At 36.5% G+C, this 66,764-nt stretch overlaps 8 protein-coding genes, 1 non-coding gene and 2 pseudogenes across 13 annotated transcripts; 5 read left to right on the top strand and 6 right to left on the bottom strand.

Annotated features, from left to right (window-relative positions):
• The first annotated feature begins 2,509 nt into the window (after positions 1–2,509).
• LOC143579212 (uncharacterized) lies at positions 2,510–10,409 on the top strand (annotated as a pseudogene). Its single transcript, XR_013143416.1, has 8 exons — positions 2,510–2,685; positions 3,518–4,617; positions 5,882–7,074; positions 7,141–7,420; positions 7,517–7,624; positions 8,578–8,856; positions 8,929–9,072; positions 9,839–10,409. The product of XR_013143416.1 is annotated as an uncharacterized LOC143579212 (transcript).
• A 5,020-nt stretch (positions 10,410–15,429) lies between these two features.
• On the bottom strand, positions 15,430–16,195 carry LOC143579236 (uncharacterized). Its single transcript, XM_077062606.1, has one exon. It carries the CDS (start codon positions 16,193–16,195, stop codon positions 15,482–15,484), a length of 714 nt encoding a protein of 237 aa, XP_076918721.1. The 3' UTR covers positions 15,430–15,481.
• Positions 16,196–19,163: 2,968 nt separating this feature from the next.
• On the top strand, positions 19,164–20,446 carry LOC143579219 (uncharacterized). The gene is made up of 2 exons (XM_077062595.1): positions 19,164–19,449; positions 19,737–20,446. Exons 1-2 carry the CDS (start codon positions 19,164–19,166, stop codon positions 20,444–20,446), a joined length of 996 nt encoding a protein of 331 aa, XP_076918710.1.
• A 3,900-nt stretch (positions 20,447–24,346) lies between these two features.
• On the bottom strand, positions 24,347–27,198 carry LOC143579211 (neutral/alkaline invertase 3, chloroplastic-like). 2 transcript variants are annotated; one of them, XM_077062591.1, is made up of 5 exons: positions 27,011–27,198; positions 25,925–26,541; positions 25,308–25,473; positions 25,018–25,229; positions 24,347–24,928 (listed from the first exon to the last, which is right to left on the bottom strand). In XM_077062591.1, the coding sequence occupies exons 2-5, from the start codon at positions 26,477–26,479 to the stop codon at positions 24,431–24,433; spliced, it is 1,431 nt and encodes a 476-aa protein (XP_076918706.1). In that variant the 5' UTR covers positions 26,480–26,541; positions 27,011–27,198; the 3' UTR covers positions 24,347–24,430. The 2 variants fall into 2 exon arrangements, with proteins under 2 accessions (XP_076918706.1, XP_076918707.1); XM_077062592.1 differs by lacking the exon at positions 27,011–27,198 and having other exon boundaries at positions 25,925–26,586.
• Positions 27,199–31,232: 4,034 nt separating this feature from the next.
• Positions 31,233–32,221, bottom strand: LOC143579234 (ras-related protein RABA6a-like). Its single transcript, XM_077062605.1, has 2 exons — positions 31,998–32,221; positions 31,233–31,678 (listed from the first exon to the last, which is right to left on the bottom strand). The coding sequence occupies exons 1-2, from the start codon at positions 32,219–32,221 to the stop codon at positions 31,240–31,242; spliced, it is 663 nt and encodes a 220-aa protein (XP_076918720.1). The 3' UTR covers positions 31,233–31,239.
• A 6,313-nt stretch (positions 32,222–38,534) lies between these two features.
• On the top strand, positions 38,535–44,348 carry LOC143579210 (phosphatidylinositol-3-phosphatase myotubularin-1-like). Of its 2 annotated transcripts, none has more exons than XM_077062590.1 (19): positions 38,535–38,738; positions 38,853–38,921; positions 39,272–39,343; positions 39,427–39,498; positions 39,910–39,979; positions 40,128–40,177; positions 40,263–40,546; positions 40,644–40,717; positions 41,391–41,454; positions 41,547–41,612; positions 41,714–41,813; positions 41,906–42,019; positions 42,099–42,268; positions 42,351–42,435; positions 42,705–42,920; positions 43,011–43,070; positions 43,157–43,221; positions 43,335–43,614; positions 43,688–44,348. In XM_077062590.1, the coding sequence occupies exons 1-19, from the start codon at positions 38,619–38,621 to the stop codon at positions 44,225–44,227; spliced, it is 2,571 nt and encodes an 856-aa protein (XP_076918705.1). In that variant the 5' UTR covers positions 38,535–38,618; the 3' UTR covers positions 44,228–44,348. The 2 variants fall into 2 exon arrangements, with proteins under 2 accessions (XP_076918705.1, XP_076918704.1); XM_077062589.1 differs by having other exon boundaries at positions 38,850–38,921.
• Positions 44,349–45,134: 786 nt separating this feature from the next.
• Positions 45,135–45,218, bottom strand: TRNAM-CAU (transfer RNA methionine (anticodon CAU)). The gene is given in 2 exon segments: positions 45,135–45,170; positions 45,181–45,218. It is a non-coding gene; the product is annotated as a tRNA-Met (tRNA).
• A 1,759-nt stretch (positions 45,219–46,977) lies between these two features.
• LOC143579233 (steroid 5-alpha-reductase DET2-like) lies at positions 46,978–47,748 on the top strand. The gene has a single exon (XM_077062604.1). The coding sequence runs from the start codon at positions 46,978–46,980 to the stop codon at positions 47,746–47,748; it is 771 nt and encodes a 256-aa protein (XP_076918719.1).
• Positions 47,749–48,885: 1,137 nt separating this feature from the next.
• LOC143579232 (S-adenosylmethionine carrier 1, chloroplastic/mitochondrial-like) lies at positions 48,886–51,659 on the top strand. The gene is made up of 11 exons (XM_077062603.1): positions 48,886–48,940; positions 49,530–49,637; positions 49,724–49,806; positions 49,907–49,983; positions 50,063–50,153; positions 50,244–50,297; positions 50,518–50,613; positions 50,833–50,922; positions 51,028–51,079; positions 51,174–51,316; positions 51,441–51,659. The coding sequence occupies exons 1-11, from the start codon at positions 48,886–48,888 to the stop codon at positions 51,564–51,566; spliced, it is 975 nt and encodes a 324-aa protein (XP_076918718.1). The 3' UTR covers positions 51,567–51,659.
• A 707-nt stretch (positions 51,660–52,366) lies between these two features.
• On the bottom strand, positions 52,367–55,852 carry LOC143579231 (3-phosphoinositide-dependent protein kinase 2-like; annotated as a pseudogene). Its single transcript, XR_013143422.1, has 11 exons — positions 55,682–55,852; positions 54,551–54,731; positions 54,374–54,426; positions 54,189–54,290; positions 53,988–54,096; positions 53,839–53,916; positions 53,554–53,719; positions 53,347–53,475; positions 53,071–53,252; positions 52,779–53,001; positions 52,367–52,673 (listed from the first exon to the last, which is right to left on the bottom strand). The product of XR_013143422.1 is annotated as a 3-phosphoinositide-dependent protein kinase 2-like (transcript).
• Positions 55,853–60,609: 4,757 nt separating this feature from the next.
• Positions 60,610–66,564, bottom strand: LOC143579230 (glucosamine inositolphosphorylceramide transferase 1-like). The gene is made up of 4 exons (XM_077062602.1): positions 66,301–66,564; positions 63,182–63,304; positions 62,439–62,606; positions 60,610–62,297 (listed from the first exon to the last, which is right to left on the bottom strand). Exons 1-4 carry the CDS (start codon positions 66,556–66,558, stop codon positions 60,720–60,722), a joined length of 2,127 nt encoding a protein of 708 aa, XP_076918717.1. The 5' UTR covers positions 66,559–66,564; the 3' UTR covers positions 60,610–60,719.
• Positions 66,565–66,764: the final 200 nt, after the last annotated feature.

The following is a 66,764-nucleotide window of genomic DNA, read 5'->3' as shown; positions in this document are numbered from 1 at the left end:
TTGTATGAACAAGTTATGTGACTCTTTGTGTTTTTATGAATTTAAATGAGTTGATTAAATATTGTCACTTAATAGTGTCGTGTGCGATGAACAATCGGTTGCGCCCCGATGTTTCCGTCATGGTCAGAGTGTGACAAAATGAACATGAACCCGTTATGTATATTCAAAATAATATTATGTTGAGATTCGCGAAAACTACATAATTCTTTTGTATGTATTGCTTTAAATGTGATACACTATACTATTATATAACTGTCTTTGTTTCTATTTGTTGATTATCTTTGATGCACTGCTTACATATACATGACGCGGATCTCACAGTTCTCAAAATGAAACGGACTTGCCTCTATACATGAACGACTGATGGTTAACCTTCGCTTTCTTTTCATTATTTTCAATGATTCTTTTCGTTACAAGTATTGATAATGTATTTGAAAATGACATTAAACCCACAAACCGAACCCTGTATTATCCAAATTCTAAAACAACTCAAGCTTTAGCTCTTCATGATATCTACCCTTTGTCGATACCACATACCTCTATAGCCGAATCACGTTATCGAACTATTTGAACCATATGTGTTGTACATAACATTAATTTTTAAGAGCCATTTCACTTTTAACACTCATACTTAACTTTCATGAGAAACTCATGCTTATTATCTTAACCTTCCACATTATCATAAAGAAACCTTTCGTCCTATACTATAGCAATACTTAAAACACACAACCTTTCATACTAATAAATATTGATTGATTTACTTACATCCAGGGCCGACTCAACAAATGTGGAGGCCTAAATCGAAATTAGATTTTGGGGCATTTTCATGACAACTGTTAAGAAAAAAAATTGCTTATTAAAAGTTTTGATCTCATAACCTATACTTTAGTAACAACCAAGCCTACCACAACATCAATGCATTACTTTGAGTTCACTTTACCCATTATAATATATTTATAGGTAATGTTTTTTTGGACTTTGGGGTTTAAGTAAGTGTGGGCCTAAAACCCTAACTTGTTTTCGCTGTCCCACAAGCCACCCCTGCCTACATCCAACTAACAACTTTATATATATATATATATATATATTTTGTTTCAAAAGCTTTCTAATAGGTCACTAATAATTGAATTACTCCAGAACAAACACATTTGAAATACATGCATATAATAGATGACTGAATTCCATTGATATAGAGGTAGGATCACTAAACAAGAAAGTAAGCACAAAGGCTCTTAGCCCATTAGACGCGTCATTCCTGCTAAGAATAGTGCCCGCGGAAGACATCCGTCCAAAAGTGGAAGTACTATCAATCATTCTAGAAACTCGTGGGAAGCATCCGCAGGCGGGTGAATGAATAAGATTATACAAATGCGGGAGACACTTGCAGGTAGAAGAACAAGTGAGTGCAAGAACATTCTTCTAATCCGTCCAAAAGTGGAAGTACTATCAATCATTCTAGAAACTCGTGGGAAGCATCCGCAGGCAGGTGAATGAATAAGATTATACAAATGCGGGAGACACTTGCAGGTAGAAGAACAAGTGAGTGCAAGAACATTCTTCTAGGCTTGCGGAAGCTACCCGCAGGTGGGAGAAAGAATGACTTCACATTTGTAAGGAAAAACAGATGATAACCAAAAGATTCCTTGATAGTGACGTTTACCTTCTCAATAGAGAGCATGGATTAACCAGTAGCTGGATATTCCCCAACGGCCTAGCACATGGCCAGCTGTTACTCCTTATCAAATCCGGCCACAAGTCCCTTTAGGCAAAAGGAAACATTTTTTGGATAGTAACAACTTGACCAATCATTCTTTCTCACCCTCGGCTATAAATACCCTCTTAATCATAATGAGGTATTCATTCACAACTACCATAATACATCAATCACTCTTATTATTTAGTACTTTCTCTTTCTAGAAGAAAAGTTACTTACTTTCACGCCAGATGGTGGTTACGAGCCCCCATACTGTCCTTCTTGTAACGAGCTCACGGTGATTTGTTTTGCAGGATATAGATTCGGATTTTGCCTAGTTCTAGACTCGTTTAACCGAATCACATCCCTTAATTCCTAACCGGTGGAAACATAGATCTATCCCCTAATACGGTTCGGATCCGTGCTTCTTTGTTGGCGCCATCCATACCTCTTCAATTGACGAACCAAACTACCTCTTCTTTCATTCTCTCGTAACAATCCATTTCATTTCGTAAGTCATTCCCATGTATTAAACTAAAGACGACCTGAATCCTAAAACTTTGGAAATATAGTAAGTTGAATAGAATATAGAAGGAATATTGTCAAAAATATCAAGTTGAAAACTGAAATGAAATGACCCCGTCAAGCATCTAAATAAAAGAAAAAAACAAACAAATTAATAATTAATACGTAGAGCCTAGCTTATGGAATAATAATAATAATAATAATAATAATAATAAATGCTTCAACTCAACCTCAGCCAAGGGCATCAATCATCATCATCCTGGCCATTGGCGATTCGCCAAATTCATACTCCAATCCTCAATCCATACATTCACATCTCACTGCATCTTCTCATTTACTCCTCATTCAACCTTCCAATTGCCAATTCTGATTCATATTCAGGTCTAAATCTGACGTCACAAAACGCATTGCTAGGGTTTCTGACACGAAGATCCGCACGATTCATCGCCTAATTTATGAGGATTTAGGTTTAATTTCTTATCCTTGTTTTATACGTCTATTTATATGGTTAATATCACTTAATCTCGCACCTGCTGAAGCCCTAGGCTATGAGATTTTGAATTTTTTTGGTATTAAGTTGTTTTACATTAGGTTAATTTCATTCTGCCTTAAGGTATTGAGTAACTGTTTCTTAATTTCTTGTTATAAGCATGATAGTTTCAAATGTATGATTGATGGAGGATAATAATTGAGAAATTAGGTTTGTCTGATTAGCATATGCTTGCATGAAATTTTTGAAATTAGATCAGTTTTCAACTTCAAATGTATGTAATCACTAAGTGTGACCTATATTCGGGCATTGCTATTGAAGTTGTTATGTGTTGTTTGGTTTACAAAGGCGAGAAGCGCACAAAAGCCAAGGGGTCTAAAACCGAAGCGCAAAAGCGCTCCGATTTTGTACGCTAGACGCAAGGTGTTTGTATAATAGTTTTTATATGTATTTCATAGGTTTATTACTTTTAGCTTCCACTACCCAACATTTAGCTATAAATAAGCTTTATATAAGATTTAGTTTATTAATTATATCTACATGTGCAACCTAAAAAGCATGTGGTACAATATTCTGAAGCATACAAATGACTCGTGCACAAAGAGCACGTGTCTTAGGTGCGCTTCAGTGCGATTTATTTTGCCAAAAAATCATGCCTCATCTGCTGTTTTTGGACTTTGGTCGCCTTGTGTAGACAAAAGCGACAAGGCCATCGCCTTGTGTTGCTTTGCGCTTTGGTGCGCTTTTTAAAATCATGGTTGTTTAGTTTTTGTTAGTAGCATAAGGTGTTTATTGTATCTGCATTGCAGTTCAAAAATGGCAGACTCGAAGGTCGATGCCATACTTGAGTTTCTGAGAAAGAATAAGTTTGCTAGGGCTGAAGCAGCATTAAGAAGTGAGATTGATAACCGACCTGATCTGAACGGGTTTCTGCAAGATCTGAACCTGAAAGACAAAGATTTGGAAAGCAAGTTGTTAGAGAAAGTGAGTACAGTTGGCAACCAAGGAAAGGGTTCTTCAACAAGTGATGAGGTGTCAAAGGAGAAGCATATTGTGAAAGAGGTAGAACGAGGGACCAGAAGGAATGGACCTGCTAATAAATGGGAAATCAGTGCCTTTGAAGGAGAGTATAAGAACGAGCCAAATGGAGGGACAAGTAAGAACTTTATGTTCTCTAATGGTTCGGAGGATAATCTGCTTGATTTGTATACATGGAGATTCAATCCAAGTAACGGGTCGGCTGATCCTAGTGATAATGATGATGTTGTTAGAGTTGAAAATGTGAAAGAGTATCAAATTGCTTCTCAATCAAAGATTCATCCAAGCGAGACTTCTGATACAGAAAGAGTTCACAGGAAAGTGGGAGAAGAACCAAAGGTTTCATTGCTTGGGCCTGTGAGTAACAGTAAGGCGAATTTGGTACAAAATATTGAACACAAGAAAACTGTTTTGTCAAAAGATGATTTTGTGGAAAATCCATGGTCAAGAAATGAGGAATTTTGCTCTGTTAAGACATTATTCCCATTTCCAGCATCAACCAGCTATAATAATATTTCAAGTCTTGGTGCTAGTGAGAAAGAAGATGTAAAGAGAAAAACAGATAATATTAGGGCAGCAATTAAAGAACAAGAAAACGAGGTTGGAAGAGCTTTGTATTTTGGAAAAACTCAGGGAAATAGTGAGGCGCAAGCTTATGGTGGGTTAAGTCTTCCGATTGTGTCTGAGAATCAGAAAGAAGAGTTACCTAGACTGCCACCTGTCAAACTCAAGTCAACTGAGAAACTATCGAGTTTTGCTTGGGATGAGAAACATGAACATGATGGACCTGGACAGATTATTAATGCTGACAATGCTTATCTTATTGGATCTTTTCTTGATGTTCCTATTGGTCAAGAAATAAGCACTTCAGGTACATTACCATTACATATTTTTGTTATCTCAAATTGAATTTATTTGATAATTAGATATCATTGTCGATACCTATATCCCTTAAGCATCAATTGTTGTTATTATTGTTATTATTATTATTATTGTTGTTGTTGTTGTTGTTGTTGTTTTCTTTTTGTGTTTATTAAACAATTATATTCAAATGGAACAAGATTATGTGCTCTTAGACTAATTTTGGATGTTACATTAGAGTCCACGGCTGATTCATAACGGAAATTTGAGCAAAAATATAGTTATATCCTGTGTTATTGGCTATGATTAAAAAATGAGTGCATACATAAGAAGCAGATCCCAATAGATGTGGAATTTCTATTCCATCCTAAACTAAGATCAACTCAAACTAATAACATTCTCACAAATCACAATACCAAAACTAAAACTTATCTAGAAATTAAATACTTGACTAATAGTTTTCTTAGGATTTTTAGAAATTAAATAGTTAAGGATTTTTAGAGAGAATTGAATATCTTAGGGCTTAGACTTGACTAATACTTGACTAATAGTTAAGGATTTTTAGAGAGAATTGAATATCTTAGGGCTTAGACTTGACTTATTTAGGTCACATACCATAATGGTATTTCCCTTACATATATTATTATTATTATTATTATTATAATTATTATTAGCTTTTATATAGCTGTTAAACTGTGACCTTATTATTAATATTATTATAATTAGTAGTAGTTTTTATATAACTGTTTAAACTTTGATTTCCTTTATTTTGCTTCATACTCATACACATACACATGTACTTAGAGCCGAGGGTCTCTCTGGAAGCCACCTCTTTATTCCTTTGGATAGAGGTACGGTGTGCCTACATCCCACCCTCCCCAGACCCTACCTATAGCTTTGCTGTCGGTGGGATTTTACTGGGTATGATTGATTGATTGACTAATAGTTTTCTTGAAATATAGACATTGATAAACTATAATATATGGAAACTGAACTCCAGCTATAACTATATATTCTTCATTAGCATTAGACAGCATCAACTCAGTGACACATTTCTTCATATTTAGGGCTTGTATCTCTTTTATTTCATATGGCTCGTGAATCTTTTGTTGACTTGTATATCCAACTACCATTTTGTGATTATGCACAAGCACCTTTGGTTTTTGTCAAATATTGATTTCATGCTTCTTATATGGAAACACGCAAATTGGTCAAATGATTTTATAGTGTACACTATTATGTGTTTCTTACTATCTATATGGTTGATGCCTTAGGATTAAAAAGGCCAGTAGGAGGTAGTTGGCGGTCAATAAGTCAAGGGATAACAGAAGACACATCTGATCTTGTATCTGGTTTTGCAACTATCGGGGATGGTTTAAGTGAATCTATGGATTACCCACATGAATATTGGGATTCCGATGAATATGAAGATGATGATGATGTTGGATACACGAGACAACCTATTGAAGATGAAACATGGTTCCTAGCTCATGAAATTGATTACCCAAGTGATAATGAAAAAGTCACAAATCCAGATCCACAAGAAAGAACTACAAACAAAACCGAAGATGACGATCAATCATTTGCAGAAGAAGATTCATACTTATCGGTGTGACCAATATTTTCATTTGAAAAACATCGATCCAGTCGCCAATTCTGATATTGAACGCAATTCTGCGGTTCAGTATGATGGTGAGTTGATGGATGAAGAAGAATTGAGTTTAATGAGTGCTGAGCCCGTGTGGCAAGGCTTTGTTAAACCAACTAACCAGCTCGCTATGTTTGGTGAGCCCAAAGTTGTTGATGAGGGTGGCAGGGTTCGTTTACCCGTGCTTAATATAGGTTATATTCAACACAGTTCGGTTAGATCAATTGGTGTGGGAATTAATAATGATGTTGCTGATTTTGTCAGTGAGGATGATACAGAATATGTTCATGATGATGATGTCACCATTCCGCCTCAGGGGTCTGATAAAAAATATAAAGAGAAAAAGATAGCCACCTCTTCAGATGCTAACAAGCTACCTAAAACTGTAAATGAAGGTGGATTTTCTTTTCCTCCACCTAGGGATGGGCAGGTAGATAAACATCTGTTGCCAAAGTCTAACTCGAAGTCAAAGTCAAACAATGATAATAGTAGCATAGGTGATAGAACCGATGACTTGCTTCCACCATGGAAACGAAAAAGCAATGCTTCTTCGATTGGTAAAAGTTCAAGGGACGAAGAATATGAAACTGATGTTGTAGGTTCAGAAGCTTCGGGGCCCAGAATGTCCTCAAATTATGGTTTTGCTGAACAATCACATAAAGAGGAAGATGGGAAAGTTGCTGATCCAATAGAAGATGACTCAGGGGCATTATTGGAAGATGAAGAAGTAGTTGCTGTTCAAGAGCAAGTAAAACAGATAAAGGCTCAAGAGGAAGAATATGAAACCTTCAATCTTAAAATAGTGCACAGGAAAAACAGGTGTGTATTTTTATTAAAATGATTTTTAGTTTATTTTGGTAATATAAATATATTATTATTTTTCAGAACTGGCTTTGAGGAGGACAAGAATTTTCATGTTGTTTTAAACTCTGTCATTGCTGGTCGTTATCATGTGACCGAGTATCTTGGTTCTGCTGCATTCAGCAAAGCTATTCAGGCACATGATCTTCACACAGGCATGGATGTGTGTGTGAAGATTATTAAAAACAATAAAGATTTCTTTGACCAGAGTCTTGATGAAATAAAGCTTCTGAAGTTTGTCAACAAGCATGATCTCGGTGACAAATACCATCTTCTCAGACTCTACGATTACTTTTATTACCGAGTAAGTAATCATATGTTCGTGTTGACTAGGAATATTTACCTTTTTGTGGGATATGATTCTTGCATTAATATACTTTTGTAACTTTTTGTATCTCAGGAACATCTATTAATTGTGTGTGAACTTCTTAAGGCAAACTTATATGAGTTTCATAAATTCAATAGAGAATCTGGCGGGGAGGTTTATTTCACAATGCCAAGATTGCAGGTTTGTTGTGTTTGTATACATTGAGATGATAAAATGGCTGGTCAAATTTTGGTATTTTTTGGAACCAGAAGAAACATGCCGGGGTTGGATTCACTCAAAAATTTCTTGTCCAAAATATTTGAACTTTTAAAAATAATTAGTACTGCATTAGTAATATAAATTTTCAAAACACTTTCTTTTGAATATGAACTTTTTATGTGTAGAGTAAAATACACGGATGGTTCCTGTGGTTTGGTCAAAATCTTGGGTTTCGTCCCTGTGGTTTCAAAGTTTCGGATTTAGTACCCAACAATGACCACCTACTTCTCTTTCATCCTTGGTCCAAAAAGTTATCATGGTTAGTTTTTAGCGTTAAATCAGTGTGACTTCACCCTATAGTCTTCAAAAAGGAAAAAGAAAATTCAAAACACACTTTCATCTCTCTTTCTCTTTCTTTCATGTCTCTTTCTCACCGATTCCGACTCCTTCCCCTCTCTGATTTTTCCTTTTGTTTAAGACTAAGAGTAAAAGGGTAGATTTACCTTAAGTTAACGCTAAAAGCTAACCCTGTTATCTTTTTGGACTAATGATGGAAGAGAAGTCGGTGGCTGGGGGCTAAATCCGTAGTTTTGAAACCACGGGGACAAAATCCAAGATTTGGACCAAACCACAAGGACCATCTGTGCGACTTTACTCTTATACTAATTAGGATCCTATTAATATAATATAACTATTTGGAAATTATGATTTACGAGATTTTATGTGTTACAAATGCGTTTTGGATGACTATCAGCCCGTTCGTGACACTTTCTTTTAACTAACTTCTTTTACTCGTCTGACCCTTTAGTGAAAAAAAAAACATAACCTGATCGGCTCATTCATCAGTAAAGGGATCTAAACTGTCACGTCTAGTTATACACTCTTTTATGGAGAAAAACTTAATAAAGTATTTACATGCTCATGTTTGTTTGCAGTCAATAACAATTCAGTGTTTGGAAGCACTTCAATTTCTGCACGGTCTCGGGCTTATACACTGTGATCTAAAGCCGGAGAATATTTTGGTTAAAAGCTATAGTAGATGTGAAATAAAAGTTATTGATCTTGGAAGCAGCTGTTTTGAAACAGACCATCTTTGCTCGTATGTGCAATCAAGGTCTTATCGTGCACCAGAGGTTATTTTAGGACTTCCTTATGACAAAAAGATAGATATATGGTCACTTGGTTGTATCTTGGCTGAACTTTGTACTGGGAATGTAAGTATCTTAAACCTTGAGGGCATAATTGTAATTTAGAACTTCTAGAACTAATGTTTTGTGTTTTTATAGGTTCTCTTTCAGAATGATTCACCGGCTACTTTGCTTGCTAGAGTGATGGGAATTATATCTCCTATTGATCAAGATATGCTTGCTAAGGGACGCGAGACGCACAAATATTTTACTAAAAATCACATGCTCTATGAGCGTAACCAGGTACTATAAATCTTTCTTTTCTTTTATTTATTCCTTGGCTTGTAAACCAGCTGAACGAATACAATCAAAGCATGTCCGTGTTCCTTCGTCTAACTTTATCTGAATGAATGATTGAACACGAATAATTAAATGAACAGGGTTTTTCTGTTTGTGCTTGTTTGTTATTATAAACGAACAGTTCTCGAGTGTAAACGAATGAATATAACTTAGCTAAACCCGGTTCAAAGTAACGTGAAGAACAATGTGTTGGGCCTAAAAAGTTAGTAAAACTAAACTAAGTTATAATGGGCCAAAAAGTTTTAAATGAATATATTAACGGACGTAAATGAAAGAACTTAAACAAACGAACATAATGAACTAAAATGAACAAAGAGCGTTCACTAACATAAATGAACAAATTTTTGTTCATTTATTTTTTGTGTTCATAAACCAACAGAAGCCAACTTATGTTCATGAAAAAAAAAATTCAATAAACTTTTTTTTTTGTTCATGTTTGTTCATTGATTATTTCGTTTACAACTTTTTTGTGTTCATGAACGAACAGAAAACAAGTTTCTTCTGAACGGTTTACAGGCCTGAACATTTGGTTCATTTACAGGCCTGTTTATTTTCGTTCAAGTTGATATGCCAATCAGTCTAGCATATATTTGGGATAATGCATGCTTGGGGCATGAAACTATTAACAAATGATCAAAAGATGTGAAGTAATTATAATTATAATGCTTACTCTGATTATCATTTTTATGATAAATGGTGCATGTTTCAGGATACAAACAGATTGGAGTACTTAATCCCCAAAAAGTCATCATTGAGGCATCGATTACCAATGGGTGATCAAGGGTTCATTGATTTTGTTACTCATTTGCTTGAAATCAACCCAAAGAAACGCCCATCGGCTGCAGAAGCACTAAAACACCCGTGGTTATCATACCCTTATGAACCAATATCATCTTAAAATATGCTTTTGGATCAATACAAGTTACATGACCATGTACCTTAATACCTTGGGTTCTGGGACAGAGGGATTTGATGTTCAAACGGGTTTTTAGCCTTCCACGTCAGCAAAGTGCCTAGAAAGGTATGTGGCTCGGGCCAAGTTGTATTTATATTTTTGCATAACCAGAAAAGGAAAAAAAAATGGATTTGTACGTTTAGTGCGATTTTAGCGATTTTGATTTATTGTGGTGGAAGGTGAATCTTGTTGTACATGACAGTGTGACTATGGTGGTTTAGTAATAGTTTGTGAAGTTAATAGCCATTTAACCATTTTTTGGGTTGGCTTTGTTGTTTGTTCTTTGTGTAAGCCACTAATGAACATGACTAAGTTTTATGGTGATGATGTTTTTTTTTGTTCAATACTCTTTATTTATTGTATCTTTTAGATTTTATGAACAGGCCAAGTTTGTGAAACTATGTATTAGAATATATTTTTTTTAGAATAGTATAATAAAAACATTTTTTAAATAAAGATGAATATTCACAGTTGGCTACGATATGAGTTGGTTATGTTTATGGAGTAGGTATAGGTTCTTGGCTGCAATTCGAGTTGGTTATGCTTATGGAGTGGAGTATCACACTCACCACCGCTAATAGGTCGAATTTCCTTCACATGCTAAAGTATTTTTGGGGGTCTAGGAAACGTAACTAAAGCGGCTTTGGTATATTGGACTATATGATTGATTTGGAAAGCTAGAAATATTTTGCTTTTGAGGAGATTCGATCGCCTATTAAAACGTTGGACAATATTATGCTTCTTTCGATTAGTTAAATTAAAAAAATTTCAAAGTTATTTGCTTTTCCTTGGTTGGAGTGGTGTTTCTGTATGACTTATTTCTCTAACTTTTGTGTCCATTGTCTAGCGTCTTGATAGTGTTGTAATGATATTGTTGTCGTTCTAAAAAAGATTATAAATAAATAAATAAAAGATACCAAAGACTTTCTTTAATGTTGAGGGCTTACATCCTTGATAGAAAAAGAATGTAGATTTAAGATTATGATCAAAAGGTAAAAAAAAAAAAAGACTTTCTTTAATTTTGAGGGTTTACATCTTTAATAGAAAAAGAATGTAGATTTAAGATTATGATCAAAAGGTAAAAAATAAATGAACGAAAATAAAGCACTTAAAGTTGCTAAATTCACATGAGTTACATGTGAAGTACACCGAAATAAAAGAGTTAGGTTTCCCGGCTATAGCACTAGAGCCGGGAAACCATTTCTAAGTGTTCCACCAGTAGACCAGCCATGGCACGTCATGTGGCACCAACGGCCCATTGATCCTAACGAGCTTGTAACATGTAGGCCACCATTGTTACGCTGGTTGAAAAATCGGGCCACCAATAATTGACAACCGGAGCAATTAATGTCACTCCTGCTAACCTGTCAGAAAAAAAATTTCAAATCATTAATCATATAAGGCTAGGTACATTAGTAAGTACCTCATTTGTTTTATTAATTAAATTAACTTATTTATTTTATCTGTCTAGTACAACTTTTGATTTAACTGGACTCTGTTGGTTAGAAGGGTACTTGTCTAGTACAACTTGTGATTTAATTGACCCTGTTGGTTAGAAGGGTACTGGTGGTCCAAATCATAATGTAAACTCCTAAGTGACTTTTCACCGTGTCACCTGTGAACTAACTAGTTCATTCACATATGAAATTATACAAATGTTAACTTTCAGTATAACACTTCAGTTAAAAATTTGTTTATACTTTCTAAAAAATAGTAACTACCCAGTTTTCTAGTAGTGCACGTATTTATATCAAAATATTTTAGTTAAGAAAAATAGAGGACATACCTTTTCATAATAATTGGAATTGAGTTTTTATTTCTTTCATGTTGGTGCCACAACATATTAAAGAGCATGTCTTCCACCCCACTTAAGAGCAATATCCTATGAACATGTTTAAAAGGATTAAGGTCATGTTCACCTCTGCGGTTCACCTGGTGGTCCACCCGTAACTGGACCACGTGTGATCCTTAGAGATGGCCGACATTTATCCTATAACAAGTGCGGGGTCTCCAGAGACAAAGCCAACTACAAAATCATCTCCATTCACGGGTTTAGCTCTTGTGGTTACGACGAAACCATTTACATTCAGGTAAATAATAATAATAATAATAATAATAATAATAATAATAATTATTATTATTATTATCATCTTGTGCATGACTAAACTAATAATATTGAACTTGTAGGAACTGTTTCAAGAACTTAAGATTTACATGGTGACGTTTGATAGACCGGGTTATGGAGAGAGTGACCCTGATCCAAATCAAACGGTTAAGAGTTTAGCTTTGGATATTGAAGATCTTGCTGATAACTTGGTTCAAAGTTCTATAATTAATCGAATGGTTAAGCGTTTGGTAATCTTATCTAGACGTTCTAAATTTATTGTTTTGGTGATCATATCCATTGACTTCATACGTGAACCGTTAATGATTCATATATATGTGAATCAAGCTAGGTTTTTAAAATTGGCATGAGTACAGCTTTTAGTGTAATCACATATGGATCAATAATAGTTGTAAGCAATTCACTTTTAAAAGTATTAAGATAAACCTTTTTACAGAATCGTGGATTGGTTTAATAACCTAAATACATAGTGATAAAACGCGGTGTATTGTGGGTTCTCGTTGCCATCCCAGATCATTGTAGCGAGAAGCCATGGTGTTTATATGTATCTTAATGGGCAGATTATCATAAAAACGTGATTCGTTTGTATAAAATTTATTTAAATGCACATGTAATTATACAATAAATATTATGTTTTATGTCCATATTAATTTTCCATGTGCGTATAGTATTACAAAATAACTCAATAATGTGCCTTTCCTTTTTTAATTTGAAGGCAAAGTTCTTTTGCATCCCGGGACTTAAAACCAAGACCTTTGGGTGTTTAAGAGACTTTATCTTTGTCACTAAGCCACCAATCCGACGAGAAAAATAAGTCTTTTCTTGTCCCCCTCCACTTCATGTGTTTGTTGGAAGCGTTTCATAAATAGGGCCGGTTTCGTAGTACTATGTACAACCTAAATGAGTGACGTTCTTTTGATATTTGAAATTGGATTTGAAACTCTAAAAAAGAAAGGATTTGAAAATTTTTTGTAATTTTGATGACCGCAAATTAAAAAAAAGAAAAATCAACACTGGAGTAAAAAAAATTGATACTTGTATGCTTCAAGTATGTTCACAAAACCATATGTTTTAAGAAAATGGTTGTTTTGTTTTGTTTTGCTCCACTCGAATTACATACATATATTGAATGTAATTTATTTTAAAAGTATGTACTAATAAAGTAATACATACTTTCAAGTGTGAAAGATCAACACTGGACTAATATAGCCGGCATCGAGTTCATGGGAGCAGACTGGTTTGTTTATGTTTTAAGTCTTGTAATCGTATTTTCCCCTTGATAAACAGTCGAGCTAGTTGTCAAGTCGTGTGTTCGTGTGGCATGTGGTTTTTATCAGAAGCATCCATGGGTTAGCAAAACATAGATAAGGTTGTGATACCTTTTTATCTAATCATTTCTCTGCATAAAATTTTCATATCCGTTCCCGGTTGATTTTCTTCTCATAAAATTCACTACCTCCATAAGTGAAACAAAGTTTAACACAAAGAAAATAAACCAGCCAATAATTCTCTATAACAAAGAAAAGAGCCTTTCATAACTGAAAATGATCGGTTATTAAATTTTTTAAACAAGCATCAGATATATGATTTATTTGGTCTCGTAAACGAACCAAACCCATGTTCACCTCTAAGTAATGCATTTATCAGACTTTTATTATTTTTTATCAACAGATTTCAATTTGGTTTTGCCTCAACAGGAGACAACCAAATCGAAATGTTTACCCATCATTAGATTAATGCATGTAAGTTCATCAAAATTGTAATTGCAATTTGTTATGTAAATAACTAAGTACAAAATAATTGTGCACAATAGTTTACCGCTTAAATCGTACAGAATTACCCTCTAAATGTTAACCTGTAAAAAAATTGCAGCATGAAATATGTTTCTGGGCAGCTGTTAAGAGAAACAGAAATGGACCTCCCAATCCAGCACAGGTTCAACCCACTGGCCACTAGCACCCATGTGGTCCGAACCGAGGCCCACTTTAATATCCTGGTTTAGGACCCATGGCTGGTTAAAACCAAACTCTTCTAAAGAGCCTGATTAACTACTGGTGTTACAGTTTTGGCATGAAAGAATATTAGGACTTGGGGTAAGCTTTAATGCCCAGAGCGTTAAAACTGATATGATTGGCATTAATGGTTAAATTCGTTAAAGAGGTAAACAAATGTTAAGGGTGAAGGGTGATCAGGGGCGAAGCTTGATGGGGCGTTATTTCAGGGGTTAAGTAATGGAGCATCAGAGCTGCAAATGGTGATGTTGAGTTATCTTGTGTGAAGGTATACCTAAGGCCTTAGTGATTAACTGATTACTCATATTAGTATCAGCAATTCAGCACACACCCTTTGAATTTAGCCCATTACAGGCTGACCCATTAGGTCTGGGTAGAGCTAACAATTTATGACACGGACCTATTCATGCGTGATTCACAAAACATCTTAGTAAAGAAGGTACAGAAGAGTAAAAGAACAGTATGTATGCATACGTTATTATGTTTTTGTGAGTTCGATGTGCATCATTCTGTCTATTGATGATTTGTTGAGGAACACACACTAGTGCGCGCAAATGTATACGTACAGATGTATGTATGTGTGCATACGTTTTGTTAATTTGCACATAGTCTGTTTATGGCGTCCCTAAACAGGTTCTAAACAAAACCATGTTTTGTTGACTTGCACATGGTTTGTTTATATAGTCATATCGGTAACCTGTTTCTAAACAGGTTCATTTTCATGTTTGGAAAAAATAACAAAATAAGTTATTGTGCCATGTCTAGCAGCTAAGGTAATCACGTCGTGTCTAACATGTTATGTCAGCCCTAGGTCCGGGCCCAACTTCTACTTGGATCCTAGTCTAACCATGGGGGATTTTGGTAGCATCTATAAAGAAGTGAGCTCAAAAATACATGTGTATCATGTAAACTGTAAAAAGTAGCAGCTTATTCAACTTATCAAGACATCAAGCATTATTTTTGTCCAATTAGCATGCATCATCCAAGCAAAAATAATCCCTCAAGATATGTTATAACTTACTAAATGTCTATATAGATATGCATTTACAACTTTATAAAGATAAAGATATAGATGCAGTAATATGCCTGCATGACCAATGGCTATAGAAATAAACATAAAGATGAAGATCATAAACAAAAATCAAGCAGCGTAAACAACCCTAAACGCCTGAATTCGATACCAACTAATTCACAAAATCTTCAACTTCAAATATATAAACCTCATGTAAAAACACCAGTAGCTAAACAAACAAACGCATATCAAAACACGATGAGTAACGAAAACAGCATATAGATCAAGAAACACGCGTACGCAATAAGCCCCCGATGCTCATCCCCGCACGACGCCAGCTCCACCAACAACTGTGTACAAACCCTCGTCGACCACATGACAAACACCCCCATCATGACAAATATCACCAGCCCACCTTGCGGCACGAACAACGTGGCCGCAGAGAGCATCACAATCGGCAACATACAGTACCCGATCAAACTCAAGCACCGGTACAAGTCGAGGTTCCCGTTCCGACCCGCCATCATATTAAACACCACATACAGAAACAAAGACGCCACAGTCACCCACCCCAATATAATCCCAAAATGTAATTTACCCGCCAGTAACTGAAACAACCCAAACGCCATTAAAAACAAAAACGGACCGGATAAATCCGCATCTTCGTGGAGATCCGGTTTGACTTTAAACGGGTTTAGAATAGAAACGGTTTTGTTCCAGATTTGTTTAGTGTTGATACCGAGTTCTTCTAGGAGAGGCAACTCGTCGTCGAAATTAGGGTTTCCGCCGGAGGTGGTGCCGGAGCCGAATTGAGGGGTGGAGGCTGCGGAGGAGCCGATGTCAAAGGACATGAAGGGGATGCCGGGGTTTGAGGATCTCGGTGGTTGGAATGGTGCCGTGGGCAGGCGGCGTTGGGGGCCGGAGGGGAAGATTACCGGCGGCACGGTGAATTCTTTTGACATCGTTGTGGAGGTTGTTATTGAATTGATTGGGTTAATGATCGGATTAACGATTTGGGTTACGATTGACGGATTGAGTAAGAAATTGAGGGTTTGAAGATGTGAAATGGGGAACAAAGGAACTTACAACGAGGTCCCTGTAGTTTTAACGTAGTGGAGAATGACACGTTTAACGGCCCAATATTTAATATCGTTTTGAGTTTGACATGTTTTCGTAGATATATAATCGAACAAACATGAACAAGGGTATGTTCGTTAGAGGTGTATAAAACCGGTTTTAAATCCAAACCAAACCGGTTTGGTCAAAGGCTGGTCAAAACCGGTTTTAAATCAAGATATGTCGGTCTGGTCACGTCGGTTCGGTCCGGTTTATAAACCGGTTTAACTTGTTTTAAACCGGTTTTCATCAAATCGGTTCGGTTTTAAAACCGGTTTGGTAGATCTTAAGGGGAACCGGTCCTGAAACTGGCAGTTTGGGTCGATTTAGGAGCCGGTTTGGGTGAAACCGGTTTTGAACCCAAACCGGTTCGGTTCGGTTTGCCTAAAACCGGTTTTTTTTGTACACCTGTAATGTTCGTGTTCATTTATTTAACTTTAAACGAACAACACTTTACGTTGTTTTCCCGAGTTCATTTATGAAAAGAAAAGCAAGGAAAAATAGTTTTTTATTTTGGCATCACCACTTTCTCTTTAATTTTCTTTCCTTCCAAATCTTTTCAATTTGAAAATATACAAATTCTCTTATTTTACTCATCATTCTCTCCCCTCCCCTCCTTTGCTTTCTTTTAATGAGACTCGGGAACACCTCTTTTAAATTTTCCTTCCTTTTTCTTTCTTAAATGAAACTCGGGAACACAACATTAATCAAACAAATATCCGGTGTCCATGTTCGTTTGTTTCAAAATGAACATGTTCGTGTTCGTTTATTAAAAATCTAAACAACCAGTTCACGAACGTAAATGACCATAACTGAACAAAGATAAACGAACACAAAGTTTTTTTCATGTTCATTTGTTTATTAACAAAACGAACTTCCCGTCGAACGTTTCACGAACAGTTCGCCGAACGATCGAGCTGTTTACAGGTCTGCTATTTGCTTTTTGGGATTTGAAGTAAATTGTGCTAAATAAATAGGAAGTGACAATGGGCTATTCAAGCTATACACGTGAAGTACTTCCTCTTTGATGTCCAAGCAATGACAACCAATAAGTGGTGAGCCTATTGTTATTGTGTATCTTGATGGTTCAAACTTCAAACATTATATCAGGTCAAAAATCTCACTAATAACAAGACTGTTATGTAAGAATGGGTATCCAATTAGTTGGGCTAGCCCAGTTGGCCAGGCAAAGGATGGGAAGACACGGGGAGACCCGGGTTTGATCCCTAATGTCGACCGGATTTTCCCTGATGCATAAAACCTGTCGTGTCTTCAGGCGGGGTGAGCGGGGGTTTTACCGGGAATGCCAAATGATCCTTAGGTTCCAGCGTGGGTCCCGATAATGTCAACATAGTCTGGATCGAGGGTTATGGGGCCGTGAATGCGGTCACGTTATCACTTAACTGAGAAAGTTGCCGTTCAAAAAAAAAATAATGGGTATCCCTTGAATGGTTTGTCGGATACACATGGTTAACCCATGTACGAATCTTATGATCTATGAAACTGTAACTATTTGAATCACAAACAACGAATTGAGTGAGAGGGGGGGGGATTTTCTTGAGCATGGAGTAATTTTTTTTTTTTCAAAAACATGTAAATCATGATATATCCGGTTACTAAGCTCTTAGCATTATCAGCTTTACCTATGTAAAAAGTTCGCTTTATTTTGGTCACGAAACTTTTATGTGAACATCATTCTCTCAATATTCCTACTAACCAAAAACACACAAATTACACACCGATAATATTAAAGGTCAGCTCTAAAATCCATCTTAATATTTGGCTTATTATCATTGCTTATTGGAGAATATGAAAGGCAAGGAATGAGAAAGTTTTTGAATGTAAGGATGTGAAGATTGAAGAAATAATTGGGGACATCAAGTCTTTTCACTTCTTTTGGTTCAAACACATGTCAAAAAGTAGAAGTATTGATTGGTCGAATTAGTGTAAATTCTCGTTCATGTAGTTTTTCCCCTGTAGTGTTTTTTTTTTGGTGGCTTCTCTCCGGGATGTGGAGGTAGCTTTGTGAGTGTCTGTTTGGTTGTTTATAAAAGTTTACAATTAGAAAAAAAAAATAATTAACCATATGCTTCGACATGATGTTAAAATTTGTAAGCTTGATCTCAACGATCTGTACTTGCATGTGAAAGATAATAGAAACCTAAACTAAGTCGCAAACAATGTGAAACTTGTTAATTGTTTCACTAAAAGCGAGCTTACGAATACCTTAATTGCTTAAATAAAGGTTTTTTCAAAAGTTTGATAACTTCTTTTATTTATTTATTTTTTCCCTTTTTAAAGTAACAAAGATGAAAACTATTTCTTTTTCTTTCATGTTTTCTACAACCTCAAATGTGACAAATGTGTTTCGTATACACAAGATATAACGTGACATGGTCACAATAACACATATCATGAACCCTTTGATTGTGTAAAGTTTTTTTTTTCTTCTTTTTACAAAACAAATATTACATACCCTTAAATAATTGTTATCTTTTTCATCCTGTATCTTCTCGTACACATGTATAGAACTATAGATTGAGTGTTTGATAATTAATCATATATATTATATAGTTAGGAAAAATAACTTTAGCAATACAAAAGTGATGCTGTTATCCTTTGTCCTTCATCCTTGCATATTATTTGCTTTAAACATATGTAAACACCACAACTTATGAACCTTAATGTTCTTTTCCATCTCTTTAACTGATCATTGTTTGATATAAAAGGGTCCTAAACCATAAACCAAATGCACCATTCATCATACATTGCAACTTAACAAGAATCATTATCACACCCCTATTGTTTTTCGACATGAAACCGATGAGTTCATTGCTTCTATGGCTTTCATTCTTGACCGTCTCTTGGGTCATTGAATCTCCGGTCACTGCACAAGAAACTTTTTTCAAGATACCACCTATTCCACAACCATTACCACCACCTCCCCCGCCAAAAGCAACACCTCCGCCACCACCCGTGCCTAAGCAAGTGAGATGTCATTCTCCTTTCTTCCCATCATGCTTCGGGCAATGGCATAGTTGTCCGTCCGACTGCAGAAAAGATTGCTATGTTGATTGTGTTTCATGCAGGCCGGTTTGTGGTAAGTTGTTTCCTATTTATTTAATAATGTTTTTTTGTGTATTTAATAGCTAAAAACTAGATCTCAAAATACATTTGAAAATATAATAATAATAATAATAATAATAATAATAATAATAATAATAATAAGGCTAATATAATAGCTATGGTAATATTCAAATTTCAAACTAAAGATAGAATAATAATGACTATAAAACAAACTTCAAAATAAAAAACAAATGATAAATCAAATAATAATGACTATAATAAATAATAAACTCGACAAAGAGTCGCGTTTTTAATTATCAGGTTGTCACATTCCCGGGGCTTTATGTCAAGACCCTCGGTTCGTAGGTGGAGACGGCCTCACATTCTACTTTCATGGCCATAAAGACCAAGATTTTTGCCTACTGTCCGACCGCAACCTCCACATAAACGGTCACTTCATTGGGAAACGAAACCCAAAACTCACCCGCGACTTCACTTGGGTGCAATCCATTGGAATATTATTCAATGATCACAAACTCCTAGTAGGAGCAAAGAAAACATCAACATGGAACGATAACGAGGAGCATCTCTTCATATCATATGATGACACACCTCTATCACTAGACGGGAAAGACTGGAGTTATCGTAATGCATCGTTAATGATCACTCGAACGAGCCCAACTAATAGCATTGCCATTGAAGTGGAAAATAGTTTTAGGATTACCGCCACGGTGGTGCCTATTGGTGCTGAAGAATCAAGAATCCATGGTTATGATATTACAAATGATGATTGTTTTGCACATTTGGACTTAAGGTTTAAGTTTTATAGCCTAAGTGATGTAGTGGATGGTGTTTTGGGACAAACTTATAGGAGAAACTATGTGAGTAATATCAAGGTTAGTGCAACTATGCCTGTGATGGGTAATATACCAAAGTACTCTACATCGGGTATATTCGCCACTGATTGTGCTGTTTCACGCTTTGATCGCCAGAATGTAGCGCCGGAGATGGTTTCCGGTGAGGTGTTCTAGTCCACCACACATTGTACTACATGTATTTTTCATGAATAAAATAAAATAAAATAAATGCATTATATTATTATTATTATTATTATTATTATGACGATTTCACACAAAATCGGATTTTTATCAACTCAATGGTTGTAAACGATGTGTTATATATTTTGTAACAAACTAAAGGTTACTAGAGAGTATTTCGAACGGCAATCTAATGTACCCGTAATACGACACTAATGTTTATTACATAATTCGAACCATTAATAAAAAGATGAAAAGAGAAAAAGACAAATTGAATTTTAAAAATCTCATCTTTTTACAATTGCCCAACAATAATCTTACTCCAGAGAATAGCTGTCACCGGTCCCACCTTTCACACTAATTATTTTCATTACACATCCGTTAAAAAAAAACTTAACTTTGTTAGGTTTTTTTTCAAATTACAAACCGATGTTTTATGGCTTTTGATTGGAATGAGTTTATGAATCTATTGATGAGTCAGCTCAAATGGTGCTCCAAATGACGAAGCGGTGCTTCAATTCGGGTGTTTAAACTTCCAATTAACAAAAATAACGGAGTTAAGTTATTTTTAGCCGAAGTCCACCGGAAGCAATTAGTGTGAAAGATAGAACCAGTGGCAACTATCTTCTAATACGAGACTGTTACCAACCAAGTTTAAAAAGGTGGGATTATTATCGCGAAGCTAAAAAATGTAAAATTATTAAAATCTAATTTATTAAAAAAAAAAATCTGGTACAAGTCTAACCACTGAATGAATCCATTTATTCTCTCCCAAAAATAAATTACCTAATAATAATTCTCAAATTTCTTAAAACAATAATAATGCCTCAGGTATATTAAATTATTAATATTAATCTCTTCATGTTCTAGATCAGTTTTGTTCTGAATTGAATTAGGGTTATCCATGTTTATTGATCTGTTTTGTTATTATCATTATTATACAATTGTTTGAATCTGTGTATGTTGACCAAAATCATAATTAGTTAGCAGTCTTTGAGTATTCAATTATCATGGGCTTTCTATGGATTATTATTAATAATGTTTCTTAAAATTGTTATTTGTAGTATAATATGAGAGGTAGCTGTTCTATAACAAGTAGTTCATTTCCAGTTTAAATTCAAATAACCATGGGATGATAAATAATTATCAAATATTTAGCAGCTATTCGTGTGACGATGAACTTGCTAATAATATATTTGCATGGCAATGCAGACTGTTGTTCTTAAGGTTGGTATGTCATGTGGCGGTTGTGTTGGGGCCGTGAAGAGGGTTCTCGGCAAAATGGAAGGTTTGTTAATATTCATCTTTTATATCTTAATAAGTGGTCGTAAACTTGGTTTTAAAAGGCGCAAGTAGCATATACTCCTTGTCTCCTTGGTCAAAATAAAATTGGATCAAAGTTACGGTCTGTAGGGAGGCTGATATTAAATACAACCAAAGGCATGAAGAAATCATTAAACCTTTATTTGATAATAAGGTTGATATTTTAAAAAAATCATTAAACCTTCATTTGTATTTAAAAAATGTTTAATGATCTGGAACAACAAAAGGTGACTGTGAAGGGTAATGTACAGCCAGATGCAGTCCTGCAGACGGTTTCCAAGACCGGGAAGAAAACCGACTTTTGGCCAGCTGAAGGTGCATCAGCTACCGCTTAATCTCTGTGTACTAAATGGCTTTTTTGAACTTGGTGTTGTGACTCTAAAATTACAACTGTCCAGTGACTGTAACATTTGGTATTTTGCACTTGAATAAATGCAAAACATGATTGATGTGCTGTGATTTCTTGGATAGTGTTTGATTCGATTTTTGTTATGTCAAAATGGCATGCAGCATATATTTTATCAGCTTGTGTTAGATTAAATTACGTGTGATAACGATTTCAAAGGGAGTACTCGAGTAGTATTCGATACTAAACACAGATTGCTATAACTTGGTTATACAACAAAGTCCCTTAACTGATATAATCAGGTTTGTAAGATGGAACTGACATGAAAATTAACCTGTTTTTTCAAAAGAAGCCACACTTTTAATCTTGATATGACTCAGTTTTTTAAAATGAATGGTTGTATTTGGTATTGTTCTTAAAATTATGTTTAAAGATTCATAATCCTTCAAATGTGTTGTAAAATTTTGATTTTTGTACACTGCCATTATGGGAAATCAACTCTAACAAGTTATATTATATTCTTCACATTCAAGTAAAACTAATATTATCTTGCAATTAAAAAAAAACTTGTACATAATGATACAAGAATTGGATAGTTTCACCTCTTTCATGATGCAGAAGAACAAGTACATCACAGTTCTTTAAAAGTTTCAAAATAAAAGATATTGACTACTGCATAATCTATATATAAAAACCAAATATCAACTTGTCCACCATAAAAAACTACTGGTGGATCCATGCTGCAAATCTTCAAGAAAACAAGATCATAAAAAATAACTTTCATAGAATCTTGATGTGACAAATGATGAACCTTTTCATTTTCATACAATGTAGGTCTTCTGTGAACTCTTTGGGCCCCGTTTCTTTCGCGGGTTAGAAGTGATCAAGCAAGAAAAGGCATTAGCAAGCTCAGAGTCCTCATTTGTCATCAACATCTTGGCTTTTTGAGGGTTTGCAAGGAGTAGTTTTGATACAAGATACCCTGCAATTGTCCATGTTTGAAATAAACGCGATTGTTTCCCTATGAACCGACCCCGTTTGGTGTCATAGTATTCGGGCCACTTGTCTTGACTTAAACGTCCCTCAGCTATCTTGACGGCTCGTTCTGCGATTTCTGGTCTGTCCATCTTAATGCATGCTACCGTAAGCTGTAAATAGAAGATTGCATATTAAGTTCATTCATCCATGGAGTTCTCACATAATGCAATTTCAGGGGTGGTTGGATTTGTGCTTTGAAACTTATGATTATCTAATAATCAATTTCGACGCAGTTGTAACTAGGGGTGTAAACGAGCTTAGCCCGAGCTCAAACTCACTTCACCTTGAGCTCGGCTTGGCTCATTTATTATTTATCAACTTATTTGTATACATTTTTATATTTACTAACTTTTATATATAACATAGTATACTATTATTATTTTTATCATAATTTTATATACAATAAGTGTTATTATGTGAATAATATTAAAAATATTAAACAAAAATTATAAAAATATTGAGCTTATTTAGGCCTGTGAGCCTACTCGAGCTCGATAAGTGAACCGCATACTAGGGGCTCATTTTTATACAAGCTTCTCTTTAGGCTTGAGCTTGTTTATCAACCAAGCTTACTTTTAGGGTCAAGCTCGATCATGTTTAGGGGGTGTTTGGGATTCCTTATTTTACCTCCTTATGACTTATACAAGTCATAAGTTATAAGTTACAAAGTTGTAACTTATGACTTATACACTCACAAAACCTAACTTTCCCAAACACCTTATAACTTATAGGTACTTATAACCTATAAGTTATAAGCTATAAAGAGGTAAAATAAGGAATCCCAAACACCCCCTTAAGCTCGGCTTGATTACAGCTTTTAACTTGATTACAGCTTTTAACGGGCCAATCTTCAATAGCCCATGAGCAGCTTAGCTCGTTTACACCCATAGTTAAAACTAAACTGATCATCAAGGGTAAAACGAAATTACCTACTTACCCCTTCTTTTAACCTTCTTTGAGAGAGATTTACTCTCATTTCACAAAATACTATCCTTTTTTCACAAAGGTCCTTTATTTAATTTCTTTATTTATCAAAATTTATCAAACACGCCCTTTTAAAGTGTAGGATACCGACCAAGAATTTCCACTTGCTCACAAATTCCGCGTTGAAATAAAGTTCATTTGAACCCCAAAGACTAGATACAAACCTGCCAAAGCAAAGTCGGCCATGAGCCTCCATTGTGATACGACCAAGGGCTGCAAAATCCAAAAAAGTCAACAATTTTGATAAAACTAAAAATAAACAGAAATATAATATTAAGACAGAAACATCACGTGTTTTTAGGATCACTGCCGGTAATAATCTGCCATTCTTGACCTTCAAGCGCCGGATAACAAATCTTAAAAGGCATATCCGCCACTAAATCACCCCATTTAGCCTCAATAAGATCCAAGATTGCATTTGCCTGGTTAAACGTCACTAAACTGCTGACCACTGACCAAAAGTTTCCTAACGAAAAAAACCGAAAATCCATATGCGCTGGTTGCAGGTTTCCAATAAGATAACCACCATTATTGGGCATCCATTCTACCAACCATGGAGGAATTTGATCAGGGTAAATGTTGAATTTGTTGACTGCATCATACGAATACTCTTCGGTTTTGTACCGGTAAATTTCATTAAGTTTTTTCAAATCTATCCAGTAATATTCTCTTATGTGGAACGACAATGCAATGAGACGGTTGTTTAGGGCTCGAATTAGGTCCGCTGATCCGTCCTCTGGTGCAAGCATTTCCCGCGCACACATTAATGCAGAATAAAATAGCGCCTGAAATCATGATATTCCAGATATTTGAAAGATAATCAAACTTTTATAGAACAAGTATCAAGTCAAAGCCAACGTTACGATCTTCTTACCTGGATTTCAAGAGGGTGTCCGTGAATTCCCATACGGCGGTCAATCATGCACGGACCATCAGCTACCAGCAAAGTAGGAAACATATCAAAACCATCAGCAAGACATAACTTTAAAATCATTTTGATTCCAGTTTGAACATCAATTCTCTCCACCAATGACATATCTCCAGAACTCTTTCCATATGCACGTAACAATATAATCCACCATAATCCTGATAAGAAAAAAAAAGAAAGAAAAGAAATCAGATTATCACTTTAAAAGGTTAAATCCAAACCCTCCTAATACTTACCAGAATCAACAGGGGCAACACGCCCAATTGCAGCCTCTCCAAAATCAGGGTCTAACACTTCTTCGGTTGCATTTTCGTCACCTTCAAGAGGTACCGTACGGACCTTGAAACTTGCAGGCATTAATCCTTGCCCAGGACTATGGCAATCCATTGTTTTCTCCCAACTCTAAAAAACAATAAAATTAAAGCAGAGCACCGAATTACTTGAAATTCAAAAGCACAAGGAACACGCACTACAATATAGACTCTGGGTAACTTTCAACCCCTTTGACCCATATGTCCAGTTTCGCTTTTAGCTAATTAATCTGATCCGGCCCATTTGAGATACGACAACCTAAATCGACCCATTTGATCGGTTACACACTCAGCTAATTATCCTGATCTGATCAGTTTGCGATATGACAACCCAAATCGACCCATTTGATCAGTCATCAGTTACCCTTTTAGCAAATTATTCTGATCTGACCCGTTTGAAATTCGACACAACACAAATCAACCCATTTGTTGTTAAATGGGTTGAAATTTCCATCTAAGATAATCATAAGACTTTGTAAACTCTAATTAAAAAATCGAGAAAAAAAAAGGAAATTTAAAATGGAAGATAGAATATCAACTACCTGCAATTGAAGTGTGTGAAGGATGAAATTGCGGACAATATCATACTCTTCTTTTAGCAAGAACGCTATTCCCGAAGGTATGAAGTCCCGTATGAAAACTTGATCATAGTTAAGAACACTTGAACTCGTGGGGTCGTTTGCAGCTATTGTTCCAATAGGACTACCACAGTAATGCACTATAGATTCGCGCAGTAGGTCCCACGCTTCATTCTCAATAATATCAGATACCGAACCCTCGCTTTCCTTCTTCAACTTCTTAACATTCGTTTCTTGAATTGTATTAAATTCCTTAGCATTATCCACAAACCAAGTACCATTTTCAGTTTCAGTAGTGAATCCACTGACACTTTCAGCATTTTGACACTTACAACCGAAACTTTCGAACTGTTTGTTTTTGAAATTTTCAAATCGGATGGTGGGAGTTGTGGGAAACCGGATGGCATTTGAGCGGCTTCTCTTTTTGCAGCTTATGAAGGGTCCAAGAGAATGTGACGAGTCGGGTTTAATAAACGGCGCAGACCCGAACACTTGCAAAATTGCTTCAGAAGAGGCCATGAGCACGCCAATTATAAAGTTAACAACTTTATTACAAATTCAATCACCTAAATCCTCCACTTCTGTTTGAAAAGGAAAAAAAAACATAAAAAGTTTAAAACTTTATTACAAATAATGATCAAACATCAAGATTAAGTGGCTAAACCTTAAAAGCATCATAAAAAAAACTAAATTAAACAAAATTTCTTCTTCATTTTAAAGATTTAAACTTTGTTCTTGTAACAATTTAAATATCATTTCAATGATAGCCTCACTTTCCTCTTAAACCCTAATCAACATAACATGTTTGACCATAAAAGTCAAAATCAATAAACATACATGATTAAACCTAATTAAAAAAAAACGCATTTAATCACTCAAATCTCAATTAAAAAAAACCCCTCTTTTAAATCTTTAAACCCCATTTGAAACAAACAAGCAAACAGCATTTTGGGAGGTGGGTTTTGAAAATTGAACAAGAAAATGTAACTTTTAGTGAAATAAAAGATAATCTTGAAAATTGAAAAAGTTAAAAGCCCACCAAAAGTTTACCGGATTGAAGGGAAATTGGATGCAGGAATCGGAGTGAAATCGATGGAAGATCAAAAGCTGAGATGATCAGTTCAACAATGGAGGGTTTGCGTGAGTGAATTGCGTGATTTAGTGAAGAAATGAAATTGAAATGGAAACTTGAACGTATGAATAATCAAAACAAGTAACCTGACTGTTTTGTTTCTGGCCATACATGTCTGCTTTATAAAGTTTTATTATTATTATTATTGAAAATTCAAAGATATTTTTTTAACGAATAAAACCCGACTCCTTGGGTTGTTGTAGTCCAATAGTAAAAGGTAATTTTGTACGTTCACGACGCAAAGCCGACCATTTTCTGTTCTGGGAGAAACACGCCACCCAAAGACTCATGTTGTAAAACCTGATTAGAATCGTATTCAAACTTAAGACCTTCCGGCCTCCATTTGAATCCTTCACTTCCCCTTCAATGACAAATTGCCAGTTGAGCATTTGAGCTAAAGTTTATTGATCCAAAAAAATGAAAATTCATAATTGTTTAAGATCTCTCATACTTCATTATTTTAAAATATGAGATAAGAAAAACAAGAATATAATATATTTATCAGATAAAGACTTGCATCTAAAAAAACGTGTTATGATTGTATGAGATGAAATATTATAAATTTCAAACTTAAGACATTTTGTGTCTTATAGAAAACACCCAAAAATGTTGATATTATGAAGAAGTTACGATATAATGACTATTGGTGTTAAAAGTTTTATTTGGCATTAACTAATAAGCATAGAATCACAGTTAATAAAAGAAAATAGTCGAAATTTATTTGTTTTAAATGATATAAGTGCTAATTGAGAAAATGTAAAATTTAATTATATGCTAAACATATAGATAAGGGTGATTTAAGAAAATGTCTCATAAAGCAAATAAAATAAAGTTTAAAATTATATAATTCTTATTTATTAGCCAGTAGAGATAAGGTCGTGTTTTGGCATAATACATGAAAGTGACAGTTATTCCACGTGAACAAAGCGTAAGAAAAGGTTTACGCAACGTGTGGTTTTTTTCTTTTTTGGAAATGTAAGACTTCATAAAAAAAAGATTTTAATTATATACGCAAGGCCGTCATCCCTGAGAATTAATATATCCCGTCCGAGCTAAAAAAAGATATCTCTTAAGTCTTAACATACTAAATAATGTATACACATTTTTATATATTAATCAAAGTTATGGCAATAAACATAACAATTAGCAAAATCATTGTATTTAATAAGTTTATGACTTACTGAATAGGCTAATAGCTAACCAACGATTTGTGAAGCTCTTCTAACATTCTTGATAGAAAATTGGTAAATCAGCTATTCGCAGTATATACTCTGTAAGTTCTCGATAGTTATCATCGCCAAACCGCTAAGTCTTTCTTTAAGCATTGCGGATCGTAAATAAGATTTCAATAACTATAATTTTGAAAACTCCTTTATGCAGATTTTGCCATGACTGTTGGTATTCGAAGTCGACTTTGTTGTTATCCCGCCTATTCGTTTCTTTTTTTACTTATTTAACTTTTATTAATTAGTTAAAATTAATTGATCATTTTCAATTTTCAATGGGCCTATAAGTTTTTGGGTAAACTAAACAAAGTGAGTCTAAAAGGCGTGTCAGTATTATACAAATAGTGAAATTATAAGCCTTTCGGTATTCTATATATAACATCGGGAATTTTTAATATTTTTTGTGCCCAGAAAAAAAGTGCCCCGGCCGGACGCCCACATGACAAACCCTAAGAACCGACACTGTGTATACATTATTATTACGAGCTAAAAAAATTATTACAGTGCTAATAATATATGAATTTAATCCTTAAATATTAATTAAATAGCGTTAAAAAAACTAAATTCAAGATATACGAAAAACAAATCGATATAGAATCACTGAATTATATATTACTTATTATTTGACACGCTTACATGGTCGATTTTGTTTTTTTAAAAGTTATAAAAGTGATATCAAAAGTATTTTTTTTACTATGGTACTATGAAAAAAATTAAGACGAGATCTGGTACAATTAAAATAAACCGACTAACCGGGAAAATGTGAAAACGGTGTAAAAGATAAATTATCTAAAGCACCCTTGCAACGATATTCATATTTGATAATGAGCAAATGATTAATCAAGTGTTGAAGTGAAAATAATTGGTTTTAAATTGAAGATGGGCTATGAAATTAATCATGAGCTTAAGTAAATCAAGAATGGATGTGGGCCAACTAAAATGGTCCACTAATATTTATACTAATGGGCTGGATTAAGAAGAGATTTAGACTCATTTTGAGCTCATACTTCAGCCCACATTATATGAAAAGGAAAACACAAAAACAAGAATGGATGTGGGCTAACGAACAATTTTTTTTTTGGCAAGAGATTTTTATAGCAATTGGCGGACGCTCGTAATAAAGCCGATGTTAGCGTGCATCGACCATTATCATCACGAGCGGTTCCTTAACTTACAATTCCAACCACCAGTCAATATTCAGTTATTCACCAGAGTTATAGCCGTTGAACACAATGACTCATTGTATATGGTCTATTATTCTCACTTAGGTTTATAGACTACATTAATGGACCTTAGAAGTGGCCTCAACATATGGAAAGTGTACGTACATGAAAAGTCTTGCAAATTTGAAGGCACCACTAGTTAAGGGTACGGCCAGAGCCGGCTTCGAGAATTTAAATGTCTCGGTCGAGCCAAAATAAAAAGGCCCATATGCCCTGTAAGAAATAACGAAATATATAAGCTAATTTTTTTAATGACGATTAATGTTATGGATAAAAAAAGTTTGGGCCCAATATATTTAAGATGATTAAGATTCATACATATTTTATAATTTTGTTTTCAAATATATATAATAAATTTGGCCCCTAAAATTACAGGCCTCTGCTAAACGTCTTGCTCGCACTACCCTAGGGTCGGCCAAGTTGTTTACCATGCTATCAGAACTCCAAATCTGTTAAGAAATTATAACAATATGTATGCGTGTTAATAAAACTGTAAATCTTTTGATGAGAAAAATATTATTAACTAATAATTCAATTATATATTTTGTTAAAAGTATAGATAATGGTTAATGTAAAATCGAATATGAATAGTATAAAAAATTTCTTAATTTTCTATTATGTTAAAAGGATAAAAATACTTTATAAAAATCAAATAGAATTTTTATTTTAAAATTTATTACAATCCTACCCATTCCTTTTTTCATTAAAATATTATGTTAATACGTAAAGAATAGTAGCTTATAGCTTATAACCTTATTGGTGAGAGAATCATTCTCATTATTACTTCATCTTCACAATATACCTTATCTTTTTTATAATATACCTTATCCTTTTCACAGTATAACCGGTTCGACCGGTCGGTACGTACCGGTTTTTAAAACATTGTTCTTCAGTCACCAGAAAATTTTCCGACTTGTCCTTTTCATTTTTTTTCCCTTAGTTCTACTACTTCGTCAACAATAGATTGAAAGGTTAAACTACCATAACGATGTCAACTCTTTGGTGGTTCCAACGCATCCCGAAAAAGCCGTGCCCCGGCCGGGTGTCCGGCTTGCACCATCTTAGAGTAGGCCATGAGTACGGCCAATCCCCTAATTAGTCCATGGCAGGACGAAACAATTACATTATTAATAAGCTGGACTAAATAACTTGTACTCGAGCAACCAAAGGTGTTGTGTGTAGCCCTCAAAAGACTACTTCGTGGCAAGGTGACGGTAAGACAATATGGTAGACGATGTTTCAGGGGGGGGGGGAGGGGTTATGATTTTGGACACGAGAAAGCATGCATTTGATAAGGAAGGTAGTTGTTGCGAGTCTTGCGACTGCCTCAAGGCTTAAAAATGAGAAACTTGGATTCGATACTCACGGTTCCGGTTGGTTTATGGAATGTGTCTATTTTCCGTTCAGTCACATCATTTTGTTGCGACGTATGTGAACAATATGTATGGTGGCCCTGATTCTAAAAAGCGTTTCAGAAAATATATTCAAGAAATGCATTACACGCACTCATCGCTAAAACAACAACAGATAAAATCTAAAAGACAAGTAACCTAATATCAACTAATAAAGTAAATAGATTGAAATGAATGTGACAATTAACTTATCCTTCATAGTTCATACTCCTATAGTCTTGTGTAAAATTTCAAGTCACAAATTAGCTTCTTTGACCTTAGAAAGTCAACAGTCATAACTTCCTATTCAACTTGTACAACAACTAGTTTGTTTAGTGGCAGTCACTTCATCAATAACATAGATAATTTCTTTTCTCCCATTAATAACATGTTTTGTTGCCACATCTTCCTTTGATTCAAGGCTTTTTTGACTCGAAATCTCAAAGATATTTGCGATCATTTGATGAAACGCGTCTTCTACATTCAAATTCTCCTTCGCAGATGTTTCCATGAAACACAAATTCTCTATTTGGGCAAGATTTTGGCCGTCTTCCGCTTCTACTTCTCTCGAGTCAACCAAATCCGACTTGTTCCCGACAAGAACAATAACCATGTCATGGTTTCCATACTCCCTAAGCTCGTGTAACCATTTCTTTAAGTTCTCAAAAGTCCCCCTTCGTGTTATGTCGTAGACCAACATTGCGCCTAATGCTCCTCGATAGTATGAGCTTGTGATGGCTCTGAATCTACGATCAAGATAACACAACCATTATTATTAAACTTTTGACACTAGAGTTTATGCACAACTTAAATATGATATAAAACTTGAAGATAATAACCTACAATATCATATGCAATATGTATTTTTAGAGGTGTCAACCGTATCAGGCTGGCGAGTTATAATAAATGGGTTAAACAGGTTGACATGCAGCTGACGACTCAACATGTTTAGTGAACTAGTTAAATAAGCCACGCCGAAAAAAAGTTGAATACAAAGTTTACATTGAACATCTATATTGATGCTTGAAATGAATACAAAGACAATAAAAGACGAACTACACGCACCTTTCTTGCCCGGCAGTGTCCCAAATCTGGGCTTTGGCGATCTTATCTCCAACCTTAACATTCCTATAAGCAAACTCGACCCCGATTGTCGGCTTTGAATCAATACGAAACTCGTCTTTTGCAAACCGTGATAGAAGATTCGATTTCCCGACTGCTGAATCCCCTATCAAAACCGTCTTAAACAAGTAATCACACTCGTCGTCATCCGACAAACTACTACCCATCATAGAAGATTAATTACTTAAAAAGAAAGTGAAAGATTTTGGAGAATAATATGAGCAGTTCAAAGGCATGCTGTTTTAAGTTTTTAACTTTTGATCAACCAAGTAAAGGTTAGGCTGACTGACCAATACTTTTTTCATTAGGATTATTATATCTTTAAATAAATATTAAGATAAGGTTTTGTGTATATTTTTACTTTGTCATTATTATCAAGTAATATTCCATAATTTGACTGATTACAAAATTTCTTTCCGGATTTTTGGTCATTTATAAACAGTACATTTGTTTATGCTTCTATCATTAAAACTTTTGAAAAGTTATTTACCAGATTTACTTTTTGCTTTATTTGAGTATGACATTAGACTTTTCATTAGCTTTGTCTCTAAGTATTAAGTGATGAAGCCTGTACCTGTCGTAACATCTGATTCCATGTAGTCGAAAATTTTCGATATTCGAATTTGGGTTATTCGGATCGGGCCCTTGTTTACGAATTTTGTATACGAATCGAACTTGAATTTGGAAATCTTGAACAGAATCGACCTGAATAACCTGAATTCGAATACCAGATATAAACTTAATTTTAAAATATTATTTTTGTAGCTTTTTGCTATTTATGTTTGTTCGAGTAAACCTGAATTCGGATAAGCTTATTCAAGCCGTTTTCTCATAGTCTTATATAAATAAAACCCGTATTCAGTTTTAAAATTTTCCAAATTCATGGAACCTGGTTCGAATAGCCAACCGCGTGAACTCCCCTACTTGAAAGCAACCTCCTCAATGTAAGCTGTGATTTATTTAATACCGTTTGACATTAGGAGTTAACAACGTCCAGATTTTATTTCTTTATTATTTAAAAGCGAGACTTCGTCATCATCACCATAACTATCACCGTACTCAGTAAATTCCATTAATAGCAAAGTTATGGTAGGATCTGAGGAAGGTAAGACATAGACAGTCTTACCTCTACCCAATAGGAATAAAGAGACAGCTTCTAGTGAGATCCCGGCTCGATAGTAGTTTTGCATTTAGCCTTGGGCCCTTGTCTTTCGGCTATCAACGCCACCACATGATGCATGATTAACCTTCCTACGCGTCGCAACACCGCGAACGGAGTAGAGCGTCATCATCATCGCCGCGCAACATTAACACCGCGATTTAGGGTTCCGCCTCGCAACACCGCCTCGCGATTTAGGGTTTCGTTTTGGCTCAGAGACGCGAACGGACGTGGCTGCGGCGTCGGCCGCCGTGCCGGACGTCGGCATCATCATCACCATCGCCGGTCGGAGCATCATCATCATCATACGCGAACGGAGTAGAGCAGAGACGCGATTTAGAAGCAGAGAGAATTCCATTTCTCTTCCAAATGGAGAGAATTGGATTTCTCTACTTTTTGCCTACACCCAATTCTCAGAGAAAACCAATTCTCCGCCCAATTCTCCGCCTAATTCTCCCAAACAAGAGAAACCTAATTCTCCACCCTCAAATCTCTCTACCAAACACCCCCTTAATGTTAGTTTCACGATGTTAGTTAAATAACGTAAAAAACAGTGGAATTCCCCCCCCCCCCGGGTCACACATAAATACATTATATGCGCAAACCGCATTTAATTTCTATAAAACTATAAATGACCAGGTTAAATTGTGTAAACTCTTTCTCTTTGCTTGAGGGTGAAGCATTAAATTATGATTGTGATTCATCACTGAACCATGCATCTTTACTTTCCGTGTTGCCAATTATTGGTCGAATGTTGATTACAAAACAATATCTCGTGATCTATATGTCACGGACTAGAACAGAAGTGAAAAATGAAAATACATAGTGTGAAAAAACTAAATTTATTTACCAATCCTTATAAGGATTTGTTGTTATATGAATAGTTTAATTTTTGTCTTGTGTTTAGATTGGAGTTTATTCTCTCATACACTATTATAATTTATTTATAAAGGTTGCGAGAAACTATACATACAATAAACAATCATTCTCAAAAACAACATTTTTAGGCATGGCATATATATAATCTTTAACTTGTGAATTAAACAATAACCATACACATGCATTAGGAGCAAAAGTAGTTCATATTTAGTTATTCGTAAAGAAATAAAATACATAAGGGAAAATCATCAAAATAATTATGGTTTCAAAACAAACCAATCAGGTGAGGACAAATAAGCAGAGGTGACAATAAACTAGCTGGAGTTGAAATCCTAAAAGAGGGCGTTGAGGTCCACAGTCCACACAGCATCCAACCATCATCAAGAGTGTGTCACTCTGGTTGTTAGGGGACCGTCGACATACTAAATTTAAGGCTACAAAAGAGGCGGAGGTGCCACGTCAAAAGCACGGGCAAGGACATAGCCGTCAACCACTCAACCATTATCTCAATTAGCTCGTAACTAGCAGCTTGAATTCCACAACACACTACATAGTTGAGGTGCCTTAGTTCGCTCTAGTCAAGTAAGCCAGATTGGCTACAACACAATTAGCCGATTTTAACCGTTTGACCAATAACCAGTTTCGGTTATTAGCCGACACCATCAAAACCGGTTAATCCGCATTAGCATTGTTTGCATGTTTAGTTTTCTTTTCTATTTTTATTACAAGCCCAACTACACATTTGAGCCCAGTTTGGACTTGAAGCCCAAGCTAAGCCCAGACTGAATTGATCCATCAAAATATTCTCGACTCAACCTCATCAAGTGGCTTGATATCTACTATCAGATTGTTTGTTGGGAGATTGTCAAGTCATGAAACATTTAATAAAATTCTCAAACCGTTCAATATCTACCGTATTAAGTGTCATAGTGTAACAAATAGACACCCCATTCTCCATTGGGTAGGCACACATATATATCACACCATATAATCTTATAGTACGATAGTCACAACAAGTTTCGATCAAGTTTGAGGCTTGTAGTTCGATTAAGTCAGGCGCTCATGCTACAAACAACCCTGACTGTAGCACCCTCGAACGCAAATGATGAACGCGTTTTCAAGGAAGTGTGCCGAACAATCTCTTCTGATATAATATTTCTTTATGTTTTCAATTATCGTTATTTCATTTCACATCAATTTTTTGTTACCAAGGTTATTTTGTAGTATTGTATTTACAAGTTCGTTGGATTTGCAAAATAATAAAACAATGTTTAAAACACAATCCTTTCTAAGAGCAAACGTGATAGGAAAGCGTTTTTCCCATGACATCGTTCCTTTATGAAGCCCAAACGAGGTTTTGAGAAGGAGGTGTCGGTGAGCGTTGCCCTTCTCCGTCATCCTTTTTCATTTTCTAATTAATCGTACACCCAACGATAATCATACACATGCGTTTTATTTTTCCAAAGATTCTTTTTCTATTTAATTTAAACATTATTTTAATAATGCGTTTGAGTGAAATGATTACACACCATATTGGAAAAAAAAAACCTATAATAACATGATGATAATATGACGGGACGTTTTTTACTTCCATGGATGCTATAACATGAAAACATGCATCACGCTTATTATTTTTATATAGCCAATTGTTTCTAATCTGCTCTAACATGATAGAGAAAAATATGTCACGGGGCGTTACAAAGGCGACGCTATGATAGGCGGTACTGGGTTAACAGTAGAAGGGGCTGATGTAGGGGTGTTCAGATTTCGATTCGCATTCGAAACATTTGAAATTCGATTCTATTCGAATTCGATTATTAAGATTCGAATTCGGTTTTAAAAAATTCAAATTCGATTCTATTCGTATTCGAGTATATTAATCAAATACGAATTTATAATTTATTATTCGATTCGATTCGAAATTCGAATTCAAATTATATATACATATATGTATATATAATATTTTTTTTATTTGTGTCAACTTCATAAATAATAAATGTCCATTACAGATTATTAAACCCAATATGTCATATTATTGTTTCCTAGCCTATACTAATATGGGTGTTATTTACTTCTCGTTCTACTATTTGTAGTTTAGTTTTGAATTTATTATCATGTGGTATTGTAGCTACTTTAAATTTACATGTTTCTTTTGCAATTATGATTATGGTTTTCAAATTTTTGGCATAAGTAAACTTGAGTTAGATTGTATTTATTCGAATGAAAATCGAATGTATTCGAATTTGATTCGAATTGGGCATATAATACGAATACGAATACGAACCGAATGGTTCAACTTTTAATCGAATACGAATACCAACAAAAAAATAATTATTCGAATTATTCGATTCAATTTAACTTGAAAATTCGTTATTCGATTCGATGAACAACCCTAGACTGATGAGATAGAGTTATGGTGACATTAATCCAAACAACCGGCCTAAGCATTAGGCGGTGAGTGAAGTAATCTAAAGGTACGAAACATGCACATCGACGCATAACCAAGGGACCAAATTCGTACTTTTATGATACACTTTGGGTGTCCACGTCACCCCGTCCCACATGTCTCGCTCACGTGTCGCCACCACTTTCCAACTCCACCGATAAACAAAATCTCTTTTTATTATTTTTTTAAATAATAATAATAATAATAATAATCCGCGTTTCAAAGAATAATAATAAATAATAATGTATTGATATTTTATAAATAAAAGACAGAATTACAAATTTTGTCCTTTAAAAAAAGCCAAATTACGGTTCGTGTCCTTTGTTAAGTTTCCTTGCAGGCGGTGTACTTTAAACTTTTTTTTCCTACAAGTTTTGTCCTTTACGCTAACTGGGTTAGAAAAAGTCAGTTAAGTATGACATGTGCCAGACATGTGATGGGCATAATTGTAATTTTAGTGTATCTTTAAATTAAAAAGAAAAAGAAAATGTATATAATCCCCTCCTTTCTCTCTAAGCCACCACCATCACCATGAACTCCGGCCACCATAAACTCCGGCCACCGCAAACGATCCCTATCACCCGAACCCGACCCATCCTTTTCCAAAACCCGTATCCCTATCACCCGAACCCGACCCATCCTTTTCCAAAACTTCGGCCACCATGAAGCCCAAACCCACAGCTACCGCCACACACCAACCTTTCTTAAATCGGCCACCGCCAGCCACCGTCACAAATTCCGGCCACCAGAAACAACCACACCACCATACCGCAACCACCACTACACAAAAGCCAACACCTGCAACTGCCACCACGAAGCCCAAACTTTTTAAATCGACCACGAAACCCTAAAATATTAACCCGGATCTCAGATTTGTTAGGTTACGTGGGCTCGCCGAACTCTCTCTCACTCTCTCTAGAGCAAACCTCCACCACCGTCCACTCCACCTGCCGCCACCATACCAGCACCATCCAACTATAACCACCTTCATTATCTGATTCTTATTCACCTTCATCAAATCCCCTTAATCCTATTCACCTTAATCAATTGCTTCATTTCAATTTCAACCTCTGTTACAAAAAAGGTGGGTTTGGGTTTCCCAACATATCCACAAATAGTTCACTACAAGTACAAACAAAAGCATATCTTCTCACATTGAAATCCGTCTTAGATCTTAAATCGCAAGGCTCAATCTGATGGAGACGTTGGTCAAGCTAACACCAATTTTGTTGATTCTTCTTCCTTGCCGGTCGGAAAAATGACCAACCCATTCATTTTCTTTCATCTAAAATCAACCAAACCTGTCAATCCTCTTATCCTGTCGTTTCTTCAGTCTCTCTAAACTCTGCTTCAATGGCATCATCTTCCACACTCTCTACGGTGACTCTACGCGCCTTCTCTTATCCTCCACGCGCCACCACCACCACTCAATGTCTTTCCCCCAAACAAACCCTAGAATTCGGCCCCAAACTCACCCACCGGTCCACATTCCTCCGTCCAGTCGCCGCCGTGGCAGAGGAGAAAGTCGTCCAGCTGGGCGATGACATCTCAAACCTAACCCTAGCTCAGGCACAGTCTCTGGTCGAGTACCTTCAGGACAAGCTCGGAGTCACCGCCTCCTCCTTCGCTCCTGTTGTCGTCTTCCTCGCCGGAGCGGAATGGCCTCATCGGCTTGTTTCCGGATTTAAGAAGAAGTGGTGGTGTTGGTGTGGAGAGAGAGAGAGAGAGAGAAGATGGGAAGAGAGAGAGAGAGAATCATTTTAATATATATTAGACAAATTACAGGCGAAAAGACAAAAATACCCTCACATGCGCCTCACGTGAGGGTATTTAACTGAGTTTTTCTAACCCAGTTAGCGTAAAGGACATAACGTGTAGGAAAAAAAAGTTTAAAGTACACCGCCTGCAAGAAAACTTAGAAAAGGACACGAACCGTAATTCGTCTTATTTTAAAGGACAAAATTTGTAATTCTGTCTAAATAAAAAGGAACGAAAGCCAAATTGGTACGAAAATCAGAACCCCTCGTTCGTTCGTTATTCTCTCAACCAACCAACAAACGAACCACCGGAGTTTGACGTCATGGCGACGTCCAGATATCGGCGGACAACTTCCGTCCGTGACTCGGACAATCAACTCACCGATTCCTACAGGATTGAAGGCACCGGTAGCTGGGACGCTATTGAGTGGACAAAGATCGATGTAAACCCTAGCTTTTGTTATTATTCATTATTACTACTCAATTTGTGTTATTATTATTATTATTATAATAATGACTAATGTGTTATTGATTTTGTGTAATTGAATTCACAGCAGCCTGTTTCAAGGCCTGTTCCTCATGGATTGTCTGATTTCTTGTATGAAGCTGAGGAGGTTATTGCTGAGGTATTAAATATTAATAGTTTGACTTCTGGTTTCATATTGAATTGAATTGTTTATATATGTGGAATATGTGTATATTGTATGAAGTTTAATTTATCGTGATATGATTATCTTATATTTATATTATGTAGGCGCTTGCTCTTTAAATTTTATTAACTCTGATTTTGTTATTAAAATGCTTTTTGACTTCAAATTTGATTTTGAATTGACTTGTTTATATGTGTGGAATATGCATATATAAAGTTTAACCTTGATATGATTATCTTATAATTATATTATGTAGGCTGCTTGCTTTTTAAATTTTATTAACTCTGGTTTTTTATTTATTTATTTATTTTTTACTTTGCTTTTAGGGGTATTGTGTTCTTGTTAACACTGATGAAGCAGGTACCTTGTTTGTGACCAGTTTTCGTCTTCTTTTTTTGGTAAGTTGTTTGTTTACTGAGGTTTTTATATACCGTTGTTTAGTATTTGTTAGGTAAATGTAGAATGTATGTTTGTCTTACAGAGTGAAGGAAAAAGGGATATTATTTCACTAGGGACTATACCGTTGGCCACCATTGAAAAGTTTAACAAGATTGTAAGTTTTGCATCATCTTTATCTTCATCTGGATTTGGAACGACATTATGATTCTGTGGTTTTGTAACTATTGTGTCATTTAGTTATCCTATAGGCTTTTGGGGATGTTGAGAGGTTAACTCAGTGGCATGAAATAGTTTCTGTCACAAATTAGCAGAACCTGAAAAATAAATTCGTTGAATGGATAAATAAATTCGGGAAATCTTTTTAAAGGAACGCCACCTGTTATTATTAGATTTTACATCGTATGTGCTAGACTGCGAGCTTCAGTGTCAATGGAACTATTAAATTAAATCTAAAAGGATAAAATAACAGGCATTTATTTACAAACAAATATCTTCTTCAAATCAACATCAACACTAAAATACTCTCATATACTAATTTTAATTTCAATCTGTTATGGGTATATAGATAATAAAGCAGCCATCAGGACTTAGGCAATCTGATAAAAATCCTACACGAAGGCTTCTTCAGGTCATTGGTATGTCAAAATGCTTTCATTCTTGTAATGTAATATTCGATCAATATACTGAATTTCTGAATTCATTTGATAATTATTTTTAAGCTGCGTGTTTTCTGGATGAATAATGTGTGAAAAAGGTGTAAATATTATGCTTGTTTTCTTGCAGGAAAAGATATGAGGATTATTATATATGCTTTCCGTCCTCGAACTAAACAGGTACTTTATAAATAACATAATCTATGACTTGTGCTTGATATATTAATCACTCATCACCAATTGATCAAATTTGTGATTGTTGCAGAGACGTGCTGTATTTGAAGCATTACTGAGGTATGCAAGGCCCACAAGACTCTATGATCTGTATGCCTTTTCATCTGGCCCATCAAGATTCAGCAATACTAGCCCTCGAGTACGATTAATAAACGAATACTTGCGGCTTCTTGGTATGGAATCACATATTTCACAGGTGATTGAAGATGGTTTCTTCACATTTTCTAATAACTGGTGGAGAATTAGTGACATCAATGCAACTTATGACATGTGTTCAACTTATCCGTTTGCTTTGTTATTACCAAAATCCATAAAGTGAGACATGTTATAAACTTACAGTTATGCTTAGTTTTCCCACATTTTTATGAGTTCAATTTGGCATATAATTTTGTGTTTGTCTGTTGGTTTTCAGAGACGAGGATGTACTGCAAGCTTGTAAATTTCGTGCACGATGTAGATTGCCTGCAATATCATGGTGTGATGCACGTACGTAGTGGATTTTGGAAATCTATTTTGTACTCATTCTAACTTTCTTTGTATCATTTACTCTAGCATCTAGTTTTAAGTTTTAACACATGAATTAGGCCTATAAACGAACTATATGGTGAACTGTTTATGAACAGTTCGGCGGGAAGTTCGTTTATTTAATAAACGAACGGACATGAACAAATTTTTTGTTCATTTAATTGAACTAACAAACATGAACATGTCTTGCTCTTTGTGTTCGTTATGTTCGTTGACGTTTGGAATTTACGTTCATTTATGCTTGTTTAAGTTGAAAAATTTTAGGCACATTACAATTTAGTCTAGTATTATGATTGTCTGTGGCCCTGTAACAATCTAGTCTAGTTTTATTAAATTTTAGGCCCAAAAGATTTGTGTACATGTTTACATTTAATTGTTCGCACAATTGTGTTTTTTCATCTATGTTTAGTTTGTTCGGTTGCGTTCATGAACCATTCGTTTATAATATTAACAAGCGAACATAAACGAGCAGGAAACTCATTTTCTTAACAAACGAGCATGAACAAGAAACTGTTCGTGTTCGATCGTTTGTTCGGTTAATGTTAGATGTACGGACACAAACATGCTCCGTTCGCGTTCGTTCGGTTCGTTTACAGGCTTTCATGAAATTGCTTCAATGATGTGTATAATGTAGGCACTGGAGCTGTTCTTGCACGTTCATCCCAGCCATTAGTTGGTTTGATGATGAATATGAGAAGGTAAAAGATGAATTTACTGCACTACCCTTTTACAGCTGTACACCTTCAGTATCAAGATTTTGAAAAGTTGTCTTGTAATCATTTTAATGCAGCAATGCTGATGAGAATCTGGTTGGTGCTCTTTGTACTCCATTTTCTGATGGAAAGAGAGAACGGAGGTAAAACCTTTGCTCTTTTATCCAACTTTTTTATCTTCTGTTTTTTTTTTGGGTGCAATCTGGTGTTTGATTCTTACGGTTGCAACTGTTTTATCATGCAGGAAGCTATATATAGCTGATGCTAGACCCAGAAAAAATGCTTTGGCAAATGGCGCGATGGGAGGTGGTTCAGAGTCATCATCAAACTATTTCCAGTCTGAGGTCTGTCAAAGGTTTGACCTAAATAATAATATGGTGCTTTGTCATGTTAGCCTATTGCGAACTGGATTCTTTCCACGTGTTTCTTTTTATAGATTGTATTCCTTGGGATAGATAATATCCATGCCATGAGGGAGAGTCTTGTTCGACTTAGAGACTATGTGGATACACATGGAACCAAATCATCAGATGGAATGTCTTCATTCTTGGTATGAAGTCGCCCATAAACATTAACCCGTAGATTCTTTCTTATAGAGGTATATTATATGACCATTTTCTTCACAACAGAGACATGGTGGATGGACATGGGGCGGAGGTAACCTCACCAGTATGTCTGCTTCTGTATCAACCCTTGGTGACAGTGCTTGGTTAATACACATCCAGAATGTACTCGCCGGGTCAGCTTGGATTGCTGCTCGCGTGGCAATTGAGTCGGCCTCTGTGCTCGTTCATTGCAGGTGCACATCAACATCCGTAACAGCTATAGATTTGTGATTTTGAACCTGCTATCTATTGTCACATTGTAATTATGTTGAACAGTGATGGATGGGACAGAACAACTCAACTAGTCGCCCTTGCAAGTCTGTTACTTGATCCATATTACCGCACCATCAAGGGATTTCAGGTATGTTCTCATTTGAGATATACGATACATCACTTTCGTTTCAGAATCAATAATATGGGGAGATGCATAAAAGATAATCAAAAGTAGCAGGAGAGAGATGGAGGCGGTTACATGACTGTATTGTGTAACACATTCAAAGCAATGGGTACAAATGCATTATGCGGCTCTCAACATTTTATTGATTCTGATACGAACGCCCCTCTGTATGCATATATACAATTTTCATCAACGTAAAAAGAAGAGCTATATTAATTTATACTTTTATGCAGGCTCTTGTGGAAAAAGATTGGCTCGCATTTGGGCATCTATTTTCAGACCGAGCTGGCATGCCAAGCTTCTCTGGGAGTGATGTAGAATTACCCAGACAGTCCTCAAGCTCAAATTTTGCATCACCTATTCGCCAAACACCTGGGTCATGTCCATCTCAATCTCAAATGTCTTCTCAGACACACACTTCAAACAATTATTCTCCAATATTTCTTCAGGTTTAATAGAAACATCAATCAATCTTTAAAAAATTCTGATGATGATTATCTTGTACAAGTAACCACATTGTTTGTGTTTTGTTTCGACAGTGGGTTGATTGTGTTTCCCAGTTATTACGAATGTACCCTTTCGCATTTGAGTTCTCCTCGGTATGTATTTTCAATAACGGACTGTATGTTTTGGCAAATTTCTGAACTGTTCATTATTATTATATTTGACCGTTATGATCTTGCAGGCTTACCTGGTTGACTTTTTAGATTGCACGCTCTCTTGTCGTTTTGGGAACTTCTTGTGCAATAGGTAAGTATAACATTGAGTTTATAACTTCATTTGCATTTTTTACCACGGACCAAGTTGGTTGCATAATTTTGTCTTTTGACGGGCCAACTAAAGACTTGTATATTAAATATCAGTGAGAAGGAAAGAGAACAGTATGGTGTCTCTGATGCATGCGGATGCTTGTGGATGTATTTAGATTATAAGCGTGCTTCAGGAGGCAGTTCTCACGTGCACTACAATCTCTTCTATGATCCATCAAAACACGAGGGCCCGTTATTGCCGCCAGCTGCAGCTTTAGCCCCAACAGTGTGGCCTCGGTTTCATCTGAGGTGGTCCTGTCCTTCAGAAGCTCAAGCTGGAGAGGTTGAAGCTCAATGTAGGAATATGGTGGAGAAAATCTCTGAACTTGAAAAGGTAATTTACATATATACCCCATTCAGTTCTTGTTATAAAATCTTTGATGTTCCATTCCTTTAAATATGAACAGGCAAAGGACATTGCTGAGAGGAAAGCGCGAGAAACAATTGCCGCAATGGAAGCAGTCAAAGCCGAGATACGCAACGAGAAACAGGTCAGCAGCTCGGCTATGAACCTGGCAAGAAAAATCAAAAGGGAAAGCGAGATCATAAAAAGAGCAATACAATCTCTCGGGTGTAGAGTACACGTATCGGGAAATGACGACTGTACAATCGACATCCAAAGCAATCTGCCTGATAGAATAGCATCTTCCCCTTCAACCCAAGAGACAGGAGGTGGTCAACCCTCATATCATGAAAAGACGGAAATGCCCTTATCTGTCACCTTATCCTGTGATAACAATGATGATGATGATGATGATGATGATGCTCCGGGAAACCCAATTATTAGGGTTTGTGAAAACTTGTGCCCGCAACGGACCCTGGATGGAGGGTGTAAGTGGCCCGATGCTGGGTGTGCTCAACTCGGGAGCCAATTTGTTGGTTTGAGAGCTAATTACGATGCTTTTGATCGGTTATCTATTTATGACAGCTACTTTCAGCCCGAATGACAGAAGCAGGTTTTTTGAGGAATAGTGGTAGACATCCGGGATGTTGTACAGTTTTGAGGTTCTGAAACATATATATATATGATTTACAAGGGAGAAAAAGAAACATTATGGTGGATACAGTGTCGGGTTTAACGTGTAATTGAAGTGGTTATTTTTGTGTACAGATTCTTGGTAGACATGAAACCTGAAATGTAAAGTTAGGCTGTCATCTCATCCAAATCAATGATTAAGATGTGTTATGTTTACTTGTGAGTACACTGAATGTTAACATGTCACAGGTTTTCTAGGCACGGTTACTCTTGTATGCCGAACCGGGCCTAAATGGTCATATTTGTTACATGCGTGCGTGGTGGTTGGGGTAACGCTCAATTTAGTTTAGGTTAAAACATTAATACTTTTAATATGTCATATTTAGTGAATGGGAGAACAGGCCGGGTTGAGAAACACAATACACAAAACGCTTTTAATCATCTTATTCTAAAGCTGATGAGTATCTAAGATGGGTGTCCGCGTGCGTTGTTGTGTTGACAACTTTTGATGTATCATGGCACGGTCCATGCTAAAAACCTTTATCGACTATCTAAATGGGCTTGTACATCCGAAACCAATTCACGATCTGATCCACCAATTTGAAATCGGTGGGAGTGTACATAAGTTGAAACTGGTTTGAATAATCCTAGTTTGAGAAGAACTAGTCATATGATGCGTTGAGTCCATTTCCAATCCAGTTTGGTTTTCCTTCAGAAATTGGGTTCAAACAGAACAAATTTGTATCCAATACGGTTTTGGTTTCAAATGAGTCGAACTTTAATGCTAGTGATAATTTCGTAATTCAGATGTTCGGTAAAACGATTGTTAAGAATGAAAAGAAAACTTAAAAGATAGCAAAATTAAAACAAAAAGCTAATGGGGTGAGAGAGGCTCGAACTCTCGACCTCAGGATAACTCTTTGCTATGAGACCTACGCGCTAGCCAACTGCGCCACCACCCCCTGATGTTCCTATATCGGTTTCTTTTTCTCTATTTATAACTTTAAGTTGATTTATACAACCATCTTTATAACTTATGTTTTGTAAGTTTGCATTCTTTATATCATACACAAACTTATTTGGGTATTAACCTCTTGTTTTTAATTTATATAAAACTTTTTTAAATTTAAATTTTTGAGTAAAATTTATATTGGCTTTAGAACATCTCAACGATATTTTTGAAATTTTATAAAACTTTATATATTAAAAGTTACATATAATCATATATAAACAAAATGCGTTTTAAAATTAATTTGTTAAACACAAGTTGCTAAAAGAAACCTGTGAGCAAAAAGGAGAGCAATGTCGTTTTTTCGGTGAGTTTCTGGACACTCGTTGTCTACGCCGATGACGATAAAAGGGGAGTGTTGATGCCAGCGAGTGGTGGATCGGTGGCGGTGGTGATGGCTTGACAGAGGAGATCGTTGGTGACAGAGGAGTGATTGATTTATTGTTTTACATGTATATATATATTTTTTAAATCTAGGGTTGAGAAAGTCGCATATGTATTGTATGATAGTGGATTATTGTATTTGATCTTTTACCTTTTCATTGGGTCTTTAAAAACGTAACTTTTTATGGGAAAATTCCCAAAATGTCTTATTTTGTCCCCATAAATGTCTCATATAAACACGCATTTCACGATGTCTTTAGCCTCCAGACTAGCTGGAATTCCGAGATTGAACACAAAACTAGTCGGGACTTGAATTACACATAAAACTAGTCAGGATTAATGTTGTGTTCCCGAGTCTCATTTAACAAGGGGAGTGGAAGGAAAAGAGAGGAAAATATTAAAAAACCATGTTCTAGATAATTTTTAAGAAGAGATAGGGATGGGAAATGACGGAAAATGTTGGAAAATTTGAGAATATTATCATCCTTCTAAATCAGAGAGATTATGAGAGAAAATATTTGTGTGTAATAATAAATTCATATCAATTCCTAAATTACCCTATATCTAACTCCCTTATATAGTTTACTTAAACGGTATAATAGGAAAATTACACATTCTTTTCCTTTACACCTAAAATGTTTAATTTCTTTTATCTTCCTTTCGTTTTCATTAAACTCGAGAACATGAAATAAAGTCACACATTTTCCTTCCCTACCTTTCTTTCTTGTCCTAATTCTCCTTCTTCCTCCCACTCCCCTTGTTAAACGAGACTCGGAAACCAGTGTAAGAAATGATCACCAAACTAATCACTCTTAACATCTTTAACACCGCATTCTTGAGTTTTTTTATTTAAGGGTTTGAAAAATAAAAGATAAGAAAATTTTTCTTGTTTCATTCTTGAGTTTTCTTTTTAAAGGAAAATAAAGAAAATGAAAAGAAAATTTAAGCCTTTTTTTCCTTCAAAACTTTCCAGCCAAATATGGCTGGATTGTGAAGAAAAAGTTTATATATTACTAATTTACTCATCTTGACCTTCTTATCTAACTCAAGAATAAGAACATAATTGTAAAGTTACAAGTTTTTTTCTTATCTTTTCCTTCTTATATAAAACTCAAGAATATAATTAATACTTTCTTTTTTTGTTTCTTTTATTTTAACTCGAGAATGTATTTTAAGTATATAATTTCTTTTCTTTTCTTTTCTTTCCTCATCCAATCTTATCATTTTTTTTCTTTTTATTTTAAACCCGAGAAAAGAACAAAAAGAGGAATTTTTGGTTATGAGAATATAAAAACTCGATACACACAAACCCCTGCACTTCACTCACCATGCCTTCCGATGAATCCTTCTTCCACACCGCCGTCATAACCTACTTCCTAATCACACCAACCACCTTCATCTCCTGCCGCTACATCACCGCACCATACGGCAAGCACCACCGCCACGGCTGGGGCCTCACCGTCCCACCATCCATCGCCTGGTTCCTCATGGAAAGCCCCACCCTCTGGTTCACACTCCTCCTCTATCCCCTCGGCCAACACTCCAAAACCCTCAAAACCCTAACCCTAATCTCACCTTTCCTCATCCACTACTTCCACCGCACCGTCATCTACCCGCTCCGCCTCCGCCGTACCCGTACCCGATCCAACGGGTACCCGATCACCATCGCCGGTATCGCATTTGCCTTCAATTTGTTTAACTCGTACCTGCAAACTCGCTCAATTACTGAGTATGTGGATTACAGTGACGACCAGTGGTTTTGGTTGAGATTTGGTTTAGGGTTAGTGGTGTTTGTGGTTGGTATGGTGGTGAACGTGAGATCGGATATGACGTTGGTGAGATTGAAGGAGATGGGAAAGGGGTATCGGGTTCCGAAAGGCGGGTTGTTTGAGTATGTGAGTTGCCCTAATTATTTTGGGGAGATTGTTGAGTGGTTCGGGTGGTGGGTTATGACCGGGTCGTGGGTCGGGTTGGGGTTTTTGTTGTATACGTGTGCGAATTTGGTGCCGAGGGCGTGGGCGAATCATAAGTGGTATTTGGACAAGTTTGGGGCGGAGTATCCCAAGGGGAGGAAAGCTGTGATTCCGTTTGTGTATTGATTTGTTTGTGTGTGCGGCGCGCAACGGCACATTGTGGTTAGGTTTTCGTGGAAGCGAAAACGGGTTGGGTCGGGTCAGGTTGATGGTGAGGAAGGTGGTTTATTGAAAAGTTTATTCTTTTAAAAATATTTATGTACTTGTTTAAAGGGTATTTGGATGTTGAAAAAATGTTGAACCAAGTGTTTTATGGGTTGAAGTTGACTTTTAATGTACACTAGTCATGTTGTCATCTTATTGACACTAGTAAAAAGTATTACATTTTCTAGGGTGGGAATGGTGTAGAGTTGGTGAACTCAAAAAATATGGATCATATATTTAGTCGTATCAATAAACATCAATCTTGACTTGGACTCACTAAATATCATGCCACCCAAATACGAATGATGTAACCCATTTATCTAAACAAGTTAAACAGGTTTTCCTTTCAATTAGGTGTTGACTTGTTTCACAAATACTCAATGAGTATGAAAATCTAAATAACCAAAGACCGAAGAGAGATTCAAAAAAAAACATTGCTTTTAAATTCACCATTTTTATTGAAGTGGTTGGTATATAAGCATCTTATTCCGTTTTCGTGGCTCTTAACTCTCTACTGTTCTCGGGTTTCTTAGCTCTCTACTTTTCATCCCTTATATGTTCGTCATAAATTTTTTTTCCCATTTTAACCCTGACGCTTTTCACTTTCAACTCTTGTCCCCAATACTTCGCATCTTTTACAAATTTTCCATTTAACGTTTCGGTATATATTTTGTGAGTTAACATGCTGCAACATGCTTGTGTGGTTCAACTCTGCTTTTCATTCGGTTTAACAATCGCACCCCAAATCGTGGTTCCAGCCCCCTCAAAACACGAGTTCAATAAAACGCCTCAACATTACTTTTTTATGGTTTTAAATACTACTACCAGGCTAGCCCAGGACAGGATCCAATCTCATTAGCCCAAATAGTAGGTAGCAGCTACCGTTGAAACTTAAAAACATCTCTGTCTAGTCTCTATCCATATTAAGGCGAGTCAGGACAGCTGCTACGTGCTATCTGCTGAATTTGGTTACTTAATTCTTCTGCACTTCTGTTCTTTGTTGTTAACGCCATCATAATCCTAGCTAGGGTTTGTTTGAAAATTGTAATCTGCAGGCTGATGGCTCCGCTTACGTTAGCTCATCACTCCAACAACTCATCTATGACGTCATCAGGTAACTGTATAATTATCTCTCTAATTATCTTCCGTTATTAATTCACATATTAATATAGCCAGCTAATAGTCGTTTATTGTTTGTTAACAAATTAATGAACATAGTGAATGAAGTTAGGTGAGGCATTGCATTTCTTTTTAAATTATATTTCAAGCCATACTTTATTTGTATAGGTTTATAGTTGATTTGAATGAAGCCATATGTAGATTCCAATCACATCGGTACGCACGAAACCGAAAAAACCAAACTGACGGCTTGGTTTTATGTTTTTGTATAAACCGAACTGAATTTTATAGATTTTCATTTTTTATGTTAAGTAATTTATTAGAATTTAATAAATATGTAACTCAAATTCTTTAGCCCAAAATTCATTATTTTGGGCCTACTTTTTCTGCACAAAATTTTCAAGCTCAAACGGCAAAACCGATAAATCCGAAAAGTTTTCAGAAATTCATAAACCGACACAAACTGAACCGTACACACTCATCCACTTATCCACCAAGTTTAGTAATTCATTTTTTTTAAGTTTTGTTTTGGTTAGTGCCATTTATTATATGGTTCTTGTTTGAGCAGGTGTGTGGTTTTGCAGATGTATCAAATGGGAAAACACAAAGGTTGCAATTAGTACCGAAAAAGTTTTTTGCTTCAGTCAGCACAGGGGATGAAAAACCAATTGATTTCTTACGAACCGTATTTGGTATTGTGTTGATAATACTTCTAAAGTTTTGTTTTATGAAACTTTTTATTAACTTATATAGTCAAACTGTTATTGTGATAGTGCAGAGGGTTTCGTAGCAGGAGGTACAGCCGGAGTTGTTGTTGAAACAGCTTTATATCCAATTGATACCATAAAGACCAGACTGCAGGTAGGCTCTATACTCTTTACATAATTTTATCAATTAATTAAAATTTGGTTTCGATTATCTAATTAATAAACTAATTTTATCAACACTGTATGTTCTGCAGGCTGCACGTGGCGGAGGAAAGATTGCCCTCCAGGGGCTATATTCAGGGTTGGCTGGAAATCTTGTTGGTGTATTACCGTAAGGATAAATTGACTTTTGAAAGTAAAGATTTTATATTTTGTTCTGTTATATATTAATTCTTTTGTCAATTTTGTAGAGCTTCTGCCTTATTTGTAGGCGTTTATGAACCTGCAAAAAAGAAATTGTTGAAGATACTTCCAGAAAATCTTAGTGCTGTTGCACATTTGGTTAGTTTGATTTCATCTAATCTCATTTCATAAATTGTTTTATTGTTTTCTTTTTTCTTAATACTTTAAAAGTTTTGAAATGTTTTGTAGACTGCAGGTGCAATTGGAGGAGTGGCTGCATCTCTGGTGCGCGTTCCCACAGAGGTAGAAATATTTTCTTTAGTTAATGTATTAATTATGATTGCAAAAACTATGCTGCTAAAATGATAGTATAGTTTATTTTGCATATAACGGTTGAAATTTGTAGTTATTTAATATTTTGATTTGACTTTTGACCTGTGACCAACATATTACAACAAAAACTGACTCGTTTTCATACAAATGGGTCTGTTTATATTTTTCTGATTTTAATTTGACAAAATAGGTTGTGAAACAAAGAATGCAGACTCGTCAATTTGCTTCAGCTCCTGATGCAGTCCGGCTTATTGTTTCCAAGGAGGGTTTTAAAGGTCTATACGCGGTATGCTCCAACAACATTTATTTTTATGTAGATGACTTCAACTGAATATATTTCTAAATACTGTTGTAATCTTTATGGGACATTCCAAAAGGGAAAAGATCACATTTTTATGCTCGTAGCATATATTTTTTTTCGTTTTTTAAGAGTGAAATGGTATTTGAAATTAAGATATAATTAATGTATTTCTGACCTTCACACGGGTTAAAATGTTACATTTAGGGATATGGATCTTTTCTCCTACGAGATTTACCTTTTGATGCTATCCAGTTTTGTATATACGAGCAGCTTCGAATCGGTTATAAGTTGGCTGTAAGTGTATTCCATAAATTGTATTTGTAGATTAATTACTACTAGATTATCTCTTGCATATTCTGTTTTGTACACAAAGTTTGATTAATATATATCTTCTGTCAGGCGCGTAGGGAACTCAATGATCCTGAGAATGCAGCAATTGGTGCCTTTGCTGGTAATTATGCTTACTTAAAATGTAAAAGTGAAAAATGAAACCAAATGGTTCCATAAAATTGTTTGTGAAATGTCTAAAATACCCTTTTTTGAAGGAGCACTTACGGGAGCTATAACAACACCACTTGATGTGATAAAAACTAGGTTAATGGTTCAGGGATCAGCAAGCCAGTATAAAGGGATAGCTGATTGTGTTCAGACAATTATTAAGGAAGAAGGACCTCCTGCCCTTTTGAAGGTATTGAGACTAGATTTTAAAAAACTATAATGATAATGATCAATAATAATAATAATAATAATAATAATAATAATAATAATAATAATAATAATAATAATAATAATAATAATAATCTGTCCTGCAGGGTATTGGGCCGCGAGTGTTGTGGATAGGTATCGGAGGTTCAATATTTTTTGGAGTTTTGGAGAGAACAAAGAAAATTCTAGCTGAACGTTCACTGCCACCGTCTGTGCCCCCTAAGCAAGATTAAAGAGCACGAATACTTGTATCTGCCCGTTGATTTACGGGCTAGTTTATTTTTCGACTAGCAGGGTAGTTGCGTATTGTGAAATTTTGTCAATTCTATTATTGTATGTAGCAGAACTGCGAGGGGTGATTTCACCAAGCCATAAGCTAGGGTTACAAATTTACAATTGAGAGAACAATAAGAAACCAAACTGTTGCATCTTATGAGCCATAATGTTTTATATACAGTCCTTGTGAGTTGGTATCGCCAAGTTATAGGTCCATATCAGTTGGGGTGCCACCAAATTATATGTCCGTATGAGTTGGTGCCATTAAATTATAGGTCCGTATGATGTGGCACACCGACACAAAAATGTCTAACATGACACGTATGACAATTTCACTCGTACAATCCGTATGATGACATCGGTGTATCCATGACAACACCCTTTAAAACTAAAATACAATAAATCAGTTAGAATTTATAACCAATACCATCATGCATTGAGAAAGTAAAACCAAACTATAGCATTTTGTTAGCTACAAAATTCGAAAAATGAAACTATATATAGGCTTGAAATCAAAAGTAAAAAGTTAGCCATTGGCACACAGTTAATAAGTCAAAATTGAAGTCAACCATTATGTAACAAGACACAAGATGCACGACAACTGTCTACTAAATCAACAAAATCATTTGCATCTTTGAGTTCAAAAAGAGGTTTGACCTCAAAAGGTCAGCCTTAATATACCATTTTGCATTGAGAGGTGGGAAACTATAACCATGTAAGTAAATGAATAAATAAATAACTGTAATCAAGCCTTACATATTCATACAATCCCACTGGTCAAACTTCACTCAAAGTCAACTAAATATTCTAATAAAAAGAAAAAAATGAATAGAATCAAAAACTGAAAAAGAATCCTGTTGTAAGACGGATCAGGCTTTTCTTAAATTCTTTGAGAGAATCCAACTGTTCTTAGGATTATCAAGGTACAACAACAGTAATGCTATATTAAAAGAATGTGTAAACTGTAAATAAACCCGAAATCACCGGTTTTGAAGGGTTTCAATCGCCTTTTTCCACTGATACGCTCTCTGTTTCGGATCCTCAAATGTCATAACTTTTTTCGGCTGCATCATAGCGTAAAAATGTCAGAAAAGAAATAAGCCTACTAATCAGGTTATTATTGTGACAATATAGCTTTTAGTCACAGTAATACATGTAAGTGGACTCACAATGCAAATCTTGAAATTTGATGGACTTGTAACTTGAATGCTAAGCTCATTGGGATCATCAGACCAGATCATAGTTCCTTTGCCACCTAGCTTCGTGAGGTCCACGTATATCAACTTTGGCTTGTTAGTTAAGATAAGTTGTACTTTCTTGCTCGACAGTTTCTGCAGTTTCTTCACCATTAAGATCATAAGAATCGACTCACCCGGATCCAAAAACTGTTGCCTGTTGAAAAGTCAAACACGAGTCAAACCTAACAGTAATGTCAATTTTAATAATAGCACAAATATTTACCATTTTGAATCAAATGAATCTATGGAAGCGAGTTTCGTTATATTGCTTATATCAGAGGAAGAGGTGACCTCAGCAACAGTATTATTTGTGGTTCCGATGACATCACCAATATGTGTCGGGTTCCATGATGAATCTGGTCCGTCATCACCTCCACTTGACCGACTACTGGTGGAACCCTGACCCTGTCGAACATTGAGACGATAATCTATATAATGTATCAAGGTAGAAATACTGATTTTATATATAATATTAAACTTTAAAGCATGATAAAAATACCTTCTCTAATACAAGTTTAGGTGGACACTTTGACCTAAGATCATCCCAATCAATTACTTCAAAAAAAGGATGATTCTTTAGTGCATAGCCATCAGGTCCAGCACCCGGTCTTTTTGCAGGATCAATATCCTGCATCATATATTATATTGTTTTTGTAATCATAGGTTCATAAATCGTAACACGTTAATTATTTATAGATTCGCGTACCAATAATTTATCGATCAGATCTCTGGCGTCATTAGAAAAGTAATCAGGAAATTTGACATCTCGGGCTATAATTCGTTGGAAAATTAGGTATTCACTCGCATCTTTGAATGGTGAAGTACCCGATAGCATCTGAAACATGGTGCACCCAAGCGCCCAGAGATCATTTCTGCTCGGGTTTTTTGAAAATAACAAAAAAAAAAGTCATTCAACGATATAAGAACAAAGAGAGTTGAGGTCGAAGGTGAAGAATTTAATAATAATAATAATAATAATAATAATACTAACCCAAAAGTTGCAGGTGAGAATTTAATACTTCTGGAGGGACGTATGCAGCAGTCCCCACAAATGTGCAGGCCTTTTCATCTAAAGAAGAAAGATGTGATGATTAAACTCAAGGTTTTAGGGTCACAAACACCATAAACACACACACACACCTGATGATCCATGTGGTAGGACTGTAATTTGGCTATCTTGCATTGGCTTTACACTACCAAAATCAGCAATCTTAATATGCCCATCTGATGTAAGAAGAAGGTTCTCTGGCTGCCATGTCAGCAACAGTTATATTGGATATGTTGTGATTACCAATCCTGCTAGTCACATTGTACATGAAAGAAAACATATTATTGCAATACCTTAATGTCTCGATGTATCAATCCCAACTTATGTATATATTCAAGAGCATCTACAATTTCAGCTGCATAAAAGCGTGTTTCATCATCTGTCAAACGACCTTTCTGTATAAACCAATTCAATAGATGTATTAGATACTTTACAAACAAATTATACAGCTAAATTTGAAACTCAGGATTTCACTTACTCTGGTTATTTGATCAAAAAGTTCTCCACCTTCACAAGACTCAAGGGCCATATCTTCAATATACAACCAAATGGCACGTGTTAATATGCGTATCATAAAAGAAAAGAAAGGGATCTTAGCCTAATTTGAAGACTAACAAAATCTATAAACTTAACTTAATAAGTATGATGTGCTTACATAATGAATAAGTGTCTTGGAATGTAAAATGGAGTTGCACAATTCCAGGATGATCCAACTGATCCAATACAATTCTCTCCAACTTTACATAAGCAGTTTTGTTTTCTTTTGTTATGAACTTTTTATCCATTATCTTTAAAGCATATACTTTACCTGTATCTTTCTTTTTTGCTCTCACAACCTAAAGATGTCAGATTTTAACTATAATCAAACACCAAGCTGTAAGTAATTCACAAGAACGAAACAAACCATCATAACCTGCTACTTTAAAAGGTTTTAGTCTAAACAATCCTTCAATCTAGAGGTTGAGTTATTGCAGTCCAAATCTATATCTATCAATATATACCTAATAACTAAAAACGTTTGGGGAGACTTGGCACTCATATAGGGCACCTGAAATTCGAATTTCCCGCCTCTCTGTCTTATTAAATAGTGAAATCACAAAAACAACCAATTTGACTTTCCTTTTCTACTACAATACACATGACTTAAAAAAAAACAACTTAGTTTTGTATTTATGTTTTGATTATTCATTCTTCATTTTTTTTTTAAGATTTAGTAATTTTACGCATTTATGTTTTAAAATGATTTTTAAAAAAATAAAAATGTTTAGATATTATTAAACGACTATAGTTACTGAAAAACTAAAACTTGTTTTTGTATTTAACACTTCATTTACTTACTTCAAAAGAGTAACGCGTCGAGTTGACCTATTCACTGGACGCAATCCCTTCCTAGAGGTCTAAAATAGAAGCAACTGAATGAACTTACCTATATGTTTGTAAAATATTGCTAAAACATATGCGTAAAACTTTCGTTAATCTAATAAAACTTGCCAAATAATTCTTTACAACTTAAACCTTAATCAACTAAAAAACTGCATGTATACTATACGGTATACCCTAATCACTTGACGCCCATATTTAACTTAATATTTTTTTAATATTCAGCCAATGTAATACACAGCAGGTTTCTAAGCTAGTTGATTATAAGAAAGGTTAAGACCCTAATTCTAGTGTCATCATAATATCTACATATTAAGGTTCTAATAATAATAATAATAATAAATAATATCTAGTACGCTAAATTCCTGAAATTGGATAAAATAACCATAAATTGAGTGAAACAAACCTTAGAATAAGAACCAACACCATAGATCTTTCCCAATTCAAAATCCTGAATGGTAAAATTCTCCTGTGGAGCCCTAAATTTGAAGCTCTTAGCTTTATTATTATTGTTATCATCATCCTGAATATTATTTGCCTTTGATTCAACATCCTTCTCCATTTCACCCCCAATCATTTCTCTCCTGAATTTGCCCCAAATTCGAACCCTAGATCATCAATCGCATCCATGCGAAACTTGTGTGCGTAAATGTTATATGATATACAGAGCTCATGAGCTATTGACTGTTAAATCTTTAACAGGAAGAGTTTATTCAACTAAAATAACCCAAATCCCATTTTCACTTTGTACATTTAAAAAGGAATCATCATCAACTAAAATTTTGAAGAAAATAGTTTGCCCGTCAGGTGTTTGACAAAACGCCTCAATGAAATAATCTTTGTTTTTGGTGTTTTAAGGAGGGGAGGGCAACGGGTGGTTGCTCTCCTCCTTCCTCTTTGGTTCGGGTGTTCATTCCTCAAACTCAACTCGAGTTTTGTTTTATTATTATTTTTCTTGGTGTGGTACTTGGCTACCGGGGTGTTTTGTGGGTCGGGGGTGGTATGACCAGGGCTATTGAGGAGGTTGTTTGGCCGTGTCCGTTTAGAGGCTTCCACTGTTGCCCGGATGGATTACCGGGGTCCAAGGGGGTTCGATTGGCCGCACATATTAAGCGGCTTCATTTGTCATCGGATGACAAGAAAGAGACCTTACGGGAGGCGATCTCGACAAATTTGGATTTGTTTATTTCGGTTGGTGAGGCTTTAAAGGTCTCGCGTAGGTGGATGTGTGAAGCGTGTATGGAGTCACATGCTCTCCGTCGGGGGTGCCATCATGATGACGGGTCGGTCTGGTACAAGTGTGTCACGGGAGATGTGGAGGAATATATAGTGGGGATTGCGAAGCCACATGTTGGGAGGGAAGTTGTCGCGGTGGGAAGGGTGGAGGTGGATGTAGCTCTCCTTGAGCGTGTCTTCACTCTTCCTATTACGACTGTTAAAAACATTCCTCATAGTTGTCGTATGGCTTTTTCCCAAGTCTTAGTGGGTGCTCTGGGTAAGGTGGCGGTTATGCCAGAGTCTGTTGAGGCGTGGGTGAAACTGTTGTTGTTACCACGTTGCACCTTACGAGTTTTCAGACCTTCTAATCGTCAGCAACGCAGGTCTGGCAATAGAAAGTCTGAGCAATGCCGAATTATTCAACGGTCGCAATCCGCTTAGGGTGACCGTGATGGTTTCTTTGAGCTCCTTATATCGCTTTTTAACCAACCCCAAGGAGATGCCCCGGGTGGTGATGCGTTTGTACCCGAGTCTGACAACACCGGGTTGGGCGCCAATGTTAAACAATGTTTGCGAAAAGTTGCGGACGGGCATTTCACTGCTGCGGTCAAGGTATTATGCTCTTCAGGGGTTGCACCTTTCGGTAAGGATACTTTGAACGCTTTGTTGTCTAAGCATCCCATCATGGCACCTCCGATTATGCCTGCTTCCTTGCTTTCTGAGTCTCCCCTTGTCGTGGACGTTGATAGTGTGCTTGGGTGCATTAAGTCTTTCCCTAAAGGGACTTCGTGTGGGCCGGACGGTTTGCGAGCCCAACATATTTTAGATGCGTTGTGCGGAGAGGGGTCTCCGATTGCGGATGGTTTGCTCAAGGCTATCTCTGCGGTGGTTAATTTATTTTTGGGGGGAAGGTGTCCTAAGGTGTTGGCAGAGTTTGTTGCATCTGCCCCACTTACGTCGTTGCTTAAACCTGACAATGGGATTAGACCTATTGCCGTTGGGGCCATTTGGAGGCGGTTGGTCTCTAAGGTGGCTATGAGGGGTGTCGGGAAGGAGATGGTTAAATACCTCGGTGACTTTCAATTTGGGGTGGGAGTCCCCAGTGGGGCAGAGGCCGTGCTTCATAGCGCGAACAGGTTTCTAAATCAGTTTCTTTCGGATGGGTCATTGGCTATGCTTACTGTTGATTTCTCCAATGCCTTCAACTTAGTAGATAGGACGACCCTTCTACATGAGGTTCGGAGTCGATGTCCTTCCATTTCTCTTTGGGTGGATTTTTTATATGGGCAGTCGGCTAGGTTATATGTGGGTGATACTTTCATTAAATCCATCACTGGGGTTCAACAGGGGGACCCTCTTGGGCTTCTCCTTTTTGGCTTAGCTTTGCATCCACTTGTTCACCAAATCAGAGATCGGTGCAAGCTTCTCTTTCATGCTTGGTACTTGGATGATGGCACGATTATCGGGGATACTAGAGAGGTAGCCAAAGCATTAGATATTATCAGGTCTGAGGGGCCTCGTTTGGGTCTTGAATTAAACGTTAAGAAAACAGAGTTATTTTGGCCAACATGCAATGGGGTGAAGGCACAGGAGGGGTTGTTCCCTTGCGGGATTGGAAGGCCGGTGCTTGGCGTGAAACTCATTGGTGGTGCTGTAAGCCAGGATGCGGGGTCTATCAGCAGTTTGGCTATGAAAAGGTCATCTAGCGCTGTGGAACTGATGAGCTGTCTCCCAAGACTTCGGGATCCTCAATGCGAGCTTCTTTTGCTTCGCTCATGTATGGGAGTCGCCAAGCTTTTGTTCAGTTTGAGAACATGCCAACCTATGTATGTGGGGGAAGCTGTTTCTATATTTGACAATGGTCTTCGAAGGGCGATTGAGGACATCGTGGTTTGTGGAGGTCCGTTCTTTAGGGATCTCCAATGGAGGTTGGCATCACTTCCGATCCGTTATGGGGGGTTGGGTCTCTGTTCGGCCGAGGATGTATCTACATATGCTTTTGTGGCTTCGAGAGCACAGTCGTGGTGTTTGCAAGACCATATTCTTCGGGGTTGTGATATTTATGGGTTGGACTCTGATTATGGGTGTGCGATGGATCGTTTACATACTTCACTTCCAGATTTTGATCTTAGCGGGTTCTCTAATAAGGACACCGCCCCCCCTAAAGCCCAACATGTTGTGGCGAGTGCCTTATTTAGTGGAATCATCAAGAGTTTAGAAGTGAAGTTTGATCTATCCCCTTGCCAAAAGGCGGTGTTTGAATGCCTTCGGGCTCCTCGGGCTCAGGATTTTCTAACGGCTATCCCCATTGAAGGATTAGGCCAACGTATGTCGGGTTTGGAGTATCGGGCTATCCTTAAGTACCGGTTAATGATCCCTATGTTCCCGACGGATGAACCTTGCCCAATTTGTCGCAAGGTCTGTTTGGATTCTTTTGGTGACCATGCGGTGCATTGCAAAGAATTACCTGGCTTTAAATACAGACATGATCTGGTTAGGGATGTTCTGTGTGATGTTCTTAAACGGGCAGGGATTTCTGCTAAAAAGGAGGCCCCTGTTAACTTTCTCACGGATCGTATTGAAGGGAGGTCTACTTTACGACCAGCTGATATTCTTGTGTTCGGGTGGGCAGGGGGGAAACACGCCTGTGTGGATCTTACAGGAGTGTCTCCTCTTGTTGGGCTCAGGGACCGTGGGTTTGTTGTGGGTCAGGCTGCGTTGAAGGCTGAATCGGGCAAAGTTGTTAAACACGAGAAAGCTTGTTTAGATAATCAACATGTCTTTCTACCATTTGCCTTTGATACATTTGGTTTTCTGGCTCCAGAGGCTGTGAAATTTTTGAGTAGGGTTCAGCGCGTCATACACGGAACCTCTTCAGCTTCTAGGTCCCAAAGCTTCGTTTTTAGCAGGATTGGCTTTGCTGTTCAAAAGGGGTTGCGGCGCAGCTTGTTGCCCGTTTGCCTGCCACTTTATTGTAATCGTTTTATAGTAAATTATATAAAACTTCGATTGTGATGGATTCAGAAAGAAAAAAAAAATACAGAGCGTAACACAAACATCAGATCGGATAATGGCAATAAGCAAAATTGGGGATGATTAGAGAAAAACAAAACAAAAAAGCATGGCACGTGTCGTTTACGTGGATGCCTAAAAAGCATCAAAATTTACACATTGGAAATGCAAACGTGGAGGTGGTAAAAATCTAAAAATGCAAGTTTGCCTATTTCTCGTGACCGGGTACCGTATCCGTATTAATATGGAAAGTATCGGTATCGAATATCAACAAAACCAAGTATTGGATATTGTATCGAATTTATTTGACACAGTATGGGTACAAGTAGTGTTTTTAACATCGTTTCAATACTGTTTTTTTTTTTCAAATATACAACAATTTTGGTTCCTGAACGAATAACAAATATGTTAAATCAGTATGAGTATCGACACAGACCTATTTTTTAGCCATTAAATATATAGACTGCCCAATGAAATCTCTACATATTCCAAAGAGCTACCAAATGCTTAAATAGAGCCGTACCGTAAGTATTGAATACCGAAATCCCAAAATCTTGATAGCAATACCGAATATGTTAAATCGATAAATCTCATCCCCTGCTTTCAGGGACGTAGCAAATGACGGCGGAGGAAAAGTCCCAATGTTCTTTTGGATCATTCCAATACATTGAGTAATTAATGCGAGAATCCCAGAGCATCGCATCATTCAACTTTCCAACTTTCATGTTGTCGGAGAAGACTGAACTGAGTCGATTCTTGAAGGAACAAGGTCAGCTATTAATACTAAGTTAAAATTGTGTTTGATTAACCATCCATGGAAACCATATGATCTTAACTTGCCTTCACTTACCTTATCAAACATCCTAAACGAAATCGCTTAAATATTATCAAAAGGTCTCATTCTTTTCGTCTATAGTCGCATTGCATTCGCAACCTTCTTCGTTAGTCAATATCACTCACATCGTTCTTTAAAGCTAAAAAGAGTAATTCCTGCTAATATTTTACCCGTGTAAGTGTTTTATATCGATTAAACATTTAGTTTGAAACCACCTTTATATTAACATAGTGTTACGAAAAGTAATCATCGAATCAATCACCGACGACACGCACCCACAACAAACTAAAAATAATAGGTAACTTTATTCATTTGTATAAACACATTGATTCATAACTTATTTTCTATCAAAAACAATAAAACTTGTATACCAAAACCTCTACAAATCCCACCCATCATCCCTCCGCCTAAACTCAACCTTCCGACCACTTAAGCCGCCATACAACCTTGTAAACTCCTCCAAACACTTACTTCTCACCCGATAATGTGCCTGCGTGTTCCCGCTAATCGCCACCCCCGAAAACTTCGACGTGTCAACCGCCCAAGCCGGTTTCACGTACTCCACCGCGGGCCCCGCCACCGTCACATTCGCGTACAAAAAGTTCATCAAAACATCCTCACAATTAAAAACCTCGTCCACCATACCCCGCCCCACCTCCGCCTCTCTCCCCCAATACCTCCCAAACGCCACGTCATGGTCAACAAACGCCGCCCCGGTCAAAATCATATTATACCCGTTATGTTTCCGAGCGTGTTTCTCCGGCCGATACTTCAACGACGGCCCGGTGACCAGGCGCGGGTAAAACCCGACTATTCGTTCGGGGTTTTCCCGCCAAATTTTAAATGCGCGTTCAAGGTCGTCGCAGTTCATCATGATGTCATCATCTAGCTCGAGAACCGCTTTGGTTTTTATTAACGGGTCGGGCTTGAACCGGTTGTTTAACGAGTTTTGATCCTCCACCCGGATCCTAACCGGGACCATGGAGTCCAAATCGTTTGGACCCGGTTGCTTCCCCTTGTTCCAGACCACCACGATTTCACGAACCGAAGCACATCGAGAGTAATGTTTTATATACATTTTCAAGTTCCACATTCGCGCATCGTATGTCATCGCTAATAAAGTGAACTGAGAAAACCGATTATTAACTGAATACGGCTTTTCGGCCCCGTTTCCTCCATAGATGTACCCGAACCCGACGCACATTATCGTGATGGATAATATTATAAGAAAGAAGAAAGCAAGCTTGCCACTGAAAGTATTTGGGTTTATATTCATATTAACCCGTAATCTCAATCTTAATCTCTCGCACACTAAACCCGCATTGTTTTTCTTCTTCAAACCGCGGTTGACCGGAACCAAGCATTTGACCAACCCAAGTAGCCAACAAATAAAGTAAATCATCAAACCCGTGGTTACAATTAAACCGCACCCGACCACGCGTCTCCTAGTCACGTCACCAAACAAGGTCCTGTCACCGTCAGCAACCACAACCCACTGCCCGGTTCTTAACCTGTGAACATCAAGATGATGCGAACGGGCCCCGTTCCATGCATTTTTACCTTTTGTCGGGTTCTCAATCCCCAACTCAATTTCTACTTCTTTGTAATTGTTTATTGTAAGAACTTCGATTTTGAAAACACGGACGCGCTCATCATGAGCTAACCTGTAAAGATTCCCGTTGTAGATAAAGGGTCGGCCCCCGTTTCGTGGTCCGGAAACGGGGTTTTTCTTGTGTGGGGCCCATGGACCGAATGGCTTGTTACTATACCAGATTTCAAGGTTTTTGTTTGTTACATAAGAACCAAAAAGCCAATACATTTCTTCATGTTGTATGATAACTGCATCAACGAGCGGTCGGTCCAAGATGATCTTTTCAAGTTTCCACTGTAATGGAAAATTTAGTGCCCGGTAAAGGCGAACGTCTCCTTTTACACTTGTATAAGGTATCATGTATATCTGTAAAAAAATGTTCAATAACATGAAAATGTTAGAAATATATTGGTTATTGATTGATAGTTTAATACTTTAATGCGTTATGGTGAGTATGCAAATGTTCCATATATGACCATGTACTAACAAACTAATAAAGGATCTTACTTGATGATTGTAGTCGAATACGTATGGATGTGAAAGATCATAATCTTGATCCAAGGCCACACCCACTTGTTCCCAACTTGCTCCATTATCCGTGCTTCTTGCAACCGCGATATCTCCTTGCATTGTTATTGGATTCTTGGTTTTGAAGAACATGTAAAGAATATCATCCTGAATCATAATTAAATGCTAAACATTAATATATTGATACACAAAAAAGCGATGAAACACGATAAATAAAAGCTTAGTAGGTGTTTGAATGAGTGCTTCGGAAGTTGATTATGTGGTATAAACTAACATAAACTAGATAACAAGTTGTAATGAAAGGCGTTATAGAAGGTAATGTTTAAACGCGGTTTCGAGTTGTAATAACTAGAAAACCAACTATTTGTTGTTTAAACATTAAATCCTAAAGAATCAGACACTATAATCAAATTCCTGTTTATGACAACATTAAAATCTCTATTACCAAAACAAATAAATCCGAGCACCACCGAAACTAATCATAGCCAAATAGTTTCACATTTTAGCTCAATTATTACTTTGGGCGATTGGACCTAAATAATCGCAAAACCAAAATCATGACATTAATCCTAAGACTGCCTCAAAAATAGTATTGACAACTTCAAGTTGTGATAATCGGATTAGACTCGCATACAAATACTCCCTTAGTATCAAAATTCATATAAAATAATGATCGAGACATTAGTATCAAAATTCATATAAAATAATGATCGAGACATTACCTGAGCATAAAAAAAGGGGTCAGCAACAAAATTACTTGGGAACCCAAAGTCAGTAATTGAAGCACAAGTCATAATTGGGTTTGCTATAGGCCATGCTGCACTTTTATTGTCCCATATATTCATCTGCAACATTCAAATGAAGATCCACATCATTCAACAAAACCCCACCAAAAATCCAATAGTTTTTAAGATTAATTATATCAATCACATATAAACAATCAAGAATAGTAACATCCACATTGTATGTCACTAAGGCTGAGGGGTGTGGGGCTTCAGCGGGGGCGCGAGAGCCCCTCCGCTCGCACCCCCAGGCGCGAGCACCACACCACCGGGGCGCGAGAGGGGCGCGAGCGCGGAATTCAAAGCAGGCGCAAGGTGGGTCGCGGGAGAAAGGTGGCGTAAAGGAGCATTGGGGTGCGTGACATAGCCGTTGGAGTGTACACAAATGAGCCGTTGGGCTCTTTAATTTAATAAAAAAAAAATTATTCTTCCTATATATAAACCCAATATCACCTAAAACAATTACCACACCCAAAATCACATAAAACAATTACCACAACTTAAAAAAAAAACCCAAAATCAACCCATCTTCCAAACTTTTTTTTAAAAACATGTCTGGAAATTGGTACCCAAACCTAGATTCAGGTTATAGTTACGATGATTTATGGTCGTCACCAGACCAATCGATGTTTTTTTCGGGGTCGCAAGAAACATCCGGCTTTCAACAATCCAACATACAACCGTCTCCTAACTTTGTTGTTCCGGAGACACAAGAATCACACGGTGATGCTACGGGAGCAAGAAGACGCGTCCACCGAAAAAAACAACTTGCAACGGACGGGCCGGGACCGGCTTCGACTCCGAGGATGAAACGGAAAACCACTCCGTGGTCATCGGATGAGAAGGAAGCCTTGTGTCGGGCTTGGATAGTCATTTCTGAGGATCGGTGTTGCGGTAATTGTTTTAACGTTTTTAATAATGATTTTTAAAAAAAAAGTTAATTAAAAAAGTTAACTGGAAATCTAATTTAATTATTCATTTTGCAGCCGACTACCAAAAAAGCAAGGTTTTTGGACAAAGGTTAGGGAGACGTTCTATACGCTCGTTGGGAGTACAGAGCGAAACGCCGATATGATTTCGGGTCGGTGGTCCGAAATCAGAAAATTTGTCGGCTTGTTTACTAATCTTTTCAACAGGAACGCCGGTCGTATGAGACCAAGTGGCAGTGATGATTTGGCGGTTTACAATTTCACTGTCGAAGAGTGGAAGCAGGAGTGTTTGCGGAGGTATGGGACGGTGAAGACGTGGGACGATGTAAAGTTGTGGGAGAGGTTGAAAAGGTGTTCCAAGTGGGTTGAGCTGGTGGCGCCGGACCATGATGCGGAAGTAGGGCCGAAACGGTCTAAAACTAGTTCGCCTGGAGCGTATAAAACTAGTTCGTCTGATGCGGAAGTAGGGCCGAAACGGTCTAAAAACGGTTTAATGTGTGTTTTTTTTAATTCAAATATGGGACGGTGAAGACGTGGGACGATGTAAAGTTGTGGGAGAGGTTGAAAAGGTGTTCCAAGTGGGTTGAGCTGGTGGCGCCGGACCATGATGCGGAAGTAGGGCCGAAACGGTCTAAAACTAGTTCGTCTGGAGCGTATAAAACTAGTTCGTCTGATGCGGAAGTAGGGCCGAAACGGTCTAAAAACGGTTTAATGTGTGTTTTTTTTAATAATTTATGAGTTTTTTTAATAATACGTTTTTTGAATATATTTATAAAAAAATAAAAAAAAAATCCGCTGGAGCCCCTGCTGGAGCCCCTCCACACCAGGGCCAGGGGCTCCAGCGAGGGCTCCATCACCCATCTTATCCAGTTTCTCTCTCTGCCACACGTCACAATATTATTGGCTGGAGCCCCCACTCGCGCCCCCGTTAGAGCCCCTACACCCCTCAGCCTAAAATCCAGCAAAAAGAACCCAATTTATGACTCCCAACTCACAAAAATCATGTTATATCCTCTTCAATCATCAAAAGCTCAAAATCCCACAAAAAATCAAACCTTTTTTGAAATTTATTAAATGTTTCAATATAATATTCAATAGCAGTGGCTCCCACTTCATGCATCATAAAATTCAGCAAAAAATAATAAAAATAATTTCTTTAATTCCCAACTCACAAAAAGCATGTTATACCTTCTTCAAACATCAAAGCCCCACAAAAATCCAATCTTTTTTAAAATAATTACATGATTCAAATATATATTCCAAGAGCAGTGTCACCCACTTCATATATCATATACCTACTTCAAACATCAAACCCACACAAAAAAATCCAATCTTTTTATTTATATATTAGCTATAGGATTCAAATATAAAAACCCATTTCATATATCATAGAATCCAGCAAAAAGCACTCAATTCTTTGATTAATTTGATTCCAATTCACAAAAAATCAAACCTTTTTTCAAAACTAGTTTATAGGATTCAAATATAACAGTGTCACCCACTTCATATATCACAAAATCCACCAAAAAGAACCCAATTTCTTTGATTAATTACTAGCTCACAAAAAAGCATGTTACATTGTTACACCCATCAAATCCCACACACACCAAAAAAAAAAAAAAAAATCTTTTTTGGTTATAAATTTTTATTTTTTATACCAACTTTTATTACGAAAAGAAGTGATTACATCAAAACAAAAGGCACGCGGGCAACAAGCTGCGCAGCTACCCATTTTTAACTGTAAAACCTAATCTTTTAAAACTAATTATAGGATCAAATATATACCATTTCACATGGGCGAAGCTTAATGAGGGCCCGGGCCCCTCCTGTTTTTTTGCGCAGACCGTTTTCGTCAAAAATATGTACATGTAGTGTAAGTGTAAATTTACTACTGAAAGTTTGAGCCCGACCCCTCGTTTATATTTTTTTTAATACATTTTGAGTCCCCCCAAACGAACTCGTCCAAGCTTCGCTATGCCATTTCATATCACAAAAATCCACCAAAAAGAACCCAATTTCTCACTGTGGAACACTAACTTGATACATCAAAAACCCAACAAAACAAAATAACTAAAATCAAAACAAAAATGCATAAACACACACACACACACAAATTGATTAAAAACTTACAGCTTCAATGGGTTTAAGATTAAACGGTGAATCCCCATAATAAACACCAATCTCCCACGAACCCTCGTTATCCTCTTGACAACCGATCGAATTCTTGTAATTCAAATTAGGGTTTCTGAACAAATAAAATATATAAAAAACCCCAACTGAACTGCACAACAGAAACGTTAGGAACAGGTAGTGCACAGTCGATGAACCATTGTCGTGCACGCGCCACCGGGTTTTATCCGACGTGCCGCCGATCGGATTCAAACCCATGTCGGCGATGATTAGAGACAATCGATGTTATTGAAACGATTGAAAGAATTGAATGGGTTTGAGATTACGCATACAGATTATTATTATTATTATTATTATTATTATTATTATTATTATTATTATTATTATTATTATTATTATTATTATTATTATTATTATTGTTGTTGTTGTTGTGGGTGGTGTTAATTAAAGATGTTCCAAAAACG

The sequence above is a fragment of the Bidens hawaiensis genome, unplaced genomic scaffold (genome assembly GCF_021521415.1).
Source record: "Bidens hawaiensis isolate Kalapana, Puna unplaced genomic scaffold, B.hawaiensis_p1.1 tig00029633_1, whole genome shotgun sequence".
NCBI lineage: Eukaryota > Viridiplantae > Streptophyta > Magnoliopsida > Asterales > Asteraceae > Bidens > Bidens hawaiensis.
This window is presented reverse-complemented; position numbering and strand designations above follow the sequence as displayed.

What these genes read in the sequence shown, in the direction of transcription:
- LOC143579236 (XM_077062606.1), bottom strand. Translation starts at nt 16,195, where the DNA reads ATGTCAAAAGAATTCACCGTGCCGCCGGTAATCTTCCCCTCCGGCCCC.
- LOC143579219 (XM_077062595.1), top strand. Translation starts at nt 19,164, where the DNA reads ATGAAACCGATGAGTTCATTGCTTCTATGGCTTTCATTCTTGACCGTC. An exon ending in TTCATGCAGGCCGGTTTGTG is followed by an intron (nt 19,450 to 19,736) that starts GTAAGTTGTTTC and finishes TTTAATTATCAG; the next exon opens with GTTGTCACATTCCCGGGGCT.
- LOC143579211 (XM_077062591.1), bottom strand. Translation starts at nt 26,479, where the DNA reads ATGGCCTCTTCTGAAGCAATTTTGCAAGTGTTCGGGTCTGCGCCGTTT. An exon ending in TGTTGCCCCTGTTGATTCTG is followed by an intron (nt 25,230 to 25,307) that starts GTAAGTATTAGG and finishes TTTTCTTATCAG; the next exon opens with GATTATGGTGGATTATATTG. An exon ending in GACACCCTCTTGAAATCCAG is followed by an intron (nt 24,929 to 25,017) that starts GTAAGAAGATCG and finishes TCATGATTTCAG; the next exon opens with GCGCTATTTTATTCTGCATT.
- LOC143579234 (XM_077062605.1), bottom strand. Translation starts at nt 32,221, where the DNA reads ATGGGTAGTAGTTTGTCGGATGACGACGAGTGTGATTACTTGTTTAAG. An exon ending in GACACTGCCGGGCAAGAAAG is followed by an intron (nt 31,679 to 31,997) that starts GTGCGTGTAGTT and finishes TCTTGATCGTAG; the next exon opens with ATTCAGAGCCATCACAAGCT.
- LOC143579210 (XM_077062589.1), top strand. Translation starts at nt 38,619, where the DNA reads ATGGCGACGTCCAGATATCGGCGGACAACTTCCGTCCGTGACTCGGAC. An exon ending in CAAACTATTTCCAGTCTGAG is followed by an intron (nt 41,814 to 41,905) that starts GTCTGTCAAAGG and finishes TTCTTTTTATAG; the next exon opens with ATTGTATTCCTTGGGATAGA. An exon ending in ATTCTCCAATATTTCTTCAG is followed by an intron (nt 42,921 to 43,010) that starts GTTTAATAGAAA and finishes TTGTTTCGACAG; the next exon opens with TGGGTTGATTGTGTTTCCCA.
- LOC143579233 (XM_077062604.1), top strand. Translation starts at nt 46,978, where the DNA reads ATGCCTTCCGATGAATCCTTCTTCCACACCGCCGTCATAACCTACTTC.
- LOC143579232 (XM_077062603.1), top strand. Translation starts at nt 48,886, where the DNA reads ATGGCTCCGCTTACGTTAGCTCATCACTCCAACAACTCATCTATGACG. An exon ending in TTAGTGCTGTTGCACATTTG is followed by an intron (nt 50,154 to 50,243) that starts GTTAGTTTGATT and finishes AATGTTTTGTAG; the next exon opens with ACTGCAGGTGCAATTGGAGG. An exon ending in GACCTCCTGCCCTTTTGAAG is followed by an intron (nt 51,317 to 51,440) that starts GTATTGAGACTA and finishes TCTGTCCTGCAG; the next exon opens with GGTATTGGGCCGCGAGTGTT.
- LOC143579230 (XM_077062602.1), bottom strand. Translation starts at nt 66,558, where the DNA reads ATGGGTTTGAATCCGATCGGCGGCACGTCGGATAAAACCCGGTGGCGC. An exon ending in ATCTTAAACCCATTGAAGCT is followed by an intron (nt 63,305 to 66,300) that starts GTAAGTTTTTAA and finishes TGAATGTTGCAG; the next exon opens with ATGAATATATGGGACAATAA. An exon ending in ACCCCTTTTTTTATGCTCAG is followed by an intron (nt 62,607 to 63,181) that starts GTAATGTCTCGA and finishes ATTATGATTCAG; the next exon opens with GATGATATTCTTTACATGTT.